Here is a 72,089-nt window from a genome sequence, read left to right on the forward strand (position 1 = left end):
GACTACTAATGGGCCAAACTCTAAATTCCTATATACATTTTTCACTAGGTATTTTGTTTTAGAGTTAGTTTCAAGAGCTATTTTCCAATACATAATGGACCCTATATCAAGCAATGAAAGATCAATCCAAAGCAAGCATTATGAATAGAAACATAATACAACAACGAGTGAAACAAACATTTATCATTAATAGGGTAAAAATTACACAAGAGTTCATTTTGGTTACATCTAATCCCACAAAAAATGGGTCTAACTGCTCAAATCCATGAAGGCAAAAACAAAATAAGAGATAGAAGAGAAGATGGAAGAACTGAAAGAAAGATCCACACATAGCACGGTCTCAAACACCAGGAATCCCTCCCACATCTCTAAGGTTTCATCTTATGTGTGAATGAGGAGAAAATCTTGGAAAGTTTGCCCTAAAATAAGCTACATATTTATTGAATATTAAAAGTTTATCTAACATCAAATTATAATAAAGAACATATACTCTACATTCAACAAAAATATGTTATTTAAAATATTTTAATGTGCATGACTTAATTTATAAAATTCCTCTTCTATGTGGTTTTGACTTCTAAGAATACACCATGAATATTTTTAAATAAAAATTAGAAACAATTTAAATTGGATAGCTCCATAATAAAAATATAACTATTGTAATTCTTCAATTGATATATTTTGGAAGTTGAAAAACAATTAAAATTGTTTCTCTCTCAATTTGAAATACCCAATCAAACAGTAATTTCTCTCAACTGCCTTAGACGCTCTCCTTCTCCAAACTTCTCTTAACTACTATGAACGATTATAATCTCTTATTCACATCTTATTCATTCTCTTCACCTATTTCCTTTGTTCTATGTACTAAAACACAACCATGACCTCCTCTAAAACACCCACATCAATAGAAAAGGGCAAAAAGATTGCCTTTGCTGAACCACTGTTAGTCCCTTAGCCTCAATTAACTTAAGAGGGGGGTGAATTAAGTTTACTAAATTTCCTCTTATAAAAACTTTTCCAATTACTTCTTAATCAATTTATTTCCTTAGACAAATTTGTATGTAAAGAATGAATGATGATGCAAACTACACAATTATAATTAATAACAAGAAATTAAAAGTGTAGGGAAAGAAGAATTGCAAACTTGATTTTATACTGGTTCGGCCAATCCTGCCTACATCCAGTCCTCAAGTCTCCCACTTGAGATTTTCACTACTCTTGTAAACCTTACAAGAAAATGAATCCTCCAACACCTCGGAACTCTCTTTCCTTGTGTTGAGATTCAAACACCAACAAGGAGAAAAACCTTTTCTCCTTTACAGATCCAATGATCTATTAAGTATTACAGAATAACTCTCTTGAATAGTGGATATTACACTTTCATGATCTTTGATGAACTCTTTAGAGATTTTGCAAATGATTTTGGCCAAGTGATTTGTAAAGATTATTTTCACAAATAGAGTTCGTCACTTTTCTCTGAAAAATTATAGGTATTTATAGACAATTGTTTCTTAGGTTATGTCTTTTCATGAAGAGTTGTAACTTTCTATAATTTTTTAGAAAATAGGCTCTGGTAATCGATTACAAGACTTGGTAATCGATTACAACAGTTAAAGTTCAAAATGATTGAAACGTTGTATAATTTAAATTCAAATTTTGAAGTTTTATCTTCTGGTAATCGATTACAAGGGTCTGGTAATCGATTACCAGAACACATTTCGTATTCAGAATTTGAACTTTGAAATTTCCTGTTCTGGTAATGGATTACAAGGTCTGGTAATGGATTACCAGAACATATTTTATTGTTTCAAAAACTTTTATGTAGAAAACTTCATCTCAATAATTTCTTTCACAAATCTCTTTTAAGAAATGATTTGAACTATTCTTTAAAGCTTTTGTTAAGTCTTTTGAAAACATTTTTACTTACTTTCAAAAGATTTAAAACTTGTTTAAATTTAAAGAGATTAATTTGAGATTTTTGAAAACTTATTCTCAAGGCCAAGCATACTTGCAATTTCAAAAGATTCTTTTACATACTTAGCTAAGTTGACAAGACTTATCTATGTACCAATTGAGATCTTGTTCTTGCATCAACTTGCTTTAGCTCAACCTTGATTATTCTTCAATGCTTTATAATCACTTTGGCATCATCAAAACATTTGTGCGTATTTTCTTCCACAACCACAAACTCCTTCAAGTAGTGATGAGGAAGCCTTCATTCTTAACTCACCACCAAGACCCATGGGTATAGTTATTGGGTCTCCTTGTTAAAAATCCACCAAACTTAAATAGAAATCCACAATGAAAAGGAAACGAGAGGACAACTTTGATCTTTTCTCCAATAAAAATCTTATGAACAAGTTTAATAAGTGCTAAAAAGATAGAAGAGTTATGTATGGACACACAACTAATCTTGATGATATTAACCATGCAGGGCAAAATATTCTTTATTTTGTAAAGAAGCAAGGGCAAAAGAAGTTCTTGAAGATAAGAAAATAGTTTATCTTAGACTAATACATGGCTTATTTGCTAGTGCAACTGTGGATGAAGAAGCCAACATCATCTCAATCAACCTCAAAGATGTTGACTTTCTACTCACAATGGAGTCTTTAGGAAAGATTCTTAAAGTTCCAACTAATGGACTTCAAGTATGAATAACTGGTTTGAAGATCTGAATATCTCTAGAAAAAAGGTACTAAAGAAATTCATGGAAGCCAAAAAACATGATTTCAAGGCTAAGAGTTTGAAATCCTTTGGAAGGATTGTGCATAACACTTGCCTTCACTCTCACTTTCATAGAACAAACACATTCTAAGAGATCTCTGATTAAGATTTGCTAGTTATTTACTATATGTGGAAGCAAACCAGGACTTGTCTTCGCTATCTCCTGATTCAATTCATGATAAAAGCCAACAAACCAATTAAGGTCACACATCAAGTGTTCCTTATGGAATGCTTATGACCAAAGTCTTTGAACATTCCAGAGTATCCTTTCATATGAATTTGTGGATTATAGTGTGCATGAATGGAATGCACAAAATCTCAAGTACATGAAGTTAAAGCCTCATCTTAGGATGCAAAAGGTTTTTTTTTACATTGATGAGGAACTGGAAACTTCTAAAAAGAAAAAGAAATAGAAGCAGAATTGTAACTGCTCAATCTCCATCAACTACTTAATCCACATCACAATAACCTGAAGGTTTTATTCCTAAGAAATCCTTTCGCCCCAATCTCTTTAAAAGAATTACCAATTGGTTGAAGCTTGTTAGAAGATTCAAAACTAAGGTTGGAAAGAATTCTACACCTTGCCCTAACCTTATTGAAGACATATATAGAAGACATGCCTAATGATGAACATCCATCTCTTGTTGAAGGCCTTGTTGCCCTTGAGGATTCTCCATCCTCCTCTGAAAAAACAATTTTTGATAATGTTTTTTCTGCTACTCAAGAAGCCTATCTTGAGTCACAGCCTACAGAGTTTCCTCTCCTTCCCCAAGAAGATCAAGAGACCAATCCAAGGCTCTTCTCTGAGTTTGATAGTGATTATATCAGGATTGAGATTCTTCATAGCTCCTTTGCTCCCACTAATGATGAAGTTAAGTGTGGAAGAAAATATGCACAAAGTTTTGATGATGCCAAAGCATTAAAGAAAATAAAGGTCAAGTTAAAGCAAGCTGATCAAGAAGCAAGATCTCAAGTAATAACTAGATAAGTCTTGACTGCTTAGCTTAGTATGTAAAATGAACTTTTAGAATTTGCAAATTTGACTTGGCCATTAAAATAAGAATTTCAAGAAAACCTAAACTTAATACTTTTGAATATAAGAATAAGTTGTTTGAAAAGAAAGCAAAAAGAGTATTCAAAAGATTAAATAAAAATATTTTTAACTGGAAAATAGAAGCTCTTTATATCTTAGGTTTTCATAAGGCAAAACAAGTGACATGTTTCTGGTAATCGATTACCACTTGCTGTAATCGATTACCAAAGAAAGAAAACCTTTCAAAATGTTAAAATGCTCTCTGGTAATCGATTACCACTGACTGTAATCGATTACCAAAAGAGAAATTTCAAAATTCGAATTTGAACTATACAACGTTTCAAATATTTTGAACTTAACCCGTTGTAATCGATTACCAAGACTTGTAATTGATTACCAGAGCCTATTTTCTGAAAAATTATAGAGAGTTACAACTCTTCATGAAAAGACATAACTCAAGATACATTTGTCTATAAATACCTATAATTTTTCAGAGAAAGGTGACAAACTCAATTGTGAAAAATTATCTTTACAAATCACTTGGCTAAAATCATTTGCAAAATCTCTAAAGAATTCATCAAAGATCATGAAAGTGTAATATCCACTCTTCAAGAGAGTCATTCTGTATTACTTAATAGATCATTGGATCTGTAAAGGAGAAAGGGTTTTTCTCCTTGTTGGTGTTTGAATCTCAACACAAGGAAAGAGAGTTCTGAGGTGTTGGAGGATTCATTTTCTTGTAAGGTTTACAAGAGTAGTGGAATTCTCAAGTGGGAGACTTGAGGACTGGATGTAGGCAGGATTGGCCGAACCAGTATAAAATCAAGTTTGCAATTCTTCTTCCCTACTCTTTTATTTATTTGTTATTTAATTGTGTTTGAGTTGTTCTTCATCATCATTCTTTACATGCTAATTTGTCTAAGGAAATAAAGTGATAAGAAAGTAATTGGAAAAGTTTTTATAAGAGGAAAATTTAGAAAACTTAATTCACCCCCCCTCTTAAGTTATACGAGGCTAAGGGACTAACATTAAGTGTCCTACCCCTATCTTTGATTCTCTCATTTCCAATGTATTCACCCAACTCAAAACATGTGAAATTGTCTCTAAGACTCGTGTTCAAATGGGAATTTACCATTGATGAAACTCCCTTTGTTAAGGGAAGACTTGAGGAAGATGCGAGAGCCATTTTACCAATCACTCTTGCACCTTTTTTTGATCCATCTACTCCAATTTTTGGTAAAGAATTTGTCTTTAATACTAAGAATCTCAATCTTTTATTTCACTCACCTATTTTTGATTCCTTAATAAGGCACCCTTTTGCTTATGGTCCATTGATTGAGGATGTTTTTGCACTATCTCTTCCTTTTCCACCATTACATCCTTTTGCTATAGTCGTTGGTCCTTCTCATATTATCCCTGTTGAAAAGGGAAACCATTCCCACTGCTCTTGGGTTGCTTTTCTAGATTGAACATGTTTCTGACAATGATCTGCACTCAGATTTCCTTGATATGGATCCAGATTCAAAGCCTTCCAAAGAAAAACCCTCTTCAGCTAGTATGTCAAATTTTTTAAAGAATAAGCTTTTTGATATGGAGAAACAGATCAAACTTGTTAGGAAAGAACAAAAATTGATCTTTTCCAATCAAGTCAAGTTACAACATAACATGAATGATTTCCTTGACAAATTTTTATTGCTAGAAGAATGACTAACTACCATGGTTGTCCCTACATTCATGCTTGAAGTGCCTCCTCCCATTCATGCTCCACCTCCACCTCCTCTTTATAGGGAGATTTATTATCCATCTTCTAAGTAGTCTAAAAACTCTTCTCCCTCCAAGGAAGATTGAAGACCCCTTTTGATAGTGACAACAAGGGGAGTAGTTTAGGACCTACAAAATTTACGGTTCATGGATTACTATAACCTTGGTTAACTTGGTTGTTGCACTATGTGAGCACTTTTTGTATGAATCAATTTGATTTTTTTTATACCTATTGTGTTGTAGGTTGTATCTTTGACACTTGACATTTTTTGATGAACTATGATTAAACTAATTCCATTCATATTTTACCTTTGAGCAAATTTATTTTATTAATCATTATACACATATATTGAGAGGGAGTTGTATGATCTATTTAATTCATAAACAAAATGGGAGTCATCTGCAAAGTATATACTTTTCTTTAAATTTTCCTATAAGTTTTGTCATCGTCAAAAGGAGGGAAATTGTTAAATCTTAGTCCCAAATTTAGAAAGAAGAGCAATCATGTATTGTTAATAACTTTGTTCAAGTGTTTCAACAAAAGTTGATCAGATCGATCAGAAGGTTATAAATGATTATATACTTCTTGAACAAAAGGAAAATTTTACAAGACCATTCTTATGACATCTTTATAGGAAAATTAATAATATGTCGAGGAATGATGAGTAACTCTAGTAACAATGTATGTTTTAAGCAACTAAATGACTATCCCAAGTTGTTGATTAGAAGCTTTCAACGGAAACATTTCTTCTTTGAAGTCTTGTCTTGAAAGACTTGCTAAGAAGGCACTTCATTTGCAAAGACTGTTAGATACAAAACATTATAGTGATGTTAACATCAAACATAAAGAACAAAGCAAGCTCAAATAAATCTATTTGTTGAGTGCCTATAAAGGAAAGACAATGGTCTCATTTTGAAGTAAGTAAGAACAAAGAAACAAAAATCACTCAAACTCAACAAGTTACACTCTTTGCTACTTCATCCTTAGATCTTTTAGAGATATTCACTTCATATTTGTAATTTAGATTTGTAATAGAAAAAAAAGAGAGTGAGATATCTTCCTTAGTGAAAGTTTCATTATAGCAGATCGGCTTGTGATCTTTGCGCTCTGTAAGAACACAATAACCCTTTCTTGTAAACCTTTTCTACCCAAAACTGAGAGTACAATGGTGTAGGAAGGAACAAAAAATCACAATAGGTGTTATGTATAGTCTCATAGTAGGTGATTGTGAGGTTGTCCTTCTCAGTAGGTGGTTAAGTGTTAGCAATTGATTATTTAGTCGTGGTTGAATCTATGCAGTAGTTTGTGTTGTGGTTTTTAATGAAAATCTCATAAGATTATGTGAAAATTAGAAGTAACTCAGTTAGAGTGAACCAATATAAATCTTATGTTCAAATTTCTCCTTTCTCATCTCCTTACTTGCTTATTTGCCTTATTGCATTTTCATTGCATATTTTGAACCATAAACAAATTAACTCTAAAATTGTTGCAATAAAAATATATTAAGTATCAAAATCATTCTTTCTTAGATAATTTACTTTTTAAAAAATCAATTAAAGAAGAATTTTTTAAAAGGAAACAATTCAACCATTCTTATTATATTTTCACATTCATTTCAAATATGTTATTGTATTCTAAATATATAAAAAAAATTACAAAACTGATGCTTTTTAATTTTATAGCCATGTTACTCATATAGTGACAATCTAAAATTTTGAAATAGTGAGATAATATTTATATATAAACTAGTATTATATTATACATGATTAATTTTTTTTATATAATTAATGTTTTTAATGTTTAAATTATATTATAGTTAAAATGCATAATAAATAAATATATTTAAATACATAAACTAAAATTTGAAAATATAATTGATGATTTAATTTTTGTTATTGAATTATTTTAATAATTAATAATTTCTTAAAAATATTAAAATTTAATTAAAATTAGAAATAAAATATGCATTAGACTGAAAAGTTAGATAACAAAAAAATATTTATTCACATAAAAATGAAAATAATATTTTTTTATCCATGAAAAAATACAAGACAAACTAAGGTCTAACAAAAATATACTCATGATATCAACCAAAGCAATAAAACTTAACTTTGGAGGACAAGCTTCTCATGTTACAAAAATATTTGAATAAGAAAAACCTTATTTAGTCAATTAATCTGCACATTGATATCTCTCTTAAGGTGTGATGAAAAGAAACTTGTCAAGGTTGTCCACTAATAGATTTGATTTTGTTAATGAGAGTTTTTTGTGTTACAAGGAGGATAACCTTGTAAGACTAAATTATACGTCATTAAATAATTAGTCTCACATATGATCCACCTAAATCGAACATCCCAAGCTACTCCTAAACCATGATAGATAGTAAAAACTCTACATGCATGTTAATTTACCACATAAATTACTAATGAGGCCCCTAAATCTTAATATGTCAAGATTTCTCATGTTGCTACCGTCGACATTCAGCTTTACATAATCATTAGTAAAAGGCTTCTACGAAATATACCTTTGATTTTGAATGGTATGTGTTGTATTGAATGAATAAAGTACTTCATTCATTCATCTTATTTGACGAGTAGTGTACCAAACAACTCATACTTGATCATTAAAGATCTCCACATTCCATCTTTTTCAAAATATGCCAACATGCACAAGTAAACAAAATAACATGTTGACCCTGAAGTTAAGTCATGAACCAACTTTCCTCATCCATAGAATAGAAATTTAACAAATTGTCCAAGCTAAGAGAAGTTTAAATTTGCTTAGCACGAGCATAATTTCTAAGTAAATGAATGACACTCTCCTCTTCCATGTCATGCCTACAACAAAAAGGATCAAAAGAAATGTGCAGCTTAAAGCGAAATAAGTTAGTAGGAAAACTATTTTGGAGAATAAGCCATATGAAATGTTTTTTTAAGGAAGATTTGGCTTCTAAACTCAAATCTAGCTCCTTGTGAAGGTTGAGTGAATGGTAGGCTCTTCCATTAATCAGTCATAGGCAGAAATTTTTAATTTAACATAGTTGAGAGATAATCTTTTGATTACAAGAATACAGTGTAAGATTTATATTCAAAGAGAATAAAGAATATTATGAATATCTAATCAAAAGAATGAATATGACCAAATTAAAATAAATTGGTGGGACAGTTTTTATAATATAAATTATTTTTTTTACTAGATTTCAAATTATAATGATAATTTATAATTCTAAATATATTAAATTTAAAAAGGATAAAAAAAATTGTAGGGCAGTTGCCACCACTCTCTTTCAAATGAATTTGTCCTTACTCATGTAAAATATTTTCAAGTTTTTCATTAGAAAATAGAGTTATTGTGTTTTTAGTTTCTTATTTTTTGTCGATTTGTGTTTTTAATCCCTCAAAAAATCTTTGATTGATTTTAATCCTCCAAAAATTATTCTATTCTATTTTTAGTCTTTTTTTTTTGTCAATTTTCATTTTTAGTCCCACAAAAAGTATTTGACTGCTTTTAGTCTCCTAAAAATTATTTGTTTTTAGTCCTTATTTTTTTTGTTAATTTCCATTTTAGTTCATCAAAAACTTGGTCACTATAATTTTTATTTGTTTTTCATCTCTCTAAAATTTAGAATTATTATTTTTAATTTCTAAGATTAAGTTATGATATCATGTGTTACCCACAATTAACCCAATTTAAAAATATCCCAACATGTTTTTGAGGGACCAAAATTAAAAATTAACAAAAAATAAGAGACTAAAAAAAGAATGGAACAATTTTTATCACTAAAGCCAGTCAAATTTTCTTAAATGGCTAAAAATGAGAATTGATAAAAATAAAAAATAAAAAAAGATTAAAAACATAATTAAGCTTAGAAAACACGAATGGTCTCCTTAAGTAAAAATTTTCTTTTAATTAAACTTTTTTTATTACAAGATTTGGACCTAATATCTTATTTATTTATACGTATAATTTTTTATAAATATTATTTATATATAATAAGTATTCATTATGTACAATACACGAACTAAAATACTAGTAATCCATAAAAACACTTTCATTTAAGAAAATTATTTTTATATTCAAATTAATGGAGAACTGGCGAATTTAAAAGAAAAATATTAAAACACTAAGACATTATTTAACAAAATTATATCGAATAAAAAAAATGAACATATAAATATGGGTAGTATAGGAATTACATAAATAAAAATTATTTATTTTCTCGTGTAAGTTCAATTTGATTTTGAACTGATTTTTTATTTAAAATTAAGATTTGACCAAATTTAATAAAATCTTATTTTTGACTACTTAATTTTTTATTTGAATTTTCTATTTACATTGAACTAGGGCTTTTTACCTTCACGTTTATAAGAAAAAAAATCAAGAAAAATTGAATTAAATTTTCTTATAAATTAAAATTGACTTCTGTACATTAAATTTCAATAAAAATTAACATACATAAAATAATTTTAAATTATAATTTTATTTTATTTTATTCTCCTAGAAGTAATTTCATATTAATTTATTCCGAACATGATTATTAATTCATAATACCCTGTCACCCTACCTACCTACTATCCACGCTGGACATGGATGAGTATTTGCTTGCCATCACCTAATTTTTGGGCTCTAAACACAACGGGTAAAAAGAGAAACATTACCCCCCAATGAACATTACAAACTAGGGGCATAATTGCTGTGACACTTTAAATTGTTGTAAGCTCATCCTAAATTCTTAATGATCTAACATGTTGAGTGACTACGTGAATTCAAAAATCAAAACTTTTCACAAACTAATGCAAAAACAATGTCCCACAAAAAAAAATGAGGGGAAAATAATATTTGTCAATGATTTTCATTCCTTGAAGTCATTTTTGTCATCAAGAGGAATTGGTCTGTTCCTCCAAAACACAGCAAGAGCACTCCCACCAAGCTACAAGAAAACAGTGAAAAATAGTCATCAATAAGAGATCTGTAAATCCTTTTACAAGGAATGAACAAAACAAAACAGTTTTAAGAGCAGGAGAAATATCCTATCTTACAGCCATGCAGACAACACTAACAGCAGAAGGAACAGCTACTAGGGGGTTTTTAAAGTGCTTCTGAGCAAGAAAAAATCCAAGTGCAGAGCTCTGTTGATTAAAAAAAATGTTAGACAAAATGATGAAGCATAAAACAATACCTGGAGGAGTTACTTGATTTTGATAAGAGAGATCTATGACGCATAGTACAACTTTAAACATCCATTGAGAATACAAACGTGTATCATTGACACAACTCAACCCTTCACTAGAAACACAATTCAGTGTGTTTGGCAACATATCTAATGCCACCGGACGTGAATTGAAAGTAACTATCTATGTAACACGGATTCAAACACGACACATACACAAACTCTGAGGTACAATAAAATTAAAAAAATATAGGATACCTAGACACGACATATATATAATATATAATATAAATAATATGACAAAAAAAATTATATATTAATATAATAATATCTTACTAAATCTAAAAAACAAATTACTTATAAACACTATAATCCATAACAAAACACTTTCGGTTAGTTTCGATTCTACAATTTTAATTCTATTACGTAAAGGTCAAGTAAGGAAAGATAATTGATTCTTTTTCTTGTTTCTATTTTTATCAAGACTTTTTCTTTTTTAAAGAATCTCAAATCCTCCCTTCTTTGTTTTTGCTTTTATCAAGATTTAAAAAAAAAAAATCTCAAATCTACTCATCAGAGAGAGTTGGACCACACACTTCAAGATGAAGATGTGTCCGTTTTGCAAGTGTCCGCGATGAAGACGTATTTTGTGGCACATCCGCCATCATGTACGCTCCAGAAAAGTGTCTGCCACCGTGTCCCACTTTTTCCATAAAAATTAACGTGATTCTTGCTTGAATATGGATCTTGGAAGTGTATCAAAACATGTCCTCGATGTCATCTCATATTATTAATCTATAGATTTGATATCATCATGAGTTTTTTTTCTCTCCTTGATCACTATACTTCTTCAAGCTTTGAAAATTCACACGTGTGCTTTAATGTCCATTTTCTAAATTGATACATAATTAACAAAAGCAACACGCGTATGGAGAAGTGGAAAGATTCATAAATCTTTCAGATGCGAGAAATGTTCTCAACCCAGATAAACAATTTAAGAGAACAATGAGGTATATAGAGGTATGATGAACAGGTTTACCTGCATCCCACACTCTATAGATATAGTGCGTGATGTGGACTCGCCAAATGATATTCTTGAAACCCAATAACCAAGAGCAAATGCAGCAGCATGTAGGAAAACAACTGGCAATACTAATTGTGCTCCTTGAGCTTTTATTACATCTGAAACTAGCCCAATCTGAAAAGTTAATACACGTCAATTTTCCATGCAAAGCAAGAACAACCAATGGTAATTTACAAAGGAAAAAACTGCTAGCTATCAGAAAATACTGTTGGTGAACTTCATCTTCTAGAAATTAGTCGACTTACTGAGATTGCACAGAGCAGAGTGCTCAAAATGACTCCTATCAAAGGAGTAACAGTGATTATCTTTGTAGTGAACTTGGGAAAAAATTCATTTGCCAAAACTGCCAGATAAAGCAAAGACTTAAAAAATCATCCTAACCTTCAAAAGTGAGAGTATAAACTAGTAAAGACATGCTATAAACCAACCAACTCACATATAACTTGAAAGATTCATCTCTTACCTCCCACAATCGTTGGGACAAAGACAACCTGAAAGGTACTAAGAGCCAAACCCTGCAAAAGGGAAGGAATAACAACTTCACTCCACGAGTGAAAATAATAAATACAAGAAATGATGAGAAAAATCCCAGCAGAGACCGAAAAATGCTGAAAATGTAACAAAGAAAGACAAGGTATCCTATTCAGAATCCAACATCTATATTCACTTCTTCACTCGATTAGGAAGGAGAAAGTGTGAATTGTATTGTCAAGTGCCAACTTTGCTTTATTTTCGTAATTATTAGGAAGTAGGTATTATATAATTTAAATGAAGAGCTTTTTTTTTTCCAAATCCCTTTCATGTCTAAATATTGGCAAGCAACAACTTACAACAGCATCAACTGGAACGAGCTGACCAGCAAGAAGCTTTGTAAGGAGCGGGGTCATTATAATAGCTCCAATAGTTGAACACCTGTAGAACAGTAAATAACATCTTTAGAATCTCTGAAGCCTAACTTTTAAAAATGAAGGTTCTCTTAATCAACAGCATTACTATACACACATAACCACATTGCTGCTAAAAATACACAATGAAAAAAGCCAAAATAATTTCTTCTAAGCATAATATGACACAATTGCACATTGCTTTTGAATCATTCAGCTCAATCTGTTTAAAGAGGATATTTATTTACATCGAATTGTTTTGCATTCAGAGATGTCAGCGTCCATGTTCTTCTGGTTTAAAAATGTATTTTAACCTTGAAATGCAAAAAAATTGAACAATCAAGAGGTTCTAATTACAGACATATTAATTCAAATTCTTCCATTTCTCCTTTCAAGTGATAAGAAGCACACGTTTTGGAAGAAATTTCTACAAGGATTAGAAACTTGCTTTTTAGAGTGCAGGTAATGATGGATATGATAATTAGCATTGCTGACTTCAATGCATTCGTTAATTTTATATTACTTATATGATACCAATCTTTAACCAAATAAAAAACTGATTTTGCAATTCAAAATGACAAAATTTACAGATTGGATGAGAGACAGGAGCCAAAACAATGTGTTTTACAAATCTACGTAGTGAGCAAGAATATAAATTACAGAAATCACCAATATTTAATAAAATAAACTGTAGCTATGAGCAGAAGTAAAAATATTTTAAGTGTAGAAAATAAAATACAAAAGCAAACAAACAAGGGAATGCATGTTAAACATACGTTGTCAAAAGAACAGAGAGTGCAACATTTCCCTTGGATAAGAATGTTGCAACATTTGATGCCTGACCTCCAGGACAACACGAAAGCAGAATAAGACCAGTTGCAAGAGGAGCCGAAAGTTTTAGAGTCTGGGAATCAGAGATTGATGTTAGAAAATTATGCATGATACACATTCTGATGAGTTATGGTGCATAATACACTAACTAGTAAAAGTACAAGATAAATTACCAAGCTTACAAATTTTGGGATCCAATTAAGAAAGCAAATTTTTTTTTAGTAGGATAAACAAGAACAGGACTAAAGTAAAAAGATGTGACAAAACAACAATAGGCATTGAACTACAGTCTCTTCAACCGGTAATCAAAACATGTCAGTGCAGATCACAAAATTGGCCTAAATAAATAGATAGCTATACCCATATCCATGGAAATTACAAATGTCTTCATGACCATGGTTATCAATCTCGAGTGATAACTCATAATAACTACCGATTTTACAAGATTGGTCAGTCCTACCTATGCAACTCGGAAGTAAACTCATTTTTTAGCAATCTCAAGCAATTTCGTGTAATCTCGAGCAATCTCACCCCCTCTATTGCTAAAAGTAAAAATTGGTCTTTTCTTAGTTTTTTATTTGTTGTTTTAAGAACTTGTATCTTGTGTGAAATTTTACATGATTTGCTACTAAACATTGCTACTTTAATATTGTAATTTGCTATTTTATTTTAATATTGAGTTGAAATGTTGAGTTATTATGTTATTTATAAGTATTATAACATTTTTTATATTAAGTAAACTCTTACGATTCGAGTTTATGGGACATCAATGAAATTATGTAAATTCTCGAAATTGACAACCTTGTTCGTGACTATCATTTGATCTTATACCTTCATAAGGATAATAAATTGAAAGGGAAGCCCTGGTAATCACATAAATAAAATTCTTATTTGTATGAATATGTGGCCCAAAATTATCTGCCACTATTAGCTAGGTTCCATGTCATTCTCCTTCAAACTTCAAAGATATTAAATCTGCAATTCATACCAAAAAAAAAAAAAAAAAAAAAAACTTGACATCAAGAAGTACCATACCTCGTTTACATTAAGCTCCATGGCACCTGTATTTTTATTTAAAATTCAATTTTTTTCTTAGTTTGGAAATTTAATCCTGCCACGGAATACTCCACTATAATTGGTATGAATAACCTTGTCAAAGATATAGAATAACTTGGAAATATAGCATAGATTTTGCTCAGCTTATTATTGGTGAAGACAGAATTAAGAGACAAAATGAAACAACCAACAAGTGACCAATATCATCATTTTCATTTTAACAGAAAGATCTCTTTAATTCTTTGATCAAACAAGCACTAATCAAAAGATACATATAAAATGTAGAAATTACTATAAATATAGTGAGGTGTAAAATACTCAAATAATAGTTACCATTGACATAATGGTTTTGACAACAAGCTTAGGAGGCAATATTAAAATAAGAGGACATAACTCATTTCAAGAACTGATCTGAATGAATCAAAGAGACAGTAAACCATGGAAGTGCAAAGGTAATAACAAAAAATACCATTACAATGGTGAAGCCTAGCAAGGGTTTAATTAAATATTGTGCAAGAAAACCTACACCCACCTGCAAAAACAAAATCAATTATATTTAAAAGGAGAAACAAACAAACAAACAAAAATTCCTTTAAATATCAGTTATTGTCCCTTACAGTCCATGGATTTCGCAGACACCGTCTGAAATCCTCAAATGTCAATGTCAAGCCCATACAAAGCATGAGGAAACCCAAGCCAAGAGTAAAAAGATCTTTCTCCAACCAAGTTACCTGGAATAGAGCCATAACTTCACTGCAGTTAATCAACATATTTCCACTCAACCATGTACGTAGCTGAAAAATTCAGAGTAATTACAGCAGTTGGCTTGTAAATTCCGATGATGGCCCCCAAGATGACCTGCCCATGTAAGTTAGCAAACTTTCAAACTACAGACCAGGTAAGAACTTTGGAAATTTTGAGAAACTGTGTTGAAGAAGAAATGGACTGACCCACACAGGAAAAAGAGTGGTTAAGGTTTCAATCACTTTCTCATACTGGCTCAGCTCCCCAGCACTTTCAGGGATGTCTCCAGAAATGTCTGTTGTAGCCTTGCACAATATTTGAGAGTTCCTAAACATAGCAATAAAGAAGTGATTAGCACTTTAAATTAAGAATCTGAAAGCTGATGTTCAAGCAGCAGAAAATAGATTAAAAAAAAAAAATTGCCAATCAGTACCTAACCAAAAAACAGGACAATTTAAAGTTATGGAAGCACTGTCATCAAGTGGTTGTTAGTTTTCATTCCATTTTCTCTTTGTTTCTCACATTCTCATTTTAGCTCAGGAATGCAGAAATGGACATAGTGCTATCAAGCAGTTGACGTTTTCTTCCCCCCCCCCCCTCTCTAAGTGGAAAAGAAGGGAAGGAATACACTTTAATCATGAAGAGCATTAGTTCAATTATAGCTCAGCTAAGAAGAAAACCAGAAACATAGCAAGCTTTGGTATAATTTACGAAAGAATATATCACTCTACCATAATTCTTATGCTTGAGGACATAAAGAGTATACTTAAATTCCAGACCTGGAAGATACGTTTATAATTAATTAAAAATAAGAGAGAGAGATTACATAGGTTGAGAATGAGAAGAAACAACCCAACCCATCGGATGCTGCTTACATGTAATTAATCATTAGCAAATAGTTACTCCAATCCAACACTCATCAATAAAAACAACTTGTGGAAATGTGAAAGAGGCCTTGATTATTATTATTTTTTTAAAACCATTTCTTCATGAAGATTGTAGTTTCATCACTCACTGCTAATACTTCCTGTAGGTTTATTTTCTTTAAAACAACAGGTAATCAAGATTTACCAGCCTTTATCCACATTAAGATCTTGTACATTCCTCTACAAAACACTTTGTTCTGAGCTCTAGTAACTTAGTGCTGTCATGTAAGTAAATAACTTGCAAATCCAATGGAGAGTACATGGGAAAAACATTGACCATCTTACTCAATATAAAGCCAGTAAATGACAACCCTCAGTTTACTGTCTATAACACAGGAATTAAGAGTCTCAAACAATCAATGTGACTCATATTATTTTTAGGAAAGAAATCTAATATACCTACATTTTCATTACAAGAAGTCTAGTATGCCTTTAATTGATTGGATATCATTGCCCGCTGAAAAGCAGGATATCAAGAAAAGCATCACCACAATATTTTTTTATTTAACAACTGGCTACAGTTTCCACTCACTGTGATGTTTAGACTTTTCCAGTTTTCCTCTTTTCCCCGCTCCCTCATTTTGAAATAGAAGAATCGAGAACTCTTTGCCTAAGGCACTAATCTTTACTTACAAATAAATACAATAAATAATTCAATACGTGTGGAAGAACAGAATAGGCCTTTATACAAAAGCTTAACAATTTTCCACCTTCCCTAAACTCGTGATTGCAAAACTTCATCTACACAATAATGACAAACAAAAGCTCCCCTAACCACTCTCAGATAATAGCTGTAAAGTTTCACGCTTTTGCAAATTATATAGATGTCAGCCAAACAGGTTCTTAATTCTAACACACAGGGGGCCTACTTATCTGGCTTCTCTGGGAAGAACTTCAATTTCATCATAGCCCAAGTAATTTAGCAGTATAACAAAATTAGACATCCCTTTTAGACATGTGGCAACTAGTCAGTCCTATGGCTTCAATTTTGAATCATGTGAATTCCATAAACATATACCAACTTTTGAATCACAGGGATTTCAAAAAATTACCTCCTAGAAGCTTCAAGGTTTAAGCGACGTTCTAAAACAGCAACAACTGGACCCCGCAACTCGCTTCGAATTGCACAGCTTGTTCCACTCTGAGGCAGATAAAAGTGGCCTTTCACTTCTATAAAGAGAAACAATAATACGAAAGTTATCAACAAGGGAATGAAAGAAACAAAAAGGCAGCGAAAGAAGCATACCCAGATGGGAATTATGAAGCTTCCGCGAAATGGGAGTGCGAAAGGTTGGGTTAAGTAGCGCATCATACACCCCAACTCTATGGTCTCTGAAAATGATGGTAGAAATGGAAGGCATGGTTTGGATGCAACAGTGTGTGTGGCAGTTTGGAACTTGGGAATTTACTCCGATGTCGTGGAAACCAATGGCAATGGATATGATATCACAAGCATCAAGCATGCCTTGCCTTGCCTCATCCCTATTTATTGTGCCCCTTCGAATTTCAAGTTAAATTTGCGACTCTTATAGTTTAGCTAGAGCTAGGGATGACAAGTTGAGTCCACAGGAAACGCGAGAAACCCAGGTCTTTTGTTGTCTCCAGTGACCATGTCTTTTTGTAAAAGGGTGTCACACATAAAATAAAAGAGATATGGAAAAAGTTCATCATAACATAACACTCAAATACCTTGCACCTAACATCTATTCAAACCAATGGTTAATTAAATTTATGAATATGATTAATTTTATTTTATAAATGGTTATTATTAGTAAGGAATTTAATTATGTATAATTCTTGTTAAGCACTAGTGTATTAAAGACACTCCTTATCTATCTTTATTTTTATAAAAATAAAATAAAGGTGAGTATTAACAATAATAAGAGTGTGTGATTAATTTTTGAAAAACTAGTTGAGAAATAAAGAGTAGTTTGAGAGGAAATATATGAATAGGATTGTCATTGCTGATGGTTGAGAAATAAAGAAATAAAGTAACCCTAAATGGAATATTTTTTTTTTTATTAATAGTATGAATTTATGAGATTAAAATAAAAATATTATTAGATATTCCAATAATTTATTGTCACTATTAATGAAAAGATAATTAATCACTATTAAATGTTTTAATAGTTTGACATTTAAATTAATCAAAATTGTATATAATTATATTTAATTATAATTTATGAGATAAACTTATTAATCATATTTAAACATATAATTAACTATGAGTGAAATCAATATTTTGATAATAATATTAATTACATGAATGACAAAGTTAATCATATTTAAATATTTCAAAAATTTCATAATAATTTTTTAATTGTATATAACTAGTATGTTAACATGTATGGTTTACAAGATATATTTTTATTTTATATAACTAAAATTTATAATAAATATATAGATTATATTATAATTAAAATTCATAATAAATTAATATATATATATATATATATTATTTTATATGTATGATAAATAAGTTATATTGTAATATAAGATTATTGTTAATTAAGATAATTCTTAAAAATATTAAAATTTAACTTAAAAATAAAAATATACTAAAATGGATTTAAAAAAATTAATAAAAATCTCTAAAATCAGTCTGTCTAAGAATAATAGTTAAATAATTATTAAATAAATATCTCCTAAAAATATTTTTTTTAAAATTATTTTAAATTATCTATATTATTAATAAAGAAGATATTTCTTTTGATGTTCAAACTTTTGAATTATTTTATTCTTATAACTTTTACATTATATCTCATTTGCATTTTATAACTACTTAAAAACCGTATTATATTATTAATTATTAATTATTAATTAAATTTTTTTATTTATTTAAAAGTACACAAAGATAAAAAAAAAATTCACTAATATGTATAAAGAGGTTATATTAATTATTTTTAATCACATAAAATAAATCATATTTATACATGGTTAATAAAATAAACCATATTTATATATGTGTGTGCTTGATGGACGTTAAGTGGAAAAAAAATTTACGTACGATCATCGAGACTCAAGAAATAAGTTGTATATAAACTTAGAATTGGCACCCATGTATGATGTAATACAATGTAAATATCTCTGAATTATTTTAATATTTTACTTTTTATTTTATTAAATTATTCTTATTATTAAAACAATTATTTACTATATGTAGCTTTTAATTCATTTTTTATTTTATAGTTGTTTGAAGATTAAAATATTAACATATACAATTTTAGATATTATAAATATTAATAAAAAAAATTATTATTATTATTTTAAATATGATTCTGATATTTTAAATATATATGATAATATTATTTTAAGTTTATTAAAATAAAAATATCTTTCCAATATGTATAATTTGAAATTTTAATATTATTTTGATCTTAATTAATTTTAATTTTATTTTAAGTTATGAAATTTTAATTGATACAATAACTTGATGTATTTTGATTTAAATATTTTTATATTTTTGCTTGATAATTTAGAAAACTTTATACCTTTAAGTAATATTTCAAAATTCAAGCTTATATAATATTAATATTATAATAATACTATTATCATATGTGATTTTTTATTATGTTTTTCTCTTTTAATAATATTGTTTCAGCTGTTTTATATTTAAGATTATTAGTGTTATTTTTAATATTATAGGATCGAACTCTAGTAATTTCTACTCTTCTTTAACCATATTTATCCTTTTATTATTACGTGTGATATAATAATTTTCATCATGTAATTAATGTATGAAGTTTTATCACTCAATTTTAAGCAATGCAACGAGACGAGGCAAACTTGCGAAGTAATAAAAAAAATACACACAAGAAAGGAGGAATTGAATTGTATACATATGTGTACTATCCGTACTGCAAGGCCGAGCTCCCAGCTCGGCATCGCAGCGCATGACGACCTCGGATACACGCTACGTGACGTCAGCTCGTCACTTAACCAAATCATAACTGATCTGAGGAGATCTCGGTCCAGACGAGATCTGCTATCTAATCAGATCACAATTGATCTCAGGCCCAAGGCCCAACACAACCCTAATTCACACTAAGGTACGTGCATTACTTATACGAGACTCATACTCATACAAATCCTAACTTTAGCATCGGAGTCTCTTTTGCAGGTACCACCCCCATCTTGAAGCATCAAGCGTACCAGCGAAGGAGGCTCACCAATCTTACTCGGAGGATCATCTCTACAGCAGATTTCCGGTAAGAACATTTGGCGCCCACCGTGGGGCCGATCAAGACAGCTCTTATCGGCCACGCTTATGGTATTCACCAGAAGTCATAGCAGACGCGCAACAGACGACGTAGATCACTCAACTACCATGGACAACAAAGCCACATTGAGGAGACTGATCGACCAGGTCGAACAGATGCGGCAGCAGCACGACGCCGACCTGCGAAACATGCGTGCCCATCACGAAACCGACCTAGCGGCGATGCGAACCGCCAATGAAGCTGATCTAGCGGCGCTACGCGCTGAAAACGAGCGGATTCGCGCCCAGCTCCCTTGACGCCCCTCTGATCATCCTCCTGAGGCGAGCAACCTCCACGAGGAAGAAGGGAACTCGGTCTCTCAGGCCCCAGACTGCGACTAGGGCACCGACTCCACGACCTGCCGCGCATCGGTCTCACGTTCCGACGAACATGTCGGCCCATGAAGTCAGCAAAGCCCCAACTCATGTCACAGGGGGTCAGGCAACCTTCCGCCGTCATCCCTTTGTGGACGGCATCATGGAGAAACCACTCCCTCAGGGGTGGAAGCCTCTCCACCTCGATCGCTATGATGGCACGACGGACCCCGATGAGCACATCGACCTGTATACAACACAGGTGAACCTTTACACTAACGATGATGCTATTTTATGTAGGGTTTTTCCGACCTCACGGTCGCGCTCAACTGGTACACCCAGCTTCCTGCTAAATCAATCGACAGCTTCAACACTCTGGTCAGGCGATTCACAGTGCATTATGCAACGAGCCGACCTCACCACATCACTTCGACTGCCCTAGCCAGCCTCAGACAGAACGACGACGAGCCACTTCGGGCGTTCATGGAGCGATTCGCGGCCACCTCGGTGAAGATTAGAAATCTGAACCCCGAAATCGACCTGCATGCCATGCTCATGGCACTCAAGCCCGGGCCCTTCGTCAACAGCCTATGTCGTGAGGCTCCTCACGATATGGACGAGCTTCGTGCCCGAGCAGCGGGCTACATCCATATGGAGGAACACTCCACTTTCCGTGACCAGGTTCGTGGCAAAGGACCAATGAAGCCAGAACAGGACCACAAAGACAAAGTCAAGGTCAACAACGATAGCCAGTTCAAGAAGTCGGCTAGGGCAAACAGAGGGGGAAGATATGACATCTACACTCCCCTGAATGCGCCCCGCGTACACATACTGAGGCCAGCAACAATAACCTGCTCATTCTGCCATCACCAGGTCACACCCCCAACAATGCCGACAAATCCAAGCACTGTCGGTATCACAGAAATCACGATCACACCACCGAGGAGTGCCGCTCACTACGGGACTGTATTGAAGAACTCATCCAGGCGGGCCACCTCGGCCAATATGTCTAGCGACAACAGGGTCACCGAGGATGCTATGGTGGACGAGGACGAGGCAGAGGCCGTGGTTCAGGAGCTCGCACGGACCAACCTTCTGGCTCTCAGCAGCATGCCAGCGGAGCAGTGCAAGCTGAGATAAGCCAAGAAACAGGACCAGCTCCCCTACGGGGAGTTATCAATACAATTGTCGGTGGCTTTGCAGGGGGAGGTGCCACCCGCTCAGCCCGGAAGAGACACCTACGCAATATCAACATTGTCAATTTCGCTACCTCGGCTTCGCACCAAAGTTCGCCACCGATCACCTTCATCGATAACGACTATGTCGGCGTCAGTCCCAACCAGGATGATCCCATGGTCATAGTCGTGGAGGTAGCCAATTGGGAGGTGCAAAAGACACTGATAGACCAAGGGAGCTCGACAGATGTCTTTTATTGGCCGACCTTCCTCAGGTTAGACATCCCCCACTCTCTCATCCAACCTCACACAGAACCCCTAGTCAGTTTTGTAGGAGAGCGAGTGCACACTCGGGGATACGTGGACCTGCTAACCACATTCAGAATCTCTCCGGACACAAGGAGAATCATGGTCCGATACCTCCTTGTAGAAGCTAATACCTCCTATAACATCATCATTGGGAGACCCACGTTAAATCAGCTTGGAGCAGTGGTGTCCACTCCACACCTCACTATGAAGTTCCCGGGAAATGACGGTAAAATCATCTCCGTCAAAGCAAATCAGAAGACAGCTCGACAGTGCTACGCCGAGAGTCTGAAGATCTCTTCGTCCAGCGAGCCAAGCAAGAAGGATCCTCCCACCGTGGCTCACATCACCCACGTGGAAATCGCCGATCTCGACCCGAGGTCCGATCCCCATGAGGAGCGGCCGAGCCCCATTGACGAGCTGGATGACCTCCAGATAGGGAAACTTCCCGGGCAGTGCACAAAAATCAGCAGGCAGCTGAGCCTGGAATTACGGCAGCAACTCGAAGCTGAGATCCTCCAGAACGCCGACCTCTTCGCCTGGTCCAGCGCCGACATGCCAGGTATAGACGCTGACTTCATCTGTCACAGGTTAGCAATACACAAGGAGGCAAGGCCAGTGGCCCAGAGGAAGAGGAAGGTCGACGGTGAAAGGCGGGAGGCCATCATCACCGAGACACAAAAATTGCTGAACATTGGCTTCATCCGTGATGTTAGATACACCACATGGTTGGCAAATGTGGTCCTGATCAAGAAGAGCTCGGAGAAGTGGCGCATGTGCGTCGACTACACCGACTTGAACAAAGCATGCCCCAAGGACTCGTACCCTTTGTCGAGCATTGACAGGCTAGTCGACGGAGCGTCAGGGCACGCCCTCCTCAGTTTCCTTGACGCCTACTCCGGGTACAACTAGATAATGATGTACCCGCCTGACGAGGTCCATACATCCTTTATTACCGACCACGCCAACTATTGCTACTGGGTGATGCCCTTTGGCCTCAAAAACGCGGGAGCAACCTACCAGCGGCTGATGGATAAGGTTTTCCACCACCAGATCGGGCAGAACATGGAGGTCTACGTCGATGACATGGTAGTCAAGACCACCTCGGTAACAAATCATGCCACCGACCTCGCCGAGGTGTTTGCTCAGATCAGGAGGCACAACATGCGCCTCAATCCGGAGAAGTGCATCTTCGACGTCCAGGGAGGCAAGTTCCTCGATTTCATGATCACCAACAGAGGAATTGAGGTCAATCCCGAGAAGTGTAAAGCAATCATCCAGATGCAAAGTCCACAAACAGTGAAGGAGGTCCAACGCCTGGCCAGACAGTTGGTCTCACTGTCCCGTTTCATCCCCAGACTTGCGGAAAAGGCAGGGCCGATCTTTACTCTGCTACGGAAGCCACAAAACTTTCAATGGACGAATCAATGCGAAGAAGCTTTCCGAAGCTTCAAAACCTTCCTCACGACTCCGCCAATCCTACAGAGGCCGGATCACAAAGCCGACCTCCTCCTCTACTTGGCCGTGGCAGAAAGCGCTATCAGCGCAGTAATAGTACAAGAACACCAGAAAGTGCAGACCCCGATCTACTTCATCAGCCGAGTCCTCCAAGACGCGGAAAAGCGGTACCAAATGATCGAAAAACTGGCACTAGCACTTGTCACCGCAGCCCGGCGTCTCCGACCCTACTTCTAGAGTCACCAGGTGGTAGTCAAAACCGACTACCCCATCAAGCAAATTCTGAGAAAGCCCGAGCTCCCCGGACGAATGATTGCGTGGTCAGTAGAATTATCTGAGTTCGGTATCCAATACGAAAGTCGCGGACCTCTGAAAGCTCAATGCCTAGTCGACTTCGTAGCCGAGCTAACACCTACTACTGCCGAGGAGCCCCGGGTATGGACTTTACACGTTGACGGGTCCTCCAACTCTAAAGGTGGTGGTGCAGGTATCTTTTTCGAAGGGCCAAACCAAGTCACTTTGGAGCAATCCCTCAAGTTTAGCTTCAAGGTGACCAACAACCAGGCGGAGTATGAGGCACTTCTCGTAGGAATGAGGCTAGCCCGCGACCTCGGAGCCCGAAGAGTGAGTTGTAACAGCGACTCGAAGCTCATGGTGGAATAACTCAGTGGGACGTACCAGGCAAAGGACACTCTCCTACAGCGGTACTTCCACATCGCATCCCACGAGATCTCGTCCTTCGACGAGTTCCCATACAGCATGTGCCGCGAGAACAAAACACACAAGCTGACCTCCTATCGAAGCTCGCCAGCACCAAAAGGCCTAGACAACATCGAACTATCATCCAGGAGACCTTACACTCACCCAGCCTGGACGACAAAGTCATCAACGTCAATGAAAATGAAGACCTGGGATGGATGACAGGCATCTGGGGTTACTTGAAAGAAGGGACCTTGCCCGAAGACAAGGACGAAGCTCGAAAAATGTGGATGAGATCGGCAAAATTCGCCATTGTTGGAGATAAGCTATTCAAACGTGGCGTCTCCGCCCCACTGCTCAAGTGCTTAACGGCGCCTCAGGCAGCCTACGTCGTCGAGGAAATTCACCGGGGCATATGTGGCATGCACTCCAGAGCACGCTCAATGGCGTCCATAGTACTCCGAGCTGGGTACTACTGGCCCACTTTGAAGTCGGATTGCCAAGACTACATACAAAAATGCAAAGAGTGCCAGCAGTTCGGCAACACACACCGGCAACCGCCCGAAGCTCTCCACCATATGATGTCGGCGTGACCTTTCTCCCAGTGGGGGATGAACATCCTCGGGCCATTCCCCCCTGCGAAAGGTCAACTGAAATTCCTCCTGGTGTCAATCGATTACTTCACCAAGTGGATCGAGGCATGCCCACTCGCCAAAATCACTACGGAGAACGTGCAAAGATTCACCTGGAGGAATATCATTTGTAGATTCGGAATCCCTCATACCCTCGTTACTGACAATGGCCGACAATTCATTGCACAGGGATTCGAGGACTTCCTCCGCGAGCTCGGTATCAAACATCTTCCGACCTCGGTGGAACACTCCCAAACCAATGGCCATGCTGAAGCAGCCAACAAAGTCATCCTCCGGGAACTCAAAAAGTAGCTGGGGAACGCCAAAGGACAGTGGCCCGACGAACTTCCCAGCATCCTCTGGGCATATCATTGCACTCCCTAGTCAATCACGCAAGAAACGCCTTACAGGCTAACTTACGGAACTGACGCAATGATCCCAGTGGAAGTCGGAGAGACATCCCACCGACGTCAAGTTTTCAATAGCGAGCAGAACGCTCAAGAGTTGGCAGCCGACCTCGACTTGGTTGACGATCTTAGAGATGAAGCTCAAATCCACGAAGAAGCCTGCAAGCTCTAAGCTTCCCGACGGTACAACAACGAGTGCGACCTCGCTCTTTCCGAGTTGGCGACTTGGTGTGGCGATTACTAGGCGAAGCACGGAAAGACACGTCAGATGGAAAACTTGCACCCACTTGGGGTGGCCTTTTCCGAGTTACAGAAGACTTGGAAAATGGAGCGTATAGACTGGAAGAACTCAACGGGAAGCCTATATCGCGAACTTGGAATGCTACGCATCTCAAGTTTTATTTCAGTTGAACTTTGTACGAATGAGCTGTGCACTCTTTTCCCGCCTCAGTCTTTTGTCCCAAAAAACAGAAAAATGGGTTTTGGCTGAGAGGGTTTTTAACGAGGCACAATTACATAATCAATAAAATGACTCATTCTGTTCAACTCACATTCTCTTTGCATTATTTTATGTTTTACGCTAAATAGAGGTCGAGTTCGAACCAACTTATTTCGCTCTCACTTAAGGTCGAGTTCGAACCTTCACAAAAATAGTTTAACGAAAAATCTGAGGTCGAATTCGAACCTCGGTATGATTAAGGTCGAGTTCGAACCTTCACAAAAAATTACTTAACGAAAAATCTGAGGTCGAATTCGAACCTCGGTATGATTAAGGTCGAGCCCGAACCTTCACAAAAAATTACTTAACAAAAATTTGAGGTCGAATTCGAACCTCGGTATGATTAAGGTCGAGTTCGAACCTTCACAAAAATTACTTAACGAAAAATCTGAGGTCGAATTCGAACCTTGGTATGATAAAGGTCGAGTTCGAACCTTCACAAAAATTATTTAACGAAAAATCTGAGGTCGAATTCGAACCTCGGTATGATTAAGCTCGAGTTCGAACCTTCACAAAAATTACTTAACGAAAAACCTGAGGTCGAGTTCGAACCTCGGTATGATTAAGGTCGAGTTCGAACCTTCACAAAAAATTACTTAACAAAAAATCTGAGGTCGAATTCAAACCTCGGTATGATTAAGGTCGAGTCCGAACCTTCACAAAAAATTACTTAACAAAAATCTGAGGTCGAGTTCGATCTTCAGTATGATCAAGGTCGAGTTCGAACATTCACAAAAAACTACTTAACGAAAAATCGAGGTCGCGTTGGAACCTCGGCATGATTAACTCAAGGTGAAGTATCACCAAGTATAAAAGCATACAACAGACATTGAACGTGTGTCTCAAAACGCGCAAACAACAAAAATCAAGCCTAAACACAAAGGCAAAGAAAAGCGCAAACGTAAATAGACAAAGAAAAATATACATATACAAGCAATGTTTCACAGTTCCACACATGAATTCAAAACAGGAAAATAAAGCAGAAAAAATGTAGCTAAGCTATTACAAAATTGGCCTACACAGAGGCATTCTCGCTGGAGTTGTCCTCGACATCGTCTTCCTTGACAAGCTTCCCGAAACGGATGACTTTCTCCACGTGCATGCCAGAAAGGTCAGATCCTAGCACGAGGAGCCTGGCCTGGCGAGCAGCCTTGAGGAAACCCCTCTTATGCTCAATCAGAACCGAACGCTCGGTCTCCTCAAGCTTCTTCTCCAGCGCCGCCTTCTCCGCCTCCAGCTTCGCGAGGTCCGTCCTCAAGGTGGCAATCTCCTCTTCCCTGCCACCGAGAATGACCTCATCGCAGAGACGCTCCTCAGCCGCCACAACAAGCTCGCCCCTCAGAAAGGTCACTTCGTCCTCTAAAGAGCGAATCCGGCCCCGGGAAGACGTCACCTCATCTTCCAAGCTCCGCACCCGACCTCGGGACGACGCGACGAGCCCCTGCAGCTCGCCCACCTGGGAAGCATAATTCTCATTGGAGCGCAGGGCAATCTCCAACGATTTATGAACCCTGGCGAGATCTGCCTTCGCTGCTTGAAGCTCGGCACCCTGCATCTTCGCCTCGCCAAGGGCGACACTTAACACCTTGTTCTCCTCCTTTAGGACCTTGTTCTCGTCCTTCAGAGGCTAAACTCGGTTCCTCAACCTAACCAGCTCCTCCTGCTGTGCCAGTGGTCCACAATCGCCATAGTTCTCTGCAAAAAAACCTGGGCAGCGTCAAAGCTTTCCACAGGCCCAGCCCCGTCGATCAGTCCCTGGTCATCCGAGGTCAGCGAACCTCGAGGGAAGAACTTCTCGGCGGTCACCCCAGTGCTCCACAGCGAGTTCACGTCGGCCGACGCACTCTCATGGTCCAGTCGCACTTGGGTGAGGCCCTTCCCGGAGCGGTGAGCTATGTACTGGCTCCGGGAAGCCCCTTGCGACGATCCTGACGGTGCTGCGGAGGTGGCAGGCGTGGTTGTAGGGACCTCAAGACTCGGCCCCTTACCGCGCGCCTCAACAGAAGCGGAAACGGGCGTCTCCTGCTCGGCGACAGGGGGATCCACGTCTGGCATCTCCGACCTCAAAGGCACCTGGACCTCAGCAGCGCCCCCTTCCTGCAAAAACCGACCTCATGTCAAGAAACAAGAGACTAACATACAAGATAGAGGGAAAAGCAAAAAGCAAGGTACTCACCTTGGCAGCCTGGGCGACCTGCTCAGCAACCAGGACCTCCACCTCGGCAGCTATCCCTGCCTGTAAAGAGAGACAACACCTCAACAAACCAAGCCAATTCAACATAGAAGATAAATTAAAGCACAAAACACCTACCTTGGAAGAGGGAACAGCTTGCTCAGCAGTCCCTGCAACAGCCACTTGGGGAACCTCCCCAAGCGGAGGGCTCCCAATGAGATCGACTGCATCAGCATCTGCAGCCTAGGAGGTCACCTCCTCCATCCCGCGAGGGGCATAGGTCCCCCCGACCTCTTTCTCGCCCCTCTTTCTTTTTCGGTTGACCTTTAGGGGGGACACCTCCTCCTCCTGAGGCTCGGGAACCTCATGGTCAGCAAGGTTGTAGCGGTGCTTCAGCTCCTTCCGCTTATTCTTGCCCATTATGCCTGAAAACACAAAAAGCAAAACACATCAGCAAAAGAAGATTTTGCAAACCCTAACAATCTAAAGAGGACGAAATACTCACTCTCCAGGCCCCTCTCCTTGTATGCTCAGTTCGCAAGCGACAGAACGAGCTTGCAATCCAGCGGACGAGGAAGAGCTGCGAGGTTCTTGACGGCGGCCGCCTCCGAAGCCGTCAACTTCAATTGGCCCACCCCATGAAACCTAGACGGTTTGGGGCACCAATAGAAAGGGAATTTTGGTAGCCTGCCGAAGTAAAACGCCCCATCCTCCAATGGGTCGACATTCACAAGAGCAACTCGGAAAAACTCTTGTTTGAAGTTTTTGTATGACTGGGAGTAAAGAGTAAACAAACCCCCATCCCTACTTCCACTCAGAGACAGTATGCCGTATGGCAGAACGCTTATCTTCAACTGGTAAAAATGAAGAAAGACGGGAAGGGACGCCTCTATCCCCAAAATTGAGCACATGACTTGAAAAGCCCTAAAAAAACCCCAACTATTGGGGTGCAACTGGTAAGGGGCCGAGTTAACAAAATTCAAAAAATCACACTCGAACTGAGTGAAGGGAAGGCAGACACCTAAATCCCTAAAAAAACAATGGTACATATAGAAATGGGGAGGGTCGGTAGACTTCCCCATATACACGCCCTCACCGGCCTGACAAGGTTCAAGCCGGATCATCCGGGAAATGGAAGGGTCACAAACCCTACACGATTTCAAGATCCCATTAACCTCAAGAAAGGACCGAAAAATGCTTTGGACCCCGCCATCTCACACCGAACCCAGTCGTACCCAAGAATACCTAGTACGAGGTCCGCTGGCGGCGCCACCTCCTTCTTTTTCCCAACAGCGGCCGTTCCGGTAGCCGCCGCCTTGCCCCGCGCTTTGCCTTTACCCTTGGCAGGCGCGGAGGAACCAGCACCACTCCCTCCAGCCATGGAAAGAACAAGAAAGACTTGAAGAAGACTAGAGAAGAAGGAAAAAGAAAACGGAAAAAAGAAAGTACCTGGTACTCTTCCTCAGAAAATAGCCCTAACAACGATTGGGTTACCGGAAACGATGACAGAAACTGTGAAAATGGAGACGAACGGAAGCAAGAAGGCAAAGAGAGCTATCGTACTCGAAAAGCCAAAGCAAGAAAGAGAGTAAAGTGAAAGGGGAAGAGGCGCGAGGGAGAGAAAAGGGTTTCTCCCAAATTCAAAATGGTCACGCCACGTGTCAGCCCAGGGACGCGTCTGATGACATATTAATTGAAAAACAATTATGACAAAGGCAAACCATCATTACATAACCGTCACTCCCATTAACGCGCCACTTGCATGTTCTCGGAAGGTGATCAGTTATGACACATGGCATCTCAACAAGCACGCGTACGCGAGGGGTCACAGCCACTTGACGAGCTCGGTCTTAACTCCTCGATCCATGGTCTTTGGAGCTCGGGGGGCTAGTGTACTATCCGTACTGCGAGGCTGAGCTCCCAGCTCGGCATCGCAGCGCATGACGACCTCGGATACGCGCTACGTGACGTCAGCTCGTCACTTAACCAGATCATAACTGATCTGAGGAGATCTCGGTCCAGACGAGATCTGCTATCTAATCAGATCACAACTGATCTCAGGCTCAAGGCCCAACGCAACCCTAATCCACACTAAGGTACGTGCATTACTTATACGAGACTCATACTCATACAAACCCTAACTTTAGCATCGGAGTCTCTTTTGCAGGTACCACCCCCATCTTGAAGCATCAAGCGTACCAGCGAAGGAGGCTCACCAATCTTACTTGGAGGATCATCTCTACAGTAGATTTCCGGTAAGAACAATATGTATTTATAAAACTTTTTGGAAAACTTAACAAATATAAGTTACATGCTTTGTTGAGAAGAAAATACGAGGATAAGAAAGAGAAAGATAGAATTTATTTTATATTGGTTCACTTAAATAGAGATACATTTAATTACCTTTAAATATAAGTATTTTCTTTGATCAATTTTCTTGTACAATTTTTTAAGTCACTTTTGGTTACACAACATCAATACTATTCCAACAATTTGAAGGCAAACACGTAAACAATCCACGAATATACACAAGATATTATATATATATATATATATATATATATATATATATGTGTGTGTGTGTGTGTGTGTGTATTTATATAGTAATTCATAAGTTATGAAGTATTACCTTATGTTATCGATTACACAACTATAACAAAATTATATATTATCACAAACAGTAGCACCAAGCTACTCACCAACAACATGATTTCAAAAGACATTAACATCCAACCTATTTGTGTCCTATTCCTATGTAAACATGATCATTCCAATCCAACCATCAAAAAAATATGTAAGGATAAATTAGAGTACAAGAGAATAACCATATATAAGTATAAATGAAATACAAATATACTAACAACAACATCATGTAAATCACCTAACATGCACTTCATGATTTACATCATACAATATTTAGCATGACATCAACAAATTTGAAAGACAAATCATTCAAGCAAATTAAACTTACACCACAATCGTGTCATTCAACAATATAATCAACAAGCATGTGAACAACATCAAATCACACCACATTATACACATACACCTCAACTAATTCTTTATCCCACATTTATCTATGATGATCTCCCACACCAAGATGAGCAATCTATGTGACTTTATCATATCGAACCAACATGATATTTTTCATGTCTTTTATGCCTAAAATATTAATATTAAGTTTGGATACCAATCATAATTACATGATTTCTCATATGATCGCCACTTAAATTAGTTAGAAAAGTTTAGTACCATCATTAGATATAACATAACTTGATTATGGGCTTATCAAAATATTGATATGCATTAAACAAATCATTTATAGATTACAACCCAACTAACTATCATTGTGATGCCACACACCTCTCTAATAATCAATTAAAGGTTGTAACCCTTGACTTTATACATACCTTACTCACAAACAAGAATGTTTGAAGTTAAAAAAACATATCACAAAGTAAGAATATTTTTTTTAGCATTGATAAAAAAAAAATTGTTTAAGCTTATGTGTGATATTTGTCTAGAGTATCAAGTCGTCTAAGCATCTACCCTTATTGAGTTATTGTGTTCACAAAGTCTTCTATTTTAAGTGCCCTTCAATGGTGTTTGTTGTGAAAGGAGCCATATGTGGTCATTAGATGAGCACTTAAAAATAATATCACAAAGTGACAATAAAAAAGTTTGGCACATATTTAAAATAACTTTACAAATTCAAAGGATGAAACTGTTTGAGGCTGTGCGAGAGTACAAAGCTAAGTTACAAAGTAATTTACAATAAGTTGTTAAGATTTTTCAAGTTGTCAAAGTATTTATCATTATTTTGCTCATAAAATCTCTTATTTATAGTGCCATTTAATTATGTCCATTGCGAGAAGAACAGTTCAAAACAATCTTGTTTTAAATCTTCATTTAATACAAGTAGGCTCTATCGTATTTTTTTTGGTATTGATTCTTTTGAAGAAGAGAAAGAAGAGCAGTTGTCATTTTTTCACCAAAAATGTTTTGCTTTAGCTACCATTTGTTTTTCAAAATATTGTCCTTTCTTTATGTACTTGACTTGATATTGGAACTTTGTTTTTTATTAGAGGTTGTACTTATATAACAAAGTCTTACTTTTCATTAAATGTTAAGAAATCCCAAAATGTTATAGTGCATATCAAGAAGGATTTTCATTTAAGGTTTTAACTTTTACGAGGATATATAAAACACAAAATCCTTTAACATGTTTTCATCAACTCTGAACTCAAGTTCCCTTTGGACTTTACCAGAAAACTGTGTTAGAGATATAAAGCAATTTGGATGCTAGTTTTCTAATGATCGTTTGGATGTTGGTGCGTATCAAAAACATTGGACATTCATACTAATTAGCACATTGGATGCTTTTAATTAAAATTAGAGTTTTGCTTATGTCTAAGATGTAACGTTTATACCTAAGCACTCATTGGATGTACCAAATTTTAGCATAACTCAAATAACTTGTTAGATATCAAAATTTCAAAATATAATGATATTTGTTATCATTAAAGTTATGAGACAATTTAGGAGATTGATGCTTTAAAACATCTTTAATCCCAACAATTTGGCTCTCCTCAGTATATAACTATAATTATAATTTTAAAATAATGTTTTAAAAATAGTATATACATTTGAAAAATTATAATTTTCTATATAATTTAATATTTATGAATTATTTCAATATATAGATGTAGATATAGGACAGATCCGATACTGAGGTAACATACCTGCACTTATTTCTATTAAAGTTTGCCAGTAAATATTTGATACCAGGCCCATTTCTTCTTGAATGGTTATTTATCATTGTGAATATTTATACTAGAAAAAAAAAAAAAGACAATTTACCCTCTATCTAAAAATAATGAGTGATTATTTTTAAAAAATTAAATAAAATATCTTAATATAGATTTTGTGTAGGTACCATTGAGTTGTCCTTCTGATAGCAAGTCAAATTGTAAGCAATTATAATTGTAGAGATTATTTGTTTTAACAATAAACAAAAATTCACAAACTAAAAGATAATAGACGCCATATTGGAAATCGGAATTGCACATAGTGCAATTAAAGAATCACAGTAATAAGGAAATGTTATATACCAAAAATATGTCTCTGCTTATTGTTGGGTTCCATTTTAGATCAGGCTACACAGTGCAGCTGTTGGATTGCGATATTGATATTACAAAGAAGTACTTTACTTTCGCTGCCAACACATCCACATCACAGGTAACGTAGTTGTCACCTTTAGCCAAAATTGGAAGTCACAAGAAAATGTAGGACCCTTTTATCTGAAATCTTATTAATTGAAGCTTAGTCAACCTATCATGAACTAATTATGTAGTGTGTGGGGTGCAGAAGTAGGCAGTTTCACTTATATCCAACAGGGTGACCAGAAATCGAGATTCAAATCAAACTAGAAAAATTTGATAAAAAATTATTATTTTTAATAGATTCGGACAGACTTTATAGGTAAAATGATTTAAAATTTTGATTTTATACCATATTATATTAGATAGGTTCAGTTTTAAATTTTTAAACACGTTAAAAATTAAATGATTAAAATGATTAAAAATGAAATAAAGTTTAAGTTTTTCTTATTTTTGTTTAATTAAACAATTAATAATGATCTAAACTCAAAATTTTTTATTTTAAATATAATATAACTATTAATTTGTAACTTGATTTTTTTTCTTTTTCTCAAAATCTAAATGTTTCTCTTACTTTCTCTTTCCTTATTCAACTTCTCAACACACTAGTTCATTTTTAGAAATTTTTTTTTGTTTATTTCTTTATCATTCTTTTCCATCTTCCTACATTCATTTTGAGTACAACTTGTGTGATTGTGATTTTTTATGGGTTTTATTGTCTAACTTTAGATTTTTTTTGCATGTAACAACTATAAATTTTGTTATCTTTTGTTTTTGTTTATCTAGTTTGTAAATATTTCATCTACGAATCTATTTATATCATCTATTGTCACATTTATTCTATTTTTCATACTATTTTAAAAATATATTTTTTTATCGTTTTAAGTTTCACTTTCATTAAGATAATTTGATTTACAAAAAATCTTAAACTCGATTATATACATCAAATTAAAAGCTTAATCAATCGGGTATAAATAACATTTTTCAAAAATTAATTTATAATAAATTAAACATTTTTCACTCGAATGGACTGAACTCGCCGGTTGCCCACCCCTATTATCCACTATCTCTAATCCCTGCACGGTTTGGAGGGCCATTTGGCCACGATGCATATGCACGAAAACTTAATATTAATATATTGAAAGTTCAGTTATATTTATGTCAATCATGGCATAGTCAATTGAAATAATTTACTTAGAATGTGAGTAGCCGGCTATTAATTCAAATCATCACGAGGAATGATGAACGCATAAATTTGTTTTTGGAATAGAGCCATTGGTGTTTTGAATTTTGATAGGTAATAGGTTTTCTAGGAGGGACACATGGAAGAATAACACAGAAATGAAACGGTGACTGGTGGTGGTGGACTTGCTTCAATTAATTCGTTGCGAGTTATAGAGTCCAAGTTAACACAAAATCAAATATGGAATATATTATATATCTGATGGAAGCCTTATTAAATTAATGACGTAACCAATTGATTCTAAATATAATTTATTGAATTAATGATACCTTCCTATATATAAACTAACTTGCAATGGAACATATAAATATTATAGATCAGACATTTTATAATAATGAATTACACTTGACACTTGCCATAAAGTCTAGTAAAGCTCTTCTTTGAACACACACCTTATTCTTTTATTGACATTTATTTCTAATGACTCACCCAAATTTGAGCAACCATAACATGCAAAATAGTAAAAGCTAAAGATGGGACATGTGCCAGAAATATGACCAGCTAATTAATTAACTTTTGAGCGTCTTGAAAAACGATTTCATATACAGCACTCACCATTTCCAAAAGATAATTAATGTTGCATGTGTGATAAGGTTTCAGACGATGAATTTGGGCGACATTAATAAAATTTGGAAAATCAAGATTCTTGAAGAAGGAACTCAAGAAAAAAGAAGCTGCTAGGATGGTAGAAGGGTCAAATTTCTTACTGAAATTTAGGTAATTCAAATTTGGCATTCACTCAGGGCTAGGGTTAAATAACTGTCAAACTCTCTCATATTCCAATAGCCTACAAGCTAAGTACCACAAATTAGGTAAAATAAATGGTATTATCATATATTCACACCAGTTCAACTGTGAAATGGGTTGACAGTGACACTACGACAAATTAGGTTAACATGATCAATAATGGAGAAATCTTGCATAGATACTGTATCGATCCTTCTCCAAGAAAAAAAAATCATGTGAACTATGTGAGTTATTCGGAAGGGAGAGGGCCACATATTTCCCGGGGAAATTATTACTAATATTTATTTTCTTCCTACTAGGGCAGTGCTCTAGAAGATCTCCTCGTGTGCAAATTTAGAACACATGAAAAGAACAAATAATATAATATATATGGTGGGGGACAAAGGCTGGATGAGAGGGAGAGAGTTTAATTTGTGGCACACGTCTATTGGGTGGAAACATAAGATGAAAAAATCCAATGTGTCGTCGGTTGATGATTTGGAAAGAATTCCAATCTTCTTCATTTCTTATTTATTTTTATAGTTTTAAGTGTACAAATAATATTAAACGTTAATTAATATTTAATATCATTTATATATCTAAAATTATGGAAATAAAAGAATGCAGATAAAGAAAAAAAAAATCGGAGAAGATCGTACTTGGAGTCGGTTCAATAATATTATTCCTTTTGCCGGCACCATTAATGTAATTTGCTGTCATTTGCCTATAGTGATCAATTCATTAATATTATTTAATTAGTTTGTATTAGTTGTACTCTTGAAAAAGGAAAGGTGAAGGCCACAAGGATATGGCTTGCAAACCCCACCTGTGATTAAATATATCAGTGGAGATAAGATATACAAAAGTTTTGAATGCCTAATGTCGAGAATTATTGTCGTCCTCATTAATTGAAGACGCTTTTGGTGCTAATTGAGTTCAAGTGTATCTTACTTTCCCTCAAAACAACCACATAAATGCTAACAGACAACATAAACTGAAAAAAAAAAATGGAAAAAGAAGAATAGAGGAAAAATCGGAGTGATAAAGAAAGTTTATGCCTAATAGCAATTCACCCCTTTCTTTCTTAATTTGTAGTTGGAGTTGGGCAAGATTTCACTTGTAAATGGATTATATATATATATATATGAAATTTGCACTTACCTCTCTTTTAGTTTTTAAAAATCATTTGCCTCGTTTAAAATAACATTATTTATTAAAGTAAAAAAATAAAATAAAAAATTAATTAATATTCTAAAGTTCATACACATATTTATTATTTGTTTTTTAATTACACACAATATTTTGTCTTGTTTGATTGTTCTTCAATTTTGAAAATAATAATTTTTATTATTTTTAATTTTGAAAACAATAATTTCTCAACCCATTCTTTGAAATTGTTTCTTGAAATTAGTATATTTTTTAAATCACAACGCACATGATATTTGAAATATAACTTGGGAGTTAAAATTGAGTAAAAGATAAAGTCTCATTCAATTGTTGGTACTTGTATTAGTAATTTATTCTCTTTTAACAATGCACAAATGATGTTATTTTAATATAAAAGGTTGTATGTGTTACTTAGACAAAGAAATAGGTTGGTGTTCACTTAAAATCTAAAACAAAAGTGTGTGTCATTTGAAAAAAATCTCAAGATAGATTAATGCATTTTTTTTAATAAAGTGAGTTTAAATTTAACTCAATTTTTTAAAATTGACTTACAAAATGAAAATTATTTCTCCATATATACTTTATATCGAATATCCAACACACCTGGATTGCATGTGGTTGAATAATCTTTTGCCCCATGTCTCCAACGGGCTATAAAAAATAGAAAAGAAAACAAATGATAAAAGAATAAGAAGAATGTAGAGAAAGATTGAGATGGTGGAGAGGATCTGAATTTAGGACTAGACTTGTAAGATTAAATATTTGTGAATGATCCAATGAAATTAAAGTCTGATAAAGGGTGGCTCAATAATTTCAACAACTATTGCTAAAATAAGTCATGATACCATTTTATTTTGTTCATTATCAAAAAATATCTCCTCATTGAACACAAAGACTAATATTCTTTAAAAGTTTGACAGATATCAAATAAGTAGACATATCCTCCTAAATTAAGTTTTTTGCATTCATAATAATCAGAGTTTAATCTGTGTGCATTTGGTTAAGTGATATAAGTCATTGCCGCTTACGTGAATCCAAGTTAGTAGGCTGGTAGCCGTGGTATTATTCTAAGAATATAGAACTAGAACTAACTGACTTATAAAATAAGAATTGCCTCTCGTTTATATATTTTATTTTGACAATAACTCTATTTGACAAGAGACTTGACATTTTTCAATACACCTCTTATAACTAATATTATTGGACTTGATGCATGAATAATATAGTGGATACGTGAATTGTTAATAAATATAAAATACATTTTAATATCATATTTTAAATATGAATTAAGGTCTAATATAATTTCACAAAATTGAATTATGAGACAATAATTGATTTTAAGTTTTTATTGTGGATGTGAGATATCTATCTATTTTTATTATTTATGAACTTATAAATTGCGCGTACATGCTATAGTAAGATAGTTTCTCATTATTTTTTTACAGCATTTTCGTTATTCTTTTTGTGACACCGAATTTAGTTATATTTATAAAAATGTTACATTATATATATTCCATCTCATTCAAAAATATTAAATGGCAACTATATGTGGATACTACCCTTTCCTTTGCAGGGCGCCTTACTCTGTGTAAGCCTGTGATTGCAGCCATCCCAACTTACACAATGCAATCTATGTATTTACCGAAAAGTATATGCGATGAAATAGATCGCTTATGTCGTAACTTCCTATAGGGAGAGTCTTCCAATCATAAAAAAATACCATGCTATTGGTTGGAATAAGATTTTTCGTCCTAAAGAGGCGGGTGGGCTAGGCCTACGATCGATGCGTAATGTAAACACAACTTACATGATGAAGAATTGCTGGAATCTAATTCAAGATCCTCATAAGTTATGGGTTCAAGTAGTTAGAGCAAAGTACAAGTGTAAGAATGGAATCATACCTCAGGTTATGAAGACAAACAAAATGTCTAATCTATGGAAGGATATATGTGCATCTTGGGACTTAATTAAACCACATATTTGTTGGCGTATTAATAATGGGAGAACTGCGAGCTTCTGGTATGATAAATGGTTGCCAAACCATATGCCAATTATCCATTATTCAAGCTCCTTCATCCCCCCGGTGGAGCTGTTCAAGACGATCCACGAATATACCTCAGGTCAGGGCACGTGGCAGATTGACCACCTCCAATCATGGCTTCCTCAAAACCTTTTAGAGACTATATATCACTTCCTACTTCCAACTAATGGCTATGGGCAGGATGTCGTGCTGTGGAGCCCCTCTAAGGATGGAGCTTTTACTACGAAGTCAGCAGTTACAATTGCATCCTCCTCTCATACAGTTTCTCACCCCCGACCTTTAAAGCAATATGGAGATGGAACAGCCTAGAAAGGATACGAGTCCTCCTATGGCGAGTGGTGCATGGAAGTCAAATGACAAACCAAGTAAGGGTTGATCGAGGTTTAGGGATTGATCCAACTTGCCCGGTTTGCATGCAAGAAACTGAAAGCAACTTTCACGCCCTAAGAGATTGCAAATTTGCGGCAGAAATCTGGTCTAGAACTTCAGGGGGTTCTCTGCCCAGATCATTCGCTGAAGATAATATTCATGATTGGGTTCATGCTAACCTAAAGGAAAGAAGGCCATCTCATGTGAACTGGCCAATACTGTTCGCTGTCACGCTAGACTCCCTTTGGATTAGACGAAACAAAATGGTCTTCGACAATTCCTTCTCTTCATCTGAACAGGTGGTAAAGGAAATTAATGCTCGTGTTACGACAATAGTCTCCATCCACACAAATAATTCTTTTTTGAGTGATCCTTTGTGTGGTCACCAAGATACTCATTGGAGGTTTCCGCCTATAGGTCACATTAAATTAAATGGGGATGGAGCCGTGTCAAATGATGGAATCGGAGCTTGTGGAGGGGTTGTCCGTGATTCATCAGGCAACTTTCTACTCGCTTTCTCCAAAAAACTAGGTTGCATTTCAATCCTCAAGGCTGAACTATGGGCCATATATCAATGGCTTCTTATCATCAAAGACCGCTATTCTAGAAGCCTTATCATTTGTGAATCAGACTCCGCTGAAGCAGTTAAACTAATTGAGGAAGGGTGTGCTCGTCACCATCCTTGCTTTGGTCTTACCCAACAAATCCAGGAATTATCTTTACATTTTTCATCCTTTTTGTGTATTCACATTCCTAGAGAAGCCAACATTGTGGCAGATAGGTTAGCTAAACATAGTTTTTGGATAGAGGAGGAGCTAGCAGTATTATTTTCCTCTCCTAGTTTCCTTCATTCTTTGCTTTCCGCAGACCTTGTTGGTGCTGCTTAATTTTATTTTCTTTGGACGTTTAGCCCCTTCTTTTACCAAAAAATAAAAATAAAAATGGCAACTATATGTATTATAGAATGAGTACTGTTTTCAAACCCACTCTAATCTATTCAATACATAAAAATATGTTTTCTGGTTTAATGGTGGTTTAATGGTGCCATTTAGATTTAGATTTTGATATGTGGAAAAAGTTGTTAGAATTAGAAAACCATACATACATCATTAAAATTGAAACACAGAATTAATTGTAGCAGTCTTTAGAAAAAGTTTGTTAAGAGCTATTTTATTGAAAATATAGCATGTTACATACTTAACTATCAGCGTCTTCCTTGCATAAAATCAATTATTGCAATATGATAGATATCTCTATTTATTTTAATGCATTAATTATGACTTTTTCTTCTAAAATTTTATTGACCCTTTTTCATAATTTTTACTTCTGTTATGAAAAGAAAAATAAAGATAGAGAAAACAAACAAAATAATATGAGATAGAGAAAAAGATTTGATTGCATATTATTTCTGGAAGAGCATTAGTCTATTTATAATTATATATGATAACTAAACAATTATATAAAAAAGGAATAATATATAATAAAAATAAAAATGATAATAATGTATATTAAATATTAATATTTATTAATTGAACCACCAGTTATTATTCATGACAACTCTTTTATTAAATTAATTAACATAAATTTTTTTAGGTATGCTAATCAATATTATTTTTACACCAATAAAATCAAATTCTATCTATTAAAATAATATTTGGAATACAGTGGAAAATTTCATTATAAATATTCTCATAATCAAATAAAATAAATTTTTTAGTTAAAGAATGAACTACCAAATTATTCTTTTATTCTACTAAATTGAATAATAATAAAAGGAAAAGATATCATAATTTGTTTAATTTAATTAAGAATCATGTTAATCAATATAATTAAAGCACTAGTTTTTTTTTTACACCCACCACTAGTTAAATATTAAAAAAACAGAAAACTCTTATTAAAAAACATTATTCATATAATAAATTATTTTTAAGTAATTAATAATTGATCTCTTATCAAATATTCCAACAAAAACCATATTTTATACTTTCATTTGTGACTTTGGTTCATGCAAGTTTTATTAAATTGAAATATATATTATATATATATATATATATATATATATATATATATTCTACTCAATAACTCATGATATGTGTTAAATTTCAATGTTTCAATTTTTCAATTAAAAATTATTAATATATAGATTAAGTATAAAATTATTAAAAACTATTTTATACATTAATTTAAAATTTATACAATAAAATATTATATATTTTAAATATATATTTTTATTAAACATCCCTTAATTCTTTATTTCATTATGTGTATCGTAACATGGGTAATATATAAGATAATTTTTTTATATAATTAAAATTTATAATAAATAGTACTTTTTAATATATATATATATATATATATATATATATATATGTAAACTATGTTATAATTAAAAATTAATAAATAAATATTTTTTATGATATGAATTATATTTTAAATTTATGATTAATAATTTAAAGAGTTATATATAATTATCGACTTTTTTAAAATATTTAAATTTAAATAAAAAATAAAAATATAGATTAAAACATGTAAGAGATTAAAAAATCTCTAAAACATTTTTTATTAAAGAAAAATAAAAAATATTTCTTTTGTTATATAATGAGGTTTAACTTGTTCTTATCGGATTAATTATTATATAAATAAAGTGGTACTTTTAATTGTGATTTTAAGCTCATATTAATTATTTTTTGTTTATGCTAAAGAGGTGACCACTGTCAATAACATGAAAAATTAATAGAGTTAGCATAGTAACAAAGAGTTGAAATAGTATGTATGACTTAAATTTGAATCTTACTGTTGTGATTATATTTTTTATGATTAAGAATATAAATGGAAATTTTTCTCCCATAGGTGATAATCGATTATTTATGCAAAATTGATTTTCAGCAAGCAATTGCGTAGAACGTGACTTTTAAAAATTGGATTGTCTCTTCCACACAAAAGAAAAAAAAATTAAAATCGGATTAGTCATTAAATCCATATCAAGACATTAATTTAAAGTTTAATAACTTAATTGTGGTTGAGTTTATACTAATAAAATAACAATAATATTTAAATAACACACAAAATAATATCACATAAATATAATATCAAAATTTTATAAAATTAAAAGTAAACATCATCTTACATATTTTTATTTTTTAAAGTGCATGTAAAAGTTTTAATACTATTTAAATTTAAATTTTAGTAAAATATAACAATATATATTAACAATTTTATATTTAGAGTAAAAAAATCTTAAATTAGTATAATATAAAATATTATGATATAAATATTATAAATTAATATAAATGACTAAATTATATATTTATAAAAAATATAAAAAATTAATATTATTTATTTTAATTTATAATTTTTATTAAATATATTTATTTATTTATCATATATTTAAAAAAAGTTTAGAAAATAAAAATAAAATATTTTTTTAAATACTTATTCAACCCAACTTTTTAGATTGATTATTAAGCGATTTTTCCTGATTTTGAACTGATTCATCTAATTTTTTTATTGATTTTTTATATACTAATTTTATGATTATTTCAGATTAATAGATTAATCAATTATCAATTTGACTAACGGATTCAAATGCAGTTCTGACAAAAAAAAAATTCACATAATATAGAAAGTAAAATAAATGATGAAACAATTAATGAAGAAAAAAGTAGATAAATACAGTGTTTAGTAATTGTTTTAAACAAAAAGTGTTATGAACCATCGGTAAAATTGGTGAAAATTGAAATAATATATACAAGTTTAGTCTTAGTGTCGTTTTTATTATTCTTATACATGAAAAAATATAAAATAACGAAAAGTTCTACATCTTTCAAATATTGAAAAATTGACAGTCTGAGATTTTTTAAACCTCTGACAATATTTTATGTTAGCAGACTTTGTAGGTCCTTTTGTTTGACTTGTGGGTGTTTATTTGTTCATATTTGAATTATGCATATTTGTAGAATTTTTATTTTTTTTTGTCTTTGGAGTAATAATTATCGATAGTGATGATAATCTCCTCGTTACGTTAGAGACACTTCAAATAATGGAATAATTGTTCCCAAAATTTAACGCGGCTGCATACACATCATATTTGTAGAATTAAATCATAAAGAAATTAACTTTTAATTTAACAAAAACCAAATTAGTAAAAATAATTTAAAGTTAATTTTATAAACGGTCTCCTTCACACAATCACTGTTGCCGTAATAATTTAGATCCCCCCATAGAGAGAGCAGAAGGATCAACAAATTCGAAAAACCAGGATGCCGCTTGCAATGGCGTGTGTGAGTATCTCCATGATTCTCACCTTTTTTTTTTCTTCAATGAAAATGGTAGATAACTGATGTCGGTTTAAAAATTATCAAATAAAACGTCAATATATTGATATTTTAAAAATATACATCATTATTTATTTAATGATTAATTAAAATTCAGTAATTTATATTTGATTTATGACTTTACTTATAAGATCAATAGAAATTAATAAGAAATTTTAGTTCTGAAAAGTTTGGATCAGATTTTAAATCATTTATTCAATCGACAATGATATTATCATTGTTATTTTTATTTTAAAATTTCTATAATGGAAAGAAAAATTTGGAAATATATATTAACTATTGAAGGAAAATTAAAATTACAATTTTTTAACCATACTAAGATTAGTTAGTTTTAAAAAGTGTAAATATGAAGTATAAATATGAATTCGATGGTAATTAATGAAAGAAAACGACGATAAGCATGAAAACTACATTAAAAAATAATAACAAGTTGTTGATTTAAGTAATCTTGAATTTGATCTTTTAAATAAAATTTTTAATTTAAATTTTGTACATAAAAAAGAGTGATCGAAAGAAAAGACTCTATTATAAATAGTTAATTTTTTTTTATAAAAATTAATTATTAACAAAACTAATAAATATTTTATATGAATAACATAGTTATTAAAAAAAATTACTTAAAAAGAAGTTAAATAAATTTCAAATATTATTTATATGAGCTAATAAATTCTTGCTACTTTTTAAATATAATTTATTATGCAAAGTAGTTCTTCAGCCAACATACTCAAATAAAAATAAACCCTTCTATAATTAATTATATAATATGATTAAAGAATATACATAATCAAATATATAATGTGATTAATTAATTAAAAAAATATACATGTATTAGACTGTTTTGAGTTTGTTTTTTTTCTTACATTTATAAGATATATATATATATATATATATATATATATATATATATATATATATATATATATTAGTATTGTATCCTATATGTCTCAACATTCTACTAAGAATTGGTGAGTTAAACTCTAAATCCTAAACATGTTAAATCTAATATCGATATGCTTTTAATTACTCTTGAGTATGTCTTAAATTAAGACAATGACATATTATTGACATAAATAATAAAAACTCTTTATTCCATGTTGATGTATAGTAACCTATTTTATGAGTATAAATATGTCCTTTTTTTTTTTTTCCTTTTACCAATCTCTTTTGGTTTGTGTTTTCAAAGTGTGAAAGCTATAATTTTTCTAAGAGATTTACTATAAGGTTGTCTTTCCATTAGTTGCTCTACACTTTCAACTCTTCGCAACTAATTTGATCTCTAGACATGAATAATAAAGATCACTACAAGTTCATGGGCTTTCATTATTGAACTTCTTATACCACTTATTCTCTAATAATTTTCTAAAGTTCTTGACATTGAGCTTTAACTCCTCCATTTACACTTTATACTTCCTAAGAAATAACACTTTTCAAAAGTTCTTAATCCAAAGTTTTTGGTTCTTGGTCTTCAAGATTACAAATGATAATTGTACCTATAAAAATGACTTTGATGACTAAGTTAGTGGTTGTTTAGAGTGTTTGGGTATCTTTCTAAGTAAAAACGTACCTTTTTGAAAGCGAAATGCAAGTATTTATAGATGATAAAATATTATCGTCAAAGATTTAGTCATTTAAGCGCATTTAAGATCTTTTATTGTTATGTAATATTTGGACGTTACTTTTTTCAAGGCTTGGTTGCAAAGAAACATGTCTAGCAAGGTTGAGAACTCCTGAGTCTACCGAATAATATGTTTGATTTAAACAAGTGTTTAAAATTTGATGTAAGATTGAAAATTGATAAGTTATACATACTATCCAGAAAAAGGACTCAACCTTAAAATTGTCAGCATCTAGTGTAGGGAAACCTCCTTAGTCAAATTAGAAATTTCAAAAGCAACTTTCCCATAGTTGTCCATGAAGATCCTGAGACACTTATCCTTATCTTGTTTGATGCTAATAAGAGTGATCAAGGTTATAGCATGAAATTGAACGTTACTTTCTTCAAAGTTTAATCATAGAGAAAAATATTTGTTCTCATATGAGATTGGTCTAGGAACGACCTCTCTGATGAGATTGGTGAGTCTCCTTTATTTCGCAAGTTGGTCACTCCAAGATGGGAGTGATACCTACAAAAGGGACTCTGATGCTTAAGTTAATCTTTGCTGATGTGAGTGTCTCATATATATAATGTACTTACCTTGGTATCGATTAGGGTTTTTCCCTTATGCAAATATAGGGTTGGTTGTGATATGATAAGATTATGTGCTTATCTGTTTATCTCATTAGTTGGAGAAGGGTTATATTTTTCTTGCCGACGTGGTCCGATGATCTGGGACCAAGGTGGATCTCGGTACCGATATAGATGATATAATATCCAATAAGATTGAGAATTCCTCAACATATCGAATATTATATTCAATCTACATAAGTGTTATAAAATTTGATGTAAAGTCAAGAATTGATAAGTTTCAGAAATGAGAATCCAATATCTATCCATGAAACACTCCATTATTGATTGCTTCAAAATTTTGTAAGATAAACTCAACCACTTATCTTCCATGACTCTGATCTTCATAAAACTTGGCTTTCTTAGTGTTTTAGTAGGATGGTTTTGCATCCAAAACCGTAATAGAGCCATCAACTTCCGTCATCTATTTTTCAACGATAGACTGACTTGATTTTTCATTTATTTATATGTATATTATAAAAACAGAGAGAATTATGTAGTAATTTATTTTTTTAAAAAAATAAAGAATAATAAGCGATATGAAAATAGTTAACAAAAGCTTTACGTTATACTATAAAACATTGATTATAATCGAAGACTTTGTGAATGTAAAATGAAACGCGTATTTGAAGTTATTAATAGCGAAATTAATGGTATTCGAGGTACTTAATACGACCGCATTGCAGTGACATTGTTATGGTCAAATCAAAGCTAAAGCGCGACTGTCGATTTCCTAATTCCAATCAATTATAATCAAATGGTTGATCACCGTCCATTTCAGCAAGTCAAAACTCAACGTTCATTCAAAACTAGAAAATTACTATTTACTATGTAGCATCAAGAGCTAAGTAATAGTATCCCACATATATTCACAAGGCAAGCAAAATACATACCTCTTTTCGAGGACCTCAACAGCCTCATGAAACCATACCAGGCCCACGCAGCCAAAAAGAAACAAAGAGAAAAGAAAAGAAAAGAAAAGCCATTCCGCACCTGGTATTCCAACAATCTTTACCTGCACCGTGGCCCTCGGTTAAAGTTTTATCCCTTCCATAATCTTATCTCACATGTGCCTCTAACCTATAACAAATCAGCAACAAAACACCCGCTTTGTTTTATTTTGTCCTTTTGTTTTGCCTCTTTGCCATGCCAATATTAGGAATTTTCCTTCCCTTCATCCACAATAATAATAAGACGTGCATGCACGCGACACAAATGCGCGTGGAAGCGGTAAAAAATAAAAAACAAGTTAAAAACGTGAGGAGTTTTAGGAGCAGTGGCTGGCAGAGACAGTGGTTTCTGTTTCATACAAATACAATCATACTCTCATTTCAGTTTTTTTTTTTAAAATTCTTTTTGGGGGTAGCTTTGAAGCTGGTGATAGTGTGATATAGTAGTAGTACATAGCTTGTCTCTTACAGAACAAAAACCTCTTTCTTTCGCAAACTCCACCCACTCACACAATTCCCACCACTCCTTTTTTTCCTATGGCATTTCGCCGGGTAACATGATTACCCTCCGATCTTCTTCGCTAATTCCGATTCCGCAATCCCCTACCCAATGGCGCTGCTCCTTCTGGTGTTCCTCCTGCAGCTGAGTTCCCATCTCCGAGTTAACTCGGAGCCCACTCAGGACAAGCAAGCCCTCCTTGCTTTCCTCTCCAAAACCCCACACTCCAACCGCCTTCAATGGAACGCCTCAGCCTCCGCCTGCGACTGGGTCGGCGTCAAATGCGACGCCTCACGCGCCTTCGTCTACTCGCTCCGTTTACCCGCCGTCGGCCTCGTGGGTCGGGTCCCACCCGACACGATCGGCCGCTTAAGCCAGCTTCGGATCCTTAGTCTCCGCTCCAACGGCCTCACCGGCGAGATCCCCGCCGATTTCTCAAACCTAACGTTCCTCCGCAGTCTCTACCTACAAAACAACGACCTCTCCGGCGAGTTCCCACCGAGTCTCACTCGCTTAACTCGCTTGGCTCGCTTGGATCTCTCCTCCAACAACTTCTCCGGCCCCATCCCTTTCTCCGTCAACAACTTAACCCACCTCACCGGTCTTTTTCTCGAAAACAACACCTTCTCCGGCATAATCCCAAGCATCACGGCCAAGCTCGTTGACTTCGACGTTTCATATAACCGCCTCAACGGCTCCATTCCCCAGACGCTCTCCAATTTCCCCCAATCCTCATTCGCCGGAAACCTAGCTCTCTGCGGGCCGCCGTTGAAGCCCTGCAACCCCTTCTTCCCTGCTCCGGCGCCGTCTCCGTCCGCCAATTCCAACCCGCCGCCGCTCCACAAGAAGTCCAAGAAGCTCTCCACCGGCGCCATTGTCGCAATCGTTGTCGGGTCTGTTTTGGCGGTGGCGTTGTTGCTGCTGCTGCTGTTACTCTGCCTCCGGCGGAGGCGGAGGCAGCCGGCGAAGCCGCCGAAGGAGGCTACTGCGGCGGCGCGTGCCGTGCCGGCGGAGGCGGGGACGTCGTCGTCGAAGGAGGATATTACGGGGGGCTCGGCGGAGGCGGAGAGGAACAAGCTTGTGTTTTTCGAAGGGGGGATATACAGTTTCGATTTGGAGGATTTGTTGAGGGCTTCGGCGGAGGTGTTGGGGAAAGGGAGTGTTGGGACCTCGTACAAGGCGGTGCTGGAGGAGGGGACGACGGTGGTGGTGAAGAGGCTTAAGGATGTTGTGGTGACGAAGAAAGAGTTCGAGATGCAAATGGAGGCTTTGGGGAAGATTAAGCACGAGAATGTGGTTCCTCTCAGAGCGTTTTACTTCTCCAAGGACGAGAAATTGCTCGTTTACGATTACATGTCTGCGGGTAGCTTGTCTGCGCTGCTACACGGTACGATGTTGTTGTGATTCAAATCCTTAATTCGTTTTCTGTTGATTAATGATTCATTTTCCCTGCTGCTTGATTTTGCCCGTAGTTAATTATTCAAGCAATTTGATTGTTATTGTTGTTGGGTTTCCGGCATTTTGGTTGTGGGTAATTGAATGTTGATTAATTCGTTTGATGGAATTGGCATCGTTTTTGTGTGGGTATTTAATTTGTTGTGGAAATTGGATTATTTTAATAGGAGGGCTAGGAATATTTTAATAGTATTGTGAGATGATTAGCGTTTATGTGGGCAGTGGGCTGGGTAGTGTTAGTGTGTGGTGTTAGTGAATTAATTAATGGTTGTGTTGTGGAGCAAACATTCTGTAATGATTAGTGAGGGTAGGGTGCATGAGATAGCAGCGGCGAGTGTGGAAGATTGAGATTGTTTGTAATTGTGGTTACAGGGAGCAGAGGGTCTGGGAGAACACCACTAGATTGGGAGAGCCGGATGAGAATAGCAGTAGGAGCAGCAAGAGGGCTGGCATGCCTCCACGTGTCAGGGAAGGTGGTCCACGGGAACATTAAATCTTCCAACATCCTCCTCCGAGGGCCGGAGCAGGAGGCCGGCGTTTCAGACTTTGGCCTCAACCCCTTGTTCGGGAACGGAGCCCCATCCAACCGGGTGGCGGGTTACCGGGCACCCGAAGTGGTGGAAACCCGAAAGGTGAGCTTCAAGTCTGACGTGTACAGCTTCGGCGTGTTGGTGTTGGAGCTTCTGACGGGGAAAGCGCCGAACCAAGCCTCTCTGGGGGAAGAAGGAATCGACCTTCCCAGGTGGGTCCAGTCTGTGGTGCGCGAAGAGTGGACTGCTGAGGTGTTCGATGCGGAGCTCATGAGGTTCCACAACATAGAGGAGGAGATGGTTCAGCTGTTGCAGATCGCCATGGCTTGTGTTTCGGTGGTGCCCGATCAGAGGCCCACCATGCCGGACGTGGTCCGCATGATTGAGGACATCAACCGGGGAGAGACCGACGACGGCTTGCGCCAGTCCTCCGATGATCCTTCCAAAGGATCAGAGGGTCACACGCCTCCCCCGGAGTCAAGGACTCCACCTAGATCTCAAACACCTTAACAATAAACAAATATTATGTGAATTACGCCATGCCCTTCTTGTCCATTTTTTCCCCGCTCCATGTATTTCATTTCATTTCATTTTTTTAAACTATTCTCTCTTATTAATTCCAATCATTTTTACAGGTGTGACTTTTAAAATTAGACCATGGAGTTCAACGAACTCAACCATTTCTTAATTTAAAATTAATCAAGCTTATCTCTTCTGTGTTCTGTCTGTCGTATGTTACTACGTCAGCATGTTTTTTGAGCCGAGCAGATCAGTTGTTATTTGATGACGCAGGTGAGTGAGGTGCTATGGCCTATGAGCAATGGAGCATTGACCTCAAATGCACGCATGCACGCGCTTTTGGTGCGAGTATGGTGACGTGTTAGTAAGTCACATGGGCACGGGGAGTGGTGTGTTTATGAGTAAAAAGGGTGGAAGACAGGCTGGGTGTGTTGGGAGTTCTGACAAATAAACAAAGAGCGTTTGACCCAACCAGAGTGCTAGAGGCTAGAGGCTAGAGCCATGGACCCCACCCCGTTAATTAATCTAATCTAATTCTAACCGCTAAATCCCCACTCTTAATCACTATTCACTTGTTCTCTAAACATCTACTTTACGTACCCAACATGCGACTTTCATACGTTCTTTGCCCTATAATTATTGTTTTCTGATTCTCCCCTGCATTTTACGTTTACGACGTACCTGCCTGTATTAGGATTAGTATCGCGGACACAATAGCTTAGAAAATAATATCCCTTGTATCTATTATTAGTAAATCACTCACCATAGGTTTTAATAGAAAAATTCATTATTAATTCCTTTGTTAGATTACTGACCTGGACCTTTGAAAAGAAAAATATCTCTTCCTGTTGTCCCTTCTTGAGTCTCCTGATTCGACACGTTGGAAACCGGACGCGCGAATGCCTCTCAATTTGTTCCGTCGCTTTCTGTTCACATTCAGACCTAAAGCTGACACGTGGCCAAAAACGGGCTATACACCTAATTGTCTTTTTTGATGTGTAAATACAAGGACATCCATAATTTTCACCTTTATAGATTATATAAATTAATTGAATGCTATTTTTGTGTCTATATAAGGTTTACTAGCAAAAATCACGAGTTTTTATATGCGTTCGTTCTGAAAATTTCCTATAGTCCCATGTCTCCTCGGCAAAAACAGAGTTTTGTAGACCAAAAAGTGGACATCATAGCAAGGGAAGGGATTTGGTCTGGTCGGGGCAAAATTCACTGTTTATTTCCTTCCTTGGCTTTGGCTCTTTCATATTGCAATGTGGTTGTTGTATTCTGTGTCTAGCTGCCTTTAATCTTTGTCCTAATTCAGATGCTTAGTTTAATCTGTTCTAATTCTCTGACATGTTATGGTCCAAAGAAATCATCTGCTTAATCTCGATAACAAAGTCACGAAGCATTAATGCACCATCCCCTACATTGACAAACTAGTCTACATGTATGATAAGGCTGCGCAAGTAAAGTAAATATATGAAGCATTAATACACCATCCCCACCGGTTGACAAAACAAGTTTACTTGTGTGATAGATATTACTCGACCGTGGGAAAGGAGAGCCCGAGTGTGTTGAAAGATGAAGTTATGGAACATGCATCCAATGTATAGGGCTAAATAATAATGCTATACCAATAATTTCTTCATGTGGCTGTGGACATACTTCTTTTGTGTGCCAAATCAATTACATTATTGTTTCTTTTTTGAGTTATACCACTACGATTCATATAATAATTTCTTATTGAAACTTTTTATACTATTACGTTTTTTCTTATCTCTTTTCATCATATCACACATTTTATTGACTCAAATATATCTTTAGTTTATTAAATTTTGAATAAATTTATTTTTTCACTCAAATTTAAAATTTACCTCTTTAACAATTGTAACTTCAAAAAAATCTCTCAAGACTAACTGCAATCCTACTAACTAGAATGTGAACAAATTAAATCAATTGTACAATATCTATTGAATTTAGTATGATATTTTAACTAGCGAGGATATTAATAGGTAATTTTGTGTGATAGATTTAATAATTATTTCAATTTTAAAAACATATTAGAGATAACCTAGCTAGCAATTGTCCAAAGTCAAAACATTCAAAAATTGTAAATTGTATTTCTTTGTCTTAGACCAAGGATTTTATACTTGTTGCTTAGCCTTCATGGGTCCTATTTTTTTTGTTTGGAATTTTGTGAGAAATTACCTAATAATGAATGTTGTATTTTAGTATTCAATCATGATCATTAAAAGTTAGATTTTACAAGTAGGGGTATAATTGGTAGGGCATTCAACCAAGCCCTCTCAACAAAAGGTTGAGAAGCTAAACTTGTTAAACAACCTTTGGCATGAAAGGTGTAAAGGCCAAATCAGAGCACTCTCTCCACAAATTGTTAGGAGGATACACTTTTTTGCACTAGTTTCGAGCATGAATAATGTAAGACTAAGTCAAAGTACTCTCTTGGTGAGATGCCGATAGAGTACACTTGTCTCCCGGTCTCAAGCGCGAAAGGTGCAAAGGCTTAGTCGGGACACTCTTAACAAAATGTCGGGATGGTATAATATATATGGATTCTGTTTGATAAATTTACTAACAAAATTTGAGAAGAGAGATTGTTTTTTTTTTCTTTCTTCAAATTATATGACCAAAAATTTTGATTTTTTCAATTTAAAAGATAAAAAATTAAATTCACCTCGTTTAAAGGAGTGAAAACATATTTAAGGTTCAATATTTATTTTCATTTAGTAGATGTTACAAAATGTAAATCAAGTGAGATAATACATAATTAAAAGAGTAAAATAATCTTAAAAAAATTCAGAGACCAATGGTGGTTATAAAATAAGAGTAGTTATTATTGATAGAGTAGATAATTATATTTTTATATTTTTTTCTTCTATTTTACCCTTAAGATATATGAAGGTGAAAAAAATATAATAAAAGGTATAAATGTCTATAAAAATATGAAAATCAAAGGGAGGTATTCCCTTTACATATGATATATATAAAACAAAAAATAAATATAGTAGAGGTTATGAAATGAAAATCAAGTAAAATAATATATAATTATAAAAAAATTAAAATAATCTTAAAACAAAATTAGAGATCAAAGGTGGTTATAAAGTGATAGAGTAGTTATTATTGATAAAGTAAATAATTAAATTTATACACTTTTTTCTTCTATTTCTCTTAAGAGATATGATAGTAGGAAAAAAATAATACATAACAACGAGCATAAATGTCCAAAATAATGTGAAAATCAAAGAGAGGTATTCCTTTATATATAGTATAGTTAAACTAATATTTTAATATATGCAACAAGCTAGATAATTATTTCATATATAAAATTATAATAAATAAATATTTTGAATATATACATTATATTATAACTAAATTTTATAATAAATAAATATTTTTAACAAATAAATTATATTTTAAATTTATGATAAATGATTTATATCAAGATGTAATGTTATTTTGAATTGTCGATGTTTTTTAAAAATATTAAAATTAAATTTAAAAATAAAAATAAAAATATATTAAAAGAGATTAAAGTTAATAAAAAATTCCTTTATTGAAAGAATCTTAAAAATTCTCTCATTAAAGGAAAGCAGGTAACGATGTTTTTCTTTTAAAACAAGTATAATAATTTATACAAAGAAAATATTATAGCTAGTACTCAAATTAGATAGTGAGATTCTCATAATGTTAATTTTTACTTACATTCTAGTAACAAATTTGTTAACACATTCAACTCTTTTCTAACTTTTGACTTATGTAATCCTCAAATTAACTTCTCTTTTGTAAGTAAAGACACTTTGGTTACACATACAGGGTTATACAGATTTAATCCTCATTTTTTGTGACATTTTGGATAGGTAATCATGTGGGAAGAAACCGTGTTAAAGAGAAGAAGCCCGATTGAATTTCAGTGAAGCTAGCTAGCAATTTCAGAAGACCCGCGCTGAGCCCATATTCTATCACGCTCAGCGCGTTGGACCCAGGAGTGTCGGGAAGGTTGAAAGCGCGCTGAGCGTGCCCAACCACGCGTCAAGCGCGCTCCGTCATGCGCTGGGCGCGTCCCATTTCGCGCTGGGCGCGTCACTTACAGAGTTGCGAGGCTTGGTATATAATTTCTGGCTGAGCGAGAAAGAAAGGGAGTCTGGAACGAAGAGACCAAAGGAGGAGCGAAGTACAGACCAAAGGGGGAAGCTAGGGCTCACCTATTGATCATTTGTTTCTCATTGGTTCTCTTGCATTCTTCCTCTTTTAATGTATCTTGCTATTCTCATGGACATGGATTGCTAAAAACCTCTTTGTTGGGGTTAGATGTAGCCAACTTAACTCTCATGTAACTTGTTGAATATATATATATATCTATCTTCTTCATTCAAATGTTAGTATCATGTTCTTGTGTTTAATGCTTGTATGGAATGATCAACTATCACATGATTTTTGATTGCTTTTGGTGTGGGAATATCATTGGTAATCTTGTTTGAGAATATGGTACCTTGTAACCTTGTGTCTAGGAATGGAACAAGAGTTACTTGTTGTGTGGAGTCCTTTAACTTAATGCAAGTGGATTTGTTGAAATATTCAAGGAATTGATATTTGATAATGAAACTTAGGCTCTTTTAACCAAGGGATTGGAATTTGAGAAAATTAGCGGGCTAGCATTAATGTTTGAATGAGAAGGAATGTTTTGTATGCATGAGATTAAAGTTGGTGAAGTCTAACCCTAGCATTTCAATCATATAAGTCAAGTCCCAAAAATCCGCATTCCAAGTGTTTGATGAAAGTTCTCTTTGAATCATTTTGCTCTTTTTAATTTAAAAATCACAATCCATCAAATATGAAATCATTCTTTAGTCTATATTAGCTTAAATTCTACATATTGCCATTGTATTACTCAAGTCCTTTGGGAAGAACGACAATTACTTCTACTTACTACTTGTGCGATTGGTTCACTTGCCATATTGAAAGAAATCGCTTAACAGATTCTCACTTTAAAATAAACTGAATGTAGAATACAACGCTATGTATTTTGTCTTCCGCAAGTGAAACAAAAACATGGATTTGAGAGGAATCATATATGCCCAATTAATGGATATAATGCTTAGTGACATTGAAGAAGCTTGTCGTGCAATAAGCAATATTAAATATACGTTAGAGAATTAGCCTCTGTGAAATTTGGCTGCTTATTAATATTCACAAATGCTTTTATTTTGCGGTTCATACAAGAAAAAGTATGTGTATTCATAAAGTTAGAGACTTGCCTCGAGAATTTAGATTCTATATAAAGCAAAAGCCATTTGGTATAGTGGGTTCACTTCTTGAATTTCCAAGCAAACTACTTTAACTATTCAAGTCATGTAAAGTCCTTTCACGTAATTCCTTCCTAATTGCGGTTTTTGTCGGTTTCACAGTCAAAAATACACTTTTATAGAAACTCGTTGTAGGGTTAATTTTACCTTTTGGGGGATAAGGTATGAACGGGACCAAATGAGCCCACAAAAACGCTAAGGTACCACGCTTTTTCTTTTTTTTACTTTATGCGATTCCTCTGGATTTCTGTTTTTGTCGACAATTATAAAACATGATAAATTACTTCCCAAACTAATATTAACGTTGACAAAACAAAAAAAAAAGAAAAAAATTATATCAAGGAACATCCATGCATTCAACAAGTTGAACGATGTAAGTATTACTAATGCTGAAATAAGGTTTGTAATAAAGAAGTAGAAGAGTCAGAATGACTCTCAAAACTCTTTGGTTGATGAGCACTGGGGTGTATTTTTAGTTGTAGACTCCCTCTATAAAAGAACACCTCTCAAACGCTTTGGTGGCTGAACAGTCTTTGACAAAATCAAGAGCCAGAGTCAACATTGTTAAAATAGGCAAAAAATAACATTTTGGTTTAGCCATGATTAGCGAGATTTGATCTTTCACTAAATATTATAATCTTTTATGTGATTAAATCTCAAGCTCATCAACTCAATGATTCATTGCAATTTACAATTTACAATTAATATAACTAATAACAAATTACAAGATAAAATGATATATTATTTATCCTATTGAGTATCTTACTTAAACGTTAGAGTATTTTAGTCACTAAGTATTTAAAGTAATTACACTAATTAAATATAATTTTATCCTATAAAATACTTTTTAAACTTTGGCTTTCTAAGAGCTTTACTACATGACAAGTGAGGTATATATTACTCATGCAACTCCCGAATACATTAGTTATTTCCCATGTCATTTGATGTTCCTCTATGTTGTTGGAGAAAAATTGAAGGCATCATCAATGATCTAGAAATTTCAGTAGCTTTCTTGCCGTCCAAGTATATGTTTGAGACAATAAGTTTGCCTATTGGGGTTGGAAAAGTCATCTCTTAGTAAAGCAAAATTGAACTAGAATGATATATTATTAGAAGGAAATACACGTAATTAAAATAATCAAATTAGTAATTGTTTGGAATCCAAATCTTACCTAATATATCATCTGTTGTATACGGTACTTGGATTTATTATAGGGTAGAAAAGAGAACCCTCGTATGGAATCTATTTTAGTCATTAAGATCATTATCACAATACGCACGATATATATCGATCAACATTTATTATAGTAACATATATATTAACATATTAACAACGAAAAAAAGGTAACATTAGCATCATCCCTTTAAGCGTGTATTAGTATACGTGTTTTGAGGATCTACTCAAAGTTCAGTGGCAGGAACAAGCCAATTATTTCCACACAGAATTCTTGTTATATATTGAATGTCTCAACATATATATATATATGTACTCTTATTTAAGATCCGATACAATTTAAAAAAGTTTGAAGCATGACTGCCAGCCTGTGGACTTTGCTTGCACATGAAACAACCTACTCGCTCAAATTATTGATGGCCAAACCTGGTGGTCACTCAACAAACTTTATTTATTATTTATTGTCAAAAGTTTAGGGAAAAGAGTATTACTTCATTCCGAAATGTCAATTAGTTTCGATTTGATCATGGGAGGAATCGAAAGACACGTTTCGTTTTGGTTCATCACCGGGACAACCATTTGTTTGTGCAATACTTCCCCAAAGGAATTACAATTTGGGTCTAACAGAAGAGATTAATCTTAGGGATAAAAGTAAGTTAACTGGTTTGATAAAGTTTATGATCTGGCCTATAACAAGCCAAAACATGCTAGATTTTTTTAAATAATTAACTTACAACAAATTTTTTATTAAAATCTATTTAGTTAAAAATGTTTAACATTTTATAATATTTTAAACCATTTTTTCTTCTTTGTGGGGTTGGACAAAAAATAATAAGAAACATTTTATTCTTTTTTATTATTATTATTTTTTAATTTTCTTTACATTCTCTTCCAAAATTTTAAAGCAAATAAGAAAAAAAATATATAAAACTTTTTATCCCTTGTCCCTATTTTCCTACAACCAAAGATTATAGAGTAATCAAAGAGATCAATTCAGTTGATTAAGTAATTAAGATACATGAATTGTTGTAAGCTTTTTTAATATATATTTAATTTGATTTCAATGATAACAAAAAAGATTATAGAGTATAAGCACATCTTAAAAGAAAAAAAAAACTTACATGCATGAGTGTCTATACTATATTTAAAAAATATTTCATACTTCCCCACAATGTTATATTATTATTTTTTATTTTAAGCAATTCAATAATTTTTTTCTCCAACGGATATACAGACTTGCTAAAGTTTTTCAATAGACCTTACAACATATCTCATTCTTTTAATTAATATTTTATTATTGATCTTAATTTTAATTTAATATATTTTAATGCCAATTGTTAAATAGTAAATAAATATATACTACATTATAATTAAATTAAAATTACTCTAAATTTTAAGATACATAAAAAATAATGGAGATTAAAATTCATAATAACTTTTAAAATACATAAACACAAAGTAATTTTTATTCTTTTAATGAAAAAGATGCATTAATGGTTTATATGGAAGAAATGCGGTGTCATTTTTTTACAATGTTGTATAACTAGCAACGTTATATTTACTAAAATGGGTGCCACAGAATGTGTCTTCATTCAATGATACAAAATACATACATGAATTGTTATTTACTGTTTGCCTTAAGATGTTTTGGATTGACACTTGTTGGTTTTCCGATTTAAACAACCTAAATCACCACCTATAAGTTGAGGGCATTGATTCTTAGCACATGATCAATATACATGCAAGTGCATTGCAATATTGGATGATAGTTGGAAATATCTCCTCAACCGACACTCGAAAAACATAAGATTGTATGGGTGGATCCTTGTAAAACTTATGTAGCTAAAATCGCTCTAACAGGTAACAACTAAAGAAAGACAATATAAGGGAAGAACAGAAGATGCAAGACATACATTTGCTCTCATTTTACTTTCATCATCTCTTACAATCACCTGCTTGATCATCAAAGTTAAGACACCTTAAAAATTCCATTCGAAGATATACAAGCTGTGATAGGTTGGACCTAATGGAGTCCAATAAAAATAAAATTATATGTGGTGAAATATTAATTGGATGAAATTAAAATGTTAGGATATTATTATATTTAACATTAATGTTATTTTAGCGAAAATATTCTAAATTAAAGCTTAGTATAGTTGTTAGAAACTGATTTTATTATCACAACATAACATAAGTTATAGGGTTTGAAAGCTCAAAAATGGTAATATGAATAGTACATAACGAGATCGATGAATATATTTTCTCATTGATGAAAGAGAATGGTTGATTGTATTATTGTATATATAAGTCAGTTTTATATGCCACATGTGATGATATTTTTGCTTTAAGCGAGTGTTTCAGAGGCTTCTTAATTTTAAACTTTCCATATTCTATTATTTCTATATAATTTTAAGCATTTTAAATATATATATATATATATATATATATATATATATATATATATATATATGAGGAGGGATCTTTTTACTCCATAAGTAAGTCTACTTAAATTTATTCCGTTCAATAACTTATGTTTCGCATCAAATTTTAACGATCCAACCATTTTTCTTAATTCATAGATCAAATATACAAATTTTAAATTAATGAAATGAAGTATCCAATGATTTTCAAATTTTCTAAAAATTTGGTGATTTGATCTATGCATTAAGAACTTTAAATTGAACGGTTGAATCGTTAAAATTTGATGCGAAACATGAGTTATTGAATAGAGTAAATCTATGTAGACTTACTCTTGAAGTAAAAGGATCCCTCCTATATATATATATAGGAGGGTTATAATAATACTGATATAACTGTTATTAAGTATTACATCGTTCAATAACTTTATATTAAATGTGAATTTTGTAAATCCAGCAGTTAAATTGAAAGTTCTTTACTCTTAGATCATATATATAAAATTTTATATTAATTTAAGATGATTTGATACTTCATTCTTATAAAACAAAATTGATGTGATATATTTATTTTAAAATATACTAAAATATATGAACACTTTGATTACCTTCAATTAAGTTGTTATTCAAATTTAACAAAATTTGATATAAACATATAAAATGATATAAACTTTCAATTTAATGAAATTTATAAAATTTACATTTAATATAAAATTATTGAACGGTATAATACTTAGTAAAAGTTACATCGACGTTATTATAATCCTCTATATATATATATATATATATATATATATATATATATATTTATTTATTTATTTAGTTAGTTAATCATCCACTTGTTTAAATAAACCCTCCACTCCCATTAATATTTTTTCACCAAAAGCAAACACAAGATAAATTAATTCAATTACTCACTAAGATTTCAAATAACTATCTCGAATTCTAGTTGATTAATTTCTCCAAGAAACATGGTCAAAAAAACTTTAAAGACTCATAAATATATAATTAATATACAATATCGCTTTAAGGTTTAAAAGATTTTTTTAATTCTTAATTTAAGTTTTAAATTCCATGTAAACTTAAAAAAACTTAAACATGCAAGAATAGTTCTTACATGTTAATTCTCTCTTCAATGAAATAACTAAAGTTTGGAGACGAAAATGCTTGTGTATCATGATCAAGCTTGTATAGAATCATGCGCCTTTAATTGGTATCAATTAAAAGGTACACACATACAAATAAAATTAATCTGAATTAAATTTCTGAACATAACATTAGGGGTTCACCCATTTTTATTAATACACAGGTGGAGATCACTGTCAATTGTTTGCTGATCTATGAAAAAGGAATGAAATTATTAAATAAATAAATAAAATCCGGTGAGCCGTGACAAAGTGTAGGAAAAATATGTATGCATTTTGTAAAACGTTTGATTAACATTGTGGCTCGTCAATTTCAGAAAACTGGAATGTTTTGTCCTTATCTATCAGTGTACAGTGAACTGCGAAAACCAATGCCTTGCAGAAAGAACATGGTCGTTTTCTGCCAGATCACATTCTTTTCCAGGAAAACGTAGTGACTAGTGAGTGTGGGCCACAAAAGTGCTTTGTATATAATTTATAGAAAGCTATTTTCGAGATGAATTTGGAAATAGAAGATTCTTTGAACTGATATAGATTCATGCCTGCAATGGAGGGAAGGAATTTTGACTCTTAGTCTTGTTTGTTTCAGGGGATTTACTGTTTACGACGAACGAAAAGTGAAGAAACTTGACGTTTATTTCTGCTGATTTGCACCGAAAGAAAAACAAAGAAAAGTGGGAGAACCTACGTGGTCGTTCCTCGCGAAGTTGTGAAGAAAAGAGATGAAAGTCACGTAAGAAATGAGAAAACCCGATAATACTCCTGCCCAAAAGTTGAAAAGAGATGAAGTTCTACCATGCTCATGCATGCAGAGACTGTGCCATGCAGCAGAGGAATCTCTGCCATGGTTCACGGGCCTTTTTCATTCGTTTGAATGGTACACTGACACGTTTGAAATGAGGCTGAATGGATCTCACTAGTGACGCATTTATAAAAGACTTGGAAGCTCTGTGTGTGCTGTGTGCTCGTGCAAGGGTGGTTGTTGCTGCAGTGATTCTCGACGGGGTAGCCATTGTAGGTAAGCTTCATTTCTTTATGCATGAGAGAGGGTAGCCGAGGTATGAGAATGAAGAATGGAGGGCAAATCGCGGTGAAAAACTGAACTCCCAGCCAGCATAATCGATTATGCATGACACATAATTGATTATGGTGGCATATTTTGTTATTATTATTTATTATTATAAATATTATTATTATTATCATTATTATTAATATTATTATTATTTATTATAATTAGTATCATTATTATTTATTATGATTCTTATTATTTTTATAATATTTATTATTATTATCATCATTATTTATTATTTTTTTAATAAATTATACCTATTAATATAATTTTATTGTAATTATTATTATTTACAATAAAAAATATTCTACTCATTTTTAATCCAAGAGTAAAAGTGTAAATTACATATTCATCTATTAAATTTTTAATTTTTATCTATCACATCAATCAATTTCTACACAAATTCTCACAAACTTTCCAGTCACTTTCCACTATCTTTTCCTTAATCCAAACAACCTAACTTTCCACTCTCTTTCTCTTCAAATCTTTCCTTTTTCACTCCCCCAAATCCATCTTTCAATCCAAACACAACCTTAGAGCTGTCAATGTATACCTCATTGTCCTATTATTTGGGTACCATCTTCTCATAAAAATATGCCATGTAACTTTCTCTTTTAATTAAGATGAATTTACTAATCAGTAGTCGCTCTAGAAATGTAATCATTTAGTTAATAAACTTAGATTTTAAACCAAGGATTTGGCAAACTACATGTTTGGTTCCGCGTCCAGAGCACTTGAATTGCGTAAAAGACGTGAAAACAAGAAGCAAATATTACTTGCTTCTCCATCAAATTGACGTGATTTTGTTTGAAAACATAGATCAATACACGAATCCAAACACACACAAAAAAGTAACTACTATAAGAAATCTATTTTACAGAATTTATTTTCAATTCCAATTAGTAAGTACTATCACTAATTGGCATCACGCAAGTATTGTTAATTAATATTGCATGGAAAATAATTAATGAAGACATTCCAAGATCTTGGAACTAGTCATTAGACTCTTAAATTACTAAATTTAACTCAAAAATGAAGAATACATTTTAGAAAACTTGAAAATATGAAAAATATTTAGAACATATGTTTGAACAAAATCACGACAATAATAATAATTATGACAAAATATTCGATTAATGAAGAAGTTATTATTATTATTATTTTTTTATAAATATGGAGAGAGTGACAATTTGCATTATAGATTTAGTTCCAAACATGAGCTTAACATTCACCATCTTTCTTTAAAAGAAGTATAATTCATTCATCATATAAAAGGTGACTTGTAAAGGGATAGATTTTATCCAAGAAAAAAATCAAGTTCTTCCCTTAAGAGTAGTGATATTGAGAGAATTGTTATAATCTTCTTCAAGAGAGAGTCTTATTTTCACTAAAAATTTGCTAACATATCTATAATGCTACTTGAGACAACCACACTCAAAGTTGTACCAATGCAAAAGCTATATATCCTATCGTAAGACTTCAGTTGTATCTGCATGCAATGACAGTTAACAAGAATGGGAGGACAATAATCATAGCATAAATTAACATCCTCCTAAAAATTATATAATTCATGTATTAACTTTTTTGATGATGCAATTTAGGATATATACTTTTATTATCGAGTTGATGTCCTAATCTCTAGCTTGTATGATAATCTATATTAATTAAGTCGGTATAAGAATTCAGTACTTACTATAGATAAGAATATTGGACAAATGAAACTAATTTAATTGCCAGTCCTTTTTATAAGTATCTCGACTACTTAAAATAAAAATAGACAACAACACAATTTAACATTTATTCATAAGTACAAAAGAGGATCTTACAAAATAATCTCTTCATTCAAGTTTATCTTAGTAAGAACAATTCACCCTCTCAACCAATCATGAAATACAAATTTATGACAAAACCACCCAAAACATCATCTATTAAAATTTAAAACATCTAGTTTTAGAATATAGTTGAATGTTAAGGGTAACAATCACTAAAATCCACTCATCATTTCTTGCCTTTGCTACTCATGTCCATTGGTTATATAGCTGCCTAATCATGAACTGACCCATTAGTACAACACAAGTAGCACTTAGCTGAGTGTGTTTTACGAGACGTTTAAAAAAATTTCAAGTTTTTTTTTTAGTACTTATAAGATATTTTTACTAAACGTAACTTTAAATTGTCGAAGCATGTAAATTATGTGAAGGATGACATTAGAGATCTTGGTATGTATTTCTTTATTTAGTAGTCTTCTTATTTACTCTCTTAAAACTTACATTTCTTTATTTAGTAGTCGTTTATTATTATTATTATTATTATTATTATTATTATTATTATTATTATTATTTAAATTAAGAGAAAAATATCATGCATAAAAATATCTTGCTTTAAAAGAAAGGAAGCACGTACCAGTGGAGATCTGTAAAAAGACTTGGGACCAACATGGCACATATCTTTACTTGTGCCTTGTGGAGTACTAATTTGGGGTATCAGCCATAGACGTAAGAGACTCAATAAATATCTGATGCTGTTCACGTGAGGTGCTTCATTTCATGGGCCTCACTTTGTTTTTGGGCTTTCTGAGTTGGACCGTGTCAATTCAGTTTAGGTTTATGATATATACACCTCCCTCCTTTTTTCTATAAGTATACCTCCTTTTTTTAAAAAAATAATTAAAATTTAAAATATTCTTAATTTTTTTAATTTTTCATTTTGTATTTTTTAATTTTACATCCACAATATTTAATTTAATATTTTTTTTCTTCATATTTTATCTCTTTTTTTTTTTTTTTCAATTTTTACATGCACCCCCTTACTTTTCCTTCACCTCACCTATTTTGGTAGCATGTAAAAATTAAAAAAGAAAAAAAGGTATGTGAAGAAAAGAAGAAAGTAGCAAATTAAAAGTTAAAAATATAAAATTAGAATTTAGAAAAAAAAACTATAATATTTTATAATTTTTTAAAAAATTTAAAGGAAGTATACTTATTAAAAAAAGGAGGTGTATATATCATGAGTCTTCAGTTTAATAGACCCATTTCAAATCTCTTACCGTGTAGTCCATATTAAACCGAAGCTCACGTAAGGAACATTAAAGTTTCAGTATATTGGGCTTTAGACATTAAAATTTTACTTTTATGTCTTCATTAATAAGAAGGGCAATAAATCAATATTTGTTGGTGTAAATAATGTAAAACTTTTTTTAAAGTAAAGTATTGATTTGAGTTATGTGAATAAAAATAAACAGGTTAAGAGAGGGAAATTTTATCTTATAAATAAATTCATCGGACTTAACTTGAATTAGTCAAAGTTTAAAATAATCTTGAAATACTAAGGATTCCAGATTAAAAAACAATAACAGTTACCCGAAAAAAAATATTAATAACCATTTAAATACGGAATGTAATAAAGCTCCTGATTATTAATTAATATTATCCATTCATGAATTGAAAGCGTGGAAAAGCCTTTTTCAAATATCAACAATTTATTGTACCATAATTGAATATTGTTAAAGAAAACAAATAGACGACTTTCAACATTTATTTTAAATATTGTGCCAACTTCATAATTTTTTAAGAACAATGCTAGTAATTAATTTAACACTCTAGCTATTTTATTAGATTGAATTCATTAGTCTTACTAAGAAAACATTTATTTTGAAAAAAACTTATGAGAAGCTTATTTAAACTTAAAAAATCAGTTTATAACTTTTTTTTAAGTTCTTTTTAGTTTTTCAATAAGTTTCTTATAATTACAGTAGTGTATCAAAAATACAAATTTTCTTTTTAAATTTATTCAAATAACATTGATTCTATATCATCCTACAAATATTCCTAATCACTAAATATGGTAATATTATATATATATATATATATATATATATATATATATAATATTAAGATATTAAATATATTGATTTTTTATTTAATATTTTCTTCGATTAATATGCAAAAAGAGTAATTTGATTAGAAGAACAATATTAAGTCAATCCATTCTCTTATCCTTTTTTATTATGATAAATTTCATCCAATAAAAGAGCAATAAATTTAAAATTACACTACTATAATCTTTAATAACTTTTAAAAGAGACATTGTTACAATTAAATATTCCTTGCTCTATGCAAATTTTTGTCCATCTATCTATGTAACGTTGTGGTTTCTCATTGATCAAACCACTTCTAATGATACCTAAGCCTTAGTCATAAGGCGACTCTACCCTCACTCATCAATGGCTAGGAGTCGAACACCCAAGTCAAGGTCCTCTGATTTTGGTCGAGTGTCTTCTTTCTCAGTCAAACAATAAATGATACAAAATCTCACGATTCTCAAAATAGACAAGATAATGACTATAAATGTCAGGATCATGGACTTATTAAAAGCAATAATGACACAATGCAATTGAGGAAATCATAGCAAGTAGGACAAGATTTCGTCTCTATAACGTTGCACCAATATATAGAGAGACATGTCACACTTATCAAATGTTCTAGACTAGGATAGTTGCTAAACCTTCTTAATACTTGTATCGCTAAGGGTTATCTAGCGAGGGTTCCCAATATCGGAACAATATATACATCACATGATACCATGTTTTAACTATCTATACTATACAATCACATGAAACTTCTCGTAACCTGACTTGCCGACATCTAACTTGTATATAAGAACCGGATTTTATCTTATCATAATATCTTATATTCATATATTTAAAGATTTAAAAAACACATCAAGATTGAAGTTGCTAAGTGCACTAAATGCACGTAAATACAAAAGGGCATTACAAGAAAATTGTCATATCGTGACACAATACATGTCACTAAAAAATACTTTTACTCACACATTAAATACAATATATGTTGATATATTGTTAAAAAATGTTGATATAAACTATAGTGATATACAAAATATGTTGTTAAATCACATTCAAAATCAACACTTAAATTATACGTACCTATATGTCAAATAGATATATACTTACATATATTATACCTATAGTTATACTTTTTGTATGTCACTTAATGTTACATTTTTTGTAGTGCGGGAAGAAAAACAAAGATACATGAACTTTGCAACAAAACTCAAAACCTCAGTGTCACGACCTAATTTAAGTGCAGAATTTTGTTTAGACAACGATGTTTGACGTAGTTAGTTTACTTTCTGTTGACACAACAATAATGGTGAGTCAACAATTATTTTAACGTAATGTTCAAAATTCCAGTCTTCGCCAATACTCTGAATTAGTGTAGCTTTTTCTTCTCTTTACAACAAGTTCATCTTTTCAATAGAGGCCGACCAACGTGATTCTATTCCATCCTCCACTCTCTCTTATTCTTCAGATGCTATTATATATTCATTTAATTATATGCAAATTTATTCTTATCTATGGTCAAACTGATCAAGTGCTCATTCTGTGTACAACTATCAAATATACACTCTGGTCCTGGGTCGCCATATTATCCGTATGATGATACATTGGTATGATATGATGTACAATATTCAGCTAATTTATCAACCATATATTGAAACTCACATTCTTCATAGGCTTGTCAGTTACATGATTTGTATTTTTTTTTTAATTGAATGCGTTCACAAGTTGAATCTGGTCAATTTTGAAGGAATTTAATTGGTAAAATGTTCAAATTTGGTTACGGTCGGATGATAAAAATTCCAATCCAAATGAATACATGTAAATATCCATTCCATTTTAGATGGATTGAAGTGGAAAGAAGAGCAAAATAAGAAGAAAAATAATATTGAAAGAAAAATAGTAGATATAATAAGTGATAAGTGATGTGATAAAAAAAAAAAAAAGATAAAAAATATAATAGAAACGAGATAGAAGATAAAATAGATACATGTTTACATAAATACTAATTTTAAATTTGTTATCCCATATTAGTTTGGATTGGTCTATTTAGTATATGTCTAAATAAAAGTTTAGTTCAATGTAATTTAAGTTAATTTTGAATTAACAACTTTGTTACTTTTATATTCCACACATTAAAAAGTGAAAATAAGTATTTCAAAACTTTGTAATGAATAATTAAATACAACTTTAATTATTATATGAAGCAATTAAAATAAAGTTCATGCTTTCTTTTAACAGAAAGTTTTAAGTACTTGGACAATTTGGATCTTATATTTGATGAAACTTGTCAATTAAGGGTTTATTTGTTTTAGATTTTGGAAAAACAACGTGTTTTAAATAATATTTTAAAAGTAAATTTAGAAGAACTGATGTTGCTTAGATAGTAAAATAAAATTGCTTTTTTAAATTTTAAATATTTTTTCTGATCAATTTTAAAGTTTAAATATAAGTATGTATTGTGAGTCTTACAATTAAAATCAATTCTTATCAATGAGAAATAAAACATTTAATTTTTACTAACTTCAAAATTAATTTTATATATTCAGTCTCCTAAAATATTATTTCAGTGGCCATCCAAAGTCCAAACAGACATTAATTTGGAGGGATATTGGAGTTAATACGGTTCAAACTTCAAACTCTAATCAATTTGATAATCGAACTTGATTAAGAAGCAGAAACGGGTTGAAAGGTGAAGCATGCAGAAAGTTATGCACTCTCCCACACAGGAGCATAGACTAAATATATGCAAACAGCTGGCTATGAATATAAAATAAAAACAGTGAATAATAATTGAGTTAGTTAGTTTTTTAGGATGCTTAGAATCTATCCTCAACTGAAACAGGGAATTTTTTAGTAGCATAATACTGTTATATATTTGTAATATACTTTCATATTTAATGAACAAGTCTAGTCCTCACCAATTTCATTTATATGCAAATTCCTTCGACCCGTAGACGTACCTTTCCTCGGCTTTCCGCAAAGCCCTCGAGAATATCTTTCTTTATATAATAATAATCTTGCTTAAGGTCCATTCGCTTATCCCTTTTTTACTTCTCATATAATACCATCCTCTTTTTATCCAACTTGAATAGATTTCTCAATTTGAATTTCATGACTATATTGCATGAACTATAACTTTTCATAAATAATTGGATTCACACGAATAGAATCTCCTTTTTTTTTCTTATATTCATGCTTCTAATTAGTCATCTTTCATCTATATTATTCACGTATCTTAGACCACACTACTTGTTCACTTGTTCTTGCATTAGCATTTTAGTTTCGGTTAATTCATTTATATATCAACATGCCCATTTCTTTAGTTTATACGTACGAATCAACGGTCTAGGAGTCTTGGTTTATTAATTTGCAGGTGCCAGTTATAAAGACACATGTTCTTTGTGACTTAAGATATATGTTCTATATTTTTAGTAGTCTACTTAATTTTTATAGATTTAAAGGTATAATTTGTTTAGCCTTATCTTTATTAGTTTGATAAATTTAGTCTGTCCAACCTTATAGAGTTTTAGTTTTCGCGTGAAAATTAAAAGTGAGAGACTTAAGGACGTAAGTGTAAATAACATGAAAGAAATACATAATTTTTATTTTTATTTTTTATATAATGGAAGTTGCTTTATCTTATAAATATAGGCTACATTGATTGAACCATGTAAATTGTTGTGTTCTTATTCTCTTAATCCTTTCGATTTACTCTTTTTTTTTTTTTTTTTTTTTTTTGCATTATCAGTTTATTGTGTTCCGTGTTTTGTTGGGTATTTTGTGTTTTCTATATTTCTTGAACTGTTTTTATGTAGGGTTTGTTCATGTGGCTCTCTTCCATGTTTAAAAGTTAGGACCAACAACATAAGTACATAAAAAGAATACAAGATAAAAAAACGAGTTAAAATTGAAAAATTGTCATAAACATTCATCTTAATTACATAAAAATAAGATAATATTTGATCCTATACGAGTCTCCATTACAAGAATTTGAGCAATAAAGCGATTCGTTATCATAAAAATTATCATAATGACGAGTCTCCATTCGTCTCACACAAAACCAAAAATGATGTGAGTTTTTCTGGGGTATATTACAAACAGAGACTGTCATCAAAACTCGAATATATAAGATTTGATGTGAATTCTCACTCAACCTTAGACTAAAATATAGCGAAAGAAAATGATAAGGAAAAAGTAATGTGCAGAGACCAATATTCCAAATTAAAATATAGAGAAAAAGCGTGTGGGGTACTACATCTAAAAATTACAGGTTCCAACTTATAATATCGTGTTTAATTTAGTTATAGTAACACTTTTTATTTTGTATGCTTGCCTGCATAGTGGGTGTAGAAAGGAAAATATATATTATAAGCAATGCAAGTGGTATTTTGTGCATCATTTTAAAGCTTTAGAAGTGCAATAATTGTCGTTAAAAGGTAGCATCCCTTTGTTGTTCACTAGTTATACAGAAACTTCATTCGCTATTATGGAGCAATAATCTGCCAACAGCATTCTTTGTCTAAGACTTACTGTTATTTTGCCTTTTGCTTTTATTATATTTTTTAAGCTTTTGACGCAAAGACAAAGCATCATTTCCTTCTTTCTTTCCTAAAATTTAAAGAAAATAAAATAAAATATTTTTATATGATATCTATTTGATTTGGGAGGGTGGTGAGAGAAATTTTGTAGAGGTTAAAATGTAAGAAAGAAAGATCTCGAATGAAATTGAGGATAAAGTTGAGTATGGTGGTCGTGATTTGAGAAAAAGCACGTGGGGGAAGGTCAACTACGATTGGAGAAATAGAATGTGGGTCCACTGGTCAGGCTCATCATTTTTGGGTTTCTTAGGGCCTATTTATAACCTATTCTATGTAAAAAAATTACCCATTGGGCCCATTAGCTGGGCCTCGTGGCTGAGCCACCGTAAGGCGCGGCCGAGACGGTCGATGAACATTGGTTATCTGTTAGACTAAATTAATAAATAAAAAAATAGCATGGAGGATTCAAAAAACAATTAAAAATTCATCAGGATTCAGTGTAATGATAGTACGATACTAAGTTAAAAAAGAGTGTCCTAAAAAAATATATATAAAAAAGGTAACCTACACTTGAAAAGTACCGAAATATAGAGAAATTATAATTGTGCATGCAAAATTGAGAATACTTAATCTTTATTAAGATATATATAAATAAAACCAAATTTGTATAAATCAATATTAACTATTTATGCATGATTATATCCTCAAAATTAATTATTTTCAATCTTTATATATACAATTAGTATATTGTTAAGGTCACTTGAAAATCGTATGACTCGAAAAAGGGGTGTTTGTGCTTTGGGAAAGCTACTCAAACAACACCTACCGGGAGTGTACCAAGGGTCTCAATTATTTACGCTCGAAAGCCGAATCTGAGAAAGAAACACTCGAAAATAGGCAAAGGAGGTTACTACAGGTTTTCAAAAAGAGTTGAAGTCGAAACGGAGCAGTTCGTAAAAAGTAAATAAAAAAGGTTTAAAACACGTGGAAAGAACGGTTATGGGAAGTTACGCTTTAGAGCACGTATCTGATATGGAGAGCGGTTACACACCCACGACGCATGCATACGAAAGATAACTGCTCTCGAGAGTTTCTATAAATAGGCAAAGTTTGGCCTTTCACGAGGTCGGAAACACTCATACTTGAATAGAGCTTTGAAGCACTCTCCGCCTGCGCATATAGCTTTCGTGCATAGAATCGTTTTTGGGTATGGTTGCTTCTTGACCACTTTTCTTTTTTCCTTTCTAGATTAGGATTAGTTTAGTCTTCTTATTTCTTGTAATCACTTAGTTTTCAATTACGTAAATTCTGACAATGTTGTAATGCTTGGATATTATGAACCATGATTTGCATAGGAAGTATATCTGTTGTTCATTATGTTTATTTAAGCATCTATGCTCATGAACACTATTTTTTGATAATCATTGATGAATATCTAGAAACCAGTAATTATTAACTCTTCCTTCTATGTTCTTTGTCTTTAAATCGAATTAAATCAAATACCTAAATTGAAACCGTTTTTTGTGCTAGTCCAAGTAAAAAGAATCCATAAAACGAATTCCACTGTAAACATATATAAATATAATTTTTCTCTTCTATTTAATTAACATGAAAAATATTAAAAAAAAAATGATAAATATCTTTTTCTCCTCAAGCTACTGAAAATTCATGCTTCAGTGGAAACATCGAAAGCTCGATTTTTAATGCATCGTCGTGAAATCAATTTAAAATGATGTATTCATAAAAATGTTGTAACATTTTTCTTGAAATTATTTTAATATTACTTTACATATTAATAAATTGGGCTTGTCGATAATTGAATTATTTAAAAAAAATTAAATATCTTTGGACATGTCTTAGTGGGTTAGGCAGATCTATCATGTCTTCAACATGCATGTTAATTTGGCAACTTGGTGACTTGAATCACTTAATTCATATCCCATCATTTTTGGTAAGTTAAACGAATTCTACCTGCTTTATCACTCCTGATTCTTACATTGTCATGTTTGTTTGTGCACACAAGTCCTTCGAAAATGTAAAAAATAAAATAAACTTATATGTTAATTATTCTCGAGATATTTTATAAGCTAGATAAAAGGTGATATTTGAGATTTTGATTTCACAAAAGGAACAATCGAAGAATTATTCATGTCTACCATCAAGTAGTAACTTCAAATAGAAAAACAACTTTGAACAATAATAATAATCGAACAAGTTTCATATTCTATTGAAGAGACCACGTGTTACGGCGAGTAAGTTAGACAACTTTAGTGTGATAAGTATGGTTCTGTTTGTGGGTTTGGTTTATAATTCTTTTAATGCAAATGGAGAGCCCAAGGAAAAAAGAATGTTAAGTTTGTTCAACGTAATTGAGATGTATATATATTAAAGTGAATTTAAATTTGAATTTTGCATTAAATTAAAACACATGATATGAAGACCCGATGTGTAGTTAATTAACAAGCACTTAAGGAAATTAATGATACACTACAAATTGTTAAGTTTAATTCATGGTGTTAAAATAAGTAATAAGTGAAAAATGATTAGGCGAAATAAAAAAAAAGAATATGATGAAAAAAGCATGGGGCGATAAGGAAAATGGCAGAAGGGAGGAATATTCTGACAGGAACCGCAAATGGGCCACGCAAAAGGGATATTCAGAAGAAGGACGATAGGAAAGAATATTATGGACACGCGTCTCGAGGATAATCTCTATTCTTTGTTATTATTATTATTATTATTATTATTATTTTTTACTTTTTTTTTCTTTACTCTTTTTTCTTTTCTTTTCCTGAGACAGGAAAAAAAAACAAAAACAAAAACAAAAGGAAGAATCCAAAGAAAAGGTGTGAGTTGGAATTTAGCTTGTACAAGAAGACTGAAGTTAGAAAGCAACCAACCATTTTTATTGAAAGCTCGTGGAATTTGATGCACTCTTCCTCTCACTTTCACACCCACACAGCCACACTACTACTTTTTCTTTTGTATTTTTTCTAATTGAAAAACACATAATCTTTTCTTGGTGCATCCTATGAAGCATGAGATGTAAAGATGTAATTTCATTTTTTTAACCGACATATTGACACTCTAGCTAAGACAATATTGTTACATAAAATCAAACGTTTATATGTTTTAAGTTTCGTACTACGTTGATTAAGTGTAAGGGCAACATGCATGCGCATGTATGTATTGTCAACGACTCCAAGGACGG

At 33.1% G+C, this 72,089-nt stretch overlaps 3 protein-coding genes across 3 annotated transcripts; 2 read left to right on the top strand and 1 right to left on the bottom strand.

Moving 5' to 3' along the window:
* Positions 1-10,159: 10,159 nt before the first annotated feature.
* On the bottom strand, positions 10,160-17,854 carry BASS2 (Sodium Bile acid symporter family). Its single transcript, XM_020371390.3, has 13 exons — positions 17,461-17,854; positions 17,267-17,384; positions 15,495-15,615; positions 15,361-15,402; positions 15,162-15,275; positions 15,014-15,076; positions 13,434-13,561; positions 12,604-12,685; positions 12,237-12,288; positions 12,019-12,116; positions 11,729-11,887; positions 10,559-10,648; positions 10,160-10,449 (listed from the first exon to the last, which is right to left on the bottom strand). Exons 1-13 carry the CDS (start codon positions 17,675-17,677, stop codon positions 10,372-10,374), a joined length of 1,362 nt encoding a protein of 453 aa, XP_020226979.2. The 5' UTR covers positions 17,678-17,854; the 3' UTR covers positions 10,160-10,371.
* Positions 17,855-20,863: 3,009 nt separating this feature from the next.
* LOC145958132 (uncharacterized) lies at positions 20,864-25,018 on the top strand. The gene is made up of 8 exons (XM_083074611.1): positions 20,864-20,973; positions 21,153-21,852; positions 21,897-22,237; positions 22,346-22,907; positions 22,985-23,044; positions 23,181-23,576; positions 23,627-24,046; positions 24,395-25,018. The coding sequence occupies exons 1-8, from the start codon at positions 20,864-20,866 to the stop codon at positions 25,016-25,018; spliced, it is 3,213 nt and encodes a 1,070-aa protein (XP_082930737.1).
* A 21,666-nt stretch (positions 25,019-46,684) lies between these two features.
* LOC109809234 (putative inactive receptor kinase At2g26730) lies at positions 46,685-49,483 on the top strand. Its single transcript, XM_020372482.3, has 2 exons — positions 46,685-48,235; positions 48,676-49,483. Exons 1-2 carry the CDS (start codon positions 46,960-46,962, stop codon positions 49,341-49,343), a joined length of 1,944 nt encoding a protein of 647 aa, XP_020228071.1. The 5' UTR covers positions 46,685-46,959; the 3' UTR covers positions 49,344-49,483.
* Positions 49,484-72,089: the final 22,606 nt, after the last annotated feature.

Source organism: Cajanus cajan, chromosome 5 (genome assembly GCF_000230855.2).
Source record: "Cajanus cajan strain Asha chromosome 5, NIPB_CcT2T_4, whole genome shotgun sequence".
NCBI classification, from domain to species: domain Eukaryota; kingdom Viridiplantae; phylum Streptophyta; class Magnoliopsida; order Fabales; family Fabaceae; genus Cajanus; species Cajanus cajan.

Excerpts from the sequence above, each read along its gene's own strand:
- BASS2 (XM_020371390.3), bottom strand. The coding sequence starts at position 17,677 with ATGCTTGATGCTTGTGATATCATATCCATTGCCATTGGTTTCCACGAC. Across the intron at positions 17,385-17,460 it reads GCTTCATAATTCCCATCTGG|AAGTGAAAGGCCACTTTTAT; the intron begins GTATGCTTCTTT and ends TTCTCTTTATAG. Across the intron at positions 11,888-12,018 it reads CTCTGCTCTGTGCAATCTCA|ATTGGGCTAGTTTCAGATGT; the intron begins GTAAGTCGACTA and ends TTAACTTTTCAG.
- LOC145958132 (XM_083074611.1), top strand. The coding sequence starts at position 20,864 with ATGTCGGCCCATGAAGTCAGCAAAGCCCCAACTCATGTCACAGGGGGT. Across the intron at positions 23,045-23,180 it reads AGCTCGGAGAAGTGGCGCAT|ATAATGATGTACCCGCCTGA; the intron begins GTGCGTCGACTA and ends GGGTACAACTAG. Across the intron at positions 23,577-23,626 it reads GTCCACAAACAGTGAAGGAG|ACTTGCGGAAAAGGCAGGGC; the intron begins GTCCAACGCCTG and ends TTTCATCCCCAG.
- LOC109809234 (XM_020372482.3), top strand. The coding sequence starts at position 46,960 with ATGGCGCTGCTCCTTCTGGTGTTCCTCCTGCAGCTGAGTTCCCATCTC. Across the intron at positions 48,236-48,675 it reads CTTGTCTGCGCTGCTACACG|GGAGCAGAGGGTCTGGGAGA; the intron begins GTACGATGTTGT and ends TTGTGGTTACAG.